Source organism: Scyliorhinus torazame, chromosome 1 (genome assembly GCF_047496885.1).
Source record: "Scyliorhinus torazame isolate Kashiwa2021f chromosome 1, sScyTor2.1, whole genome shotgun sequence".
Classification (NCBI taxonomy): domain Eukaryota; kingdom Metazoa; phylum Chordata; class Chondrichthyes; order Carcharhiniformes; family Scyliorhinidae; genus Scyliorhinus; species Scyliorhinus torazame.
Window position 1 is genome coordinate 108,175,066 of NC_092707.1, and position 71,026 is coordinate 108,246,091.

Genomic DNA, 71,026 nt, shown 5'->3' on the forward strand with positions numbered 1-71,026 from the left:
GGTCTGTTCAGTTGGAATGGTCTCCCCACCTCCTGAGCGGATCCTTTGTAAAAGTGAGACAATTTTTAGGATGATCCCCAGTATGGAGGGATTGTCTTATGAGCAAAGGTTAAATAGGTTGGGACTCTATTCATTACAATTCAGAAAAAGGAGAGGTGATCTCTTGGAAACATATATAGTTCTTAAGGGATTTGACAGGGTAAATGCTGAGAGGATGTTTCCCCTCATGAGAGAGTCTAGGACCAGAGGGCATAGTCTCAGAATAAAGGGGTGCCAATATAAAACTGAGATGAGGAGGAATTTCTTCTCACAGAGGGCTGAGAGTCTTTGGAACTCCTTCCCAAGAGAGCTGTGGGGGCGGAGTCCTTGTGTATATTTAAGGCTGAGATAGACAGATTTATGATCAGTAAGGGTTACAGGGAAAAGGCAGGAAAATGGCCGTGAAGAATGTTGGTTCAGCCATGATACTACTGACTGGCAGAGCTGCCTTCAGGGGCTGAACAGTCTCCTTCATATAAATAATGTGGCTACAGGGCAGCACGGTGGCACAGTGGTAGCACTACAGTCTCACGGTGCCGAGGTCCCAGGTTCGATCCCGGCTCTGGGTCAGTGTCAATGTGGAGTTTGCACATTCTCCTCGTGTTTCCGTGGGTTTCGCCCCCACAACCCAAAGATGTGCAAGGTAGGTGGATTGAACACGCTAAGTTGCCCCTTAAATTGGAAAAAATGAATTGGGTACTCTAAATTTATTTTAAAATAAATAAATAATGTGGCTACAAGAGCAGGACAGAGGCTTAAGTAGGGAGCTCTTTCCAAGGCCCTTGCCGACTCGATGGGCTGAATGGCCTCCTTCTGCACTGTAAATTCTATGAGAAACCCTTCCTCCTGCGCCAACCCGTACTTCTCTCCCAACTCCTCCAACCTCGCAAATCGTTCCCCCAGGGACAGATCCTTCACTGCCCTAATCCCCTTCTCCTCCCACCCTCGAAACCTTGCATCCAGCTTCCCAGGCTCAAACCTATTATTCCCCCTAATCGGCATCCCCTCCAACCCGGCCCCCACCTTAAAGTGCTGTCTAAATTACCTCCAGATCTTCAAAGTTGTCACAACCAACGGGCTCCCCGAATACTTGCCCGGAGCCATCGGGAGTGGCACCATTGCCAGCGCCTTCAACCGACCCCCCTATATGAACCTTCCCCAATCTTAACCCATCGAGACACTGCCACATGACCCAGCCTCGCACTTTCTCTGCGTTCGCTGCACAGTAATAATATAAGATGTTTGGGAGGCCCAGCCCCCCCGCCAGTTGCCTGTCATGTTCTGTAGACTGAATGATGCACTACAGAACATCTAGTTTAAAATAATTTATTATGAAACAACTGCATGGTAAAGATAACTGGAATAAATATACAACAAACTACTAACACTAACTAACTATTATAGAGCCACTGCAAAATACGCCTATCTACCAACACGACTTACTCCCAACTGCCTCAAGACACATAGAGGACTTACACTGCCATCTGCTGGTTGGAGGTTGTGTATAATGTTATATACTGAATTGCATTATGCATATCAGTACATCCCCTTTCCTTTGGAAAATTAATTATTTACATTGATTAGATCATTTTTACAATTCAATATATGTGTTGTGTTCTGCGAAATGACCATCGCAATGATGTAGACAGAACATCTCGTTATTTAACTAGAAAGATGATTTATTGATGACCACGTGTAAAGATAACAAACAGATCACTATACAGACAAAGTTACTAAATGAGTTTGGTGAACTCTCTTAGAGCTACCTTATGTGCGACCGTCCTGTTGTATGCCTTACTATCAACTCCCGAGTGTCTCACGTCATGTGACCGATGTCTGATGCCACCAGCTGGTGGGAGGTCACATTACTGACTATGTACAAAACTATTCACAGGCATATCACCACATCCCTTCCTTGGAGATGTTAACATTTACATATAAAAACATTATTTGTATTGTCCTTTAACACAAGTTATACATTTTGTATACAGATGCAACTGTGCTTCAATTAACATGATATGTCTGATGAGTGTGTCCCTGGTGCACAGCTCATTGTGCATCTCCGACACGATAACCCAGTTGATCTTCTGGGCTCTTATCAGCTTCCCGTCGTTGCTTTTGTTTCTGGAAGACCAGTTTCCGTGCAGGTCTTTTTTGTCTTAGCCTTTTGATGTGATGCATCCTGAAGACCGATATCCTTGCTGGCCATTCACAGGCATATCACCACAATATGCATAATAAATTTAAAATATTTAACTATGTACAGTTCATCATAAATTCAGTCTCTCAAGCTTATGTCGTAGCCTTGTTTTCTGAGTGGTGACTGAATTTGCGAAGTTACTTCATCTTCTTTTGCAGTTGTGGATGCTGCTTGTTGTTCTTCTTGTATTGTTGTGTCTGTATCTTGTTGTTGTTCCGTATGCTGCACTGTATCTTCTTCAGCTGTCTTCAGACTGTTACCTACTTCTTCTGGTGGTTGCAGTACAAAAGGTTGCTGAACTTTCAGCAGAGCTCTTCTGTTCCTTCTTAAGATAACACCTTCTGGCAGCACGGTGGCGCAGTGGGTTAGCACTGCGGCCTCACGCCGCCGAGCTCCCAGGTTCGATCCCGTCTTTGGGTCACTGTCCGTGTGGAGTTTGCACATTCTCCCTGTGTTTGCGTGGGTTTCGTCCCCACAACCCAAAAGATGTGCAACCTAGGTGAATTGGCCATGCTGAATTGCCCCTTAATTGGAAAAAAATGAATAGGGTACTCTAAATTTATTTTTAAAAAGACAACACCTTCATCCGTGATGATGGGACTCAAGTTTGGGCCTGCTTGTCGCAGTACCTTTGCATACTTAGGCCATCCATTCCCTTTGGAATCTTCTAGTGTGACCCTGTCATCTGGCTGCCATTGTTGGAGTCCTTCGCGGATCTATCGTAAAATCCCTTTTGTTTTGCCTCCTTTTTTGAGAGATCAGTTGTCTCTCTAACGTATGGTTCATTGGTTCTTGAGCAATATAGGTCAATAGGGCAAGGTCCTTCTCAGTTGCCTGTTCATCAGTAACCTCCTATCACCTCCAACCCTCCAACCTTGCCACCAGAACCTTTGCCAATATCTTGCCATCCACATTTAATAGGGATATGGGCCTATACCACCCACACTCCACCAGGTCCTTGCCTTTTTTAACAGCAGGGAAATCAAAGCCTGTCCCAATGTCTGTGGCAAACCCCCCCACCTATCGCCTTCTCAAACATTCCCGCCATCAGCGGCACCAACGTGTCCTTAAACTTCTTATAATGCTCCACTGGGAACCCATCAGGCCCTGCCGCCTTCCCCGATTGCATCCTCCCGATTTCCTCCTTTACCTCCTGTTCCCCCACCGGCCCCTCCAGCCCAGTCCTATCATCTCCCCCAACCTTGGATACTCCAACCCGTCCAGAAACTCCCTCATCTCTCGCTCCTCTCCCAGCGGCTCTGACCTATATAACTTCTCATAAAACTCCTCAAAAACTTTATTAATCTGTTCCGGGGCCACCATTAACTTCCCCGTCCCGTACCTGACTATCTCCCTCGCTGCCGCTTCCCTCCGGTGCTGACCAACCAACATCCACCCTGCTTTCTCCCCATTTTTGTAGACTGCTCCCCTTGCCCACCTCAATTGGTGCACCGCCTTCCCTGTAGACAACCGGTCAAACTTTGCCTGAAACCCCTTCCTCCTGTCCAGGAGGCCCAGGTCTGAGTCCCCCGCTTACCTCCTGTCCACCTCCAACATCTCCTCAATCAACTTTTGGCACTGCTCCCTCTTCTCCTTATCCACCTTAGCCTTAAATGAGATCACCTCCACCCCTCAATACTGCCTTCAGAGCCTCTCAAACAATCGCCTGCGATAGTTCCCCTGTACAATTGAGTCCCACATACTCCTCAATCACCTTCCCAATCTTCTCACAAAAACTCCGGTCCCCCAACAACGCCAGGTCCATTCTCCACCCCGGCCTCTGGGCTACCACCCACTCCAAGAGCACGTCCACCCAATGCGGCGCATGATCCAAGATCGCTATCGCAGAGTACTCCGATCCTTGACTCCAGCCGGTAATGCCTTCCTGACTAGAAAATAGTCTATCCTCGAATACACTTTGGGCACGGGGGAGAAAAACAAATACTCCCGCCCCCTTGCGTGCAGGAATCTCCACTGGTCCACTCCTCCCATCTCTCTCATGAGCCCAGTCATCAACCCCCCCCCCCACTGGGCCAGTAAGGGGGCTGCAACATGTCCATCCTCGGCTCTTACATCAAATTCCAGTCCCCCCCCTACTATTAGCTCTTGTATGTCAAAGTCTAGGATAGAAGCCTGTACCCTCTTCGCAAACCCTGCTTCATCCGAGTTGGGGCCATATACACTCGCCAGTGCCACCAACCTCCCCTGTAACATCCCCGTCACTATCACATACCTGCCCCCTTGGTCCGCCACCACCTTCTCCATTTGAAACCACACCCACTTACCCACCAGCACCACGACCCCCGGAACCCTACTATCGAACCCCAAATGGAAAACCTGACTCACCCAGCCCTTCCTGAACTTCATCTGGCCCTTCACCCTCAGGTGGGACTGCTGCAGCATCACCACATCAGCCTTTAGTTCAATCCCAGCCCTGGGTCACTGTCCGTGTGGAGTTTGCACATTCTCCTCGTGTCTGTGTGGGTCTCACCCCCACAACCCAAAAAAGATGTGCAGGGTAGGTGGATTGGCCACGCTAAATTGCCCCTTAATTGGGAAAAAAAATAATTGGATACTCCAAATTTTTTTTTTTTAAAGTGCACAAACACCGTTGACCTCTTCACCAGTCTCCCCAATCCCCTAACATTCCACATTACTATTCTGACCGGGGTTCTCTCACCACCACCCCCCCACCCCTCCTATCTGCCATCACCACAACCCCGGGCCCTGCCCACTCGGCCTGACCCGCCCCGTCCTTTTGTTGCCATTGAACCCCTCCCCTTCCCAGAATCCCCCATCCACTTCCTCTTGAAAACACCTCTCCCAGTATCGATCCTTTCACACCTCCAGGCCCATCAAAACCTGTCCGTCCAGGTTCCAATGACCACGGCCCCTCCCTCACCACACTCCCGTTCACTAGCCGCCCTATGCTTGCGAGTGTGGAGGCTCCTGTCCAGGCCCCCCTCTCTCCAATCCCCTCCCTCATGCCCAATCCCTGAAAACAAAATACAAACAAACCCAGTGCAAAAACCATGCCCCAGAAAACCGCCATTCCCCCAAAGTTCACTAATCTCCAAAATTCATAGTGATGCCCCATATTAGTGGGTACAATCCCCATCCCCACTGACCAACCCAATGAACAAGAATCCCAACTCCCAAACATTCCCATCCCTCATATAAAACAAATTAACAAACAGCAAAGAAGAAATGAATCTATATACAGGATTTCACCCCCTTCCCTCAGTCCAAATCCAATTCCCATTTCTCATTTTAACCCCAGTCCTTCAGTCTTCACGAACGCCTCCACTGCTCCCACCATCTCAAAGTAGAAGTCCGTCAGCTTCGCCGGGTAGACCACGCCGAACCTCACATCATTGCTGTAGAGTGCTGCCTTCACCCGTCCAAAGGCTGCCCGCCTTCTCGCCTGCTCCTTCCCACTTCACCTCACACCTCTGTTGCACCCAACTCAGGACCTTCTCCTTAATGTGGTATTTATGAAAACAAATTGTCACCGCCCTTTGCGGCCCATTTATCTTTGGCTTGGGCCGCAGTGACCGATGAGCCCTGTCCAGCTCATACCAGGAGGGTTCTTCCCCCTCCCCCAGCAACTCTGCCAGCATCCTCACAAAGTACTCAGTCAGCCTCGGGCCCTCCACTCCCTCGGGCAAGCCCACAATTCTTAAGTTCTGCTGCCTTGACCTCTTTTCCAGGTCCTCCACCTTAGCTCAGTCCTTTGTTGGCCTCCATCACCCTCCGCTGCTCCTCACCTATCAAGGTGAACTGGTCACTATGTTGCGACAGAACCTCCTCTACCCTCTTCAACTTCTCTCCTTGCTCCCGTGCCTCGGCTGATGTCTTCCAACACCGCCGGATTCACAGGGGCTATCACCTCATCCACCAACTCCTTCATCGCCTCTATATGGCTGTCAAACTGCTTTCCAAACTCTCCAGCTATCATCTCGGTCATCTTCTCCACTGTGAAGGGCGCGGCCCTACCCAGCGACCCAGCCATTGCTGTTTTAAGGGCATTTCGACATTAAATGTATTACCTCTTTAAATGCATTACCACTTTAAGACTATAATTTTTTTTTCCATTGAGCTGTCAGCAGCTTCTCTGTGTTTTTCAGATGCTTTTGAACTTTAGGCACACACCTGACTGCTCCTTCCTTGAACCTTTTGTAAACTTTTAAAGCACAGGGGGTGACAGGGGCAATGGGACCTGCTGAGAGTTAAGACATGGGTAGTAGTGATTCAGATTATGTAAACTTTATGGAGAGTAGAATGTGGGAGGCCAGCTGAGAATGTGTTGGAATTGTGTATGTAATCAATAATATGTCTCTCCCTTTCCTTTTTGTAACCCTGTATCTCATCTGAAAACCCGAAGTTACAATATCATACTCCCATGTGTTAATCTCTGCTCACCTGCTTTATTTACTAGCTTCCTGCAATGAAATGAATTTTGTTTGAAAAATATTTTTATTCAAATTTGCAATATTTTAACATTTTTGCAACAAATAAACACGTTCCCAACACCATGCCCCGCCACCCCCAAACTAACCCCCCCCCCACCCATTGACAGCAACCAGATCCAAAGTATAAGATAAACAAACCACATCTCTTGTGGAACCCCTCATATGTCCCTCTCAGAGAAAATTTCACTTTCCCCAAAAACGGGAACTCAACTAGATCCCCCAGCCACACCGAGGGGGGGGGGGGGGGGGGGGGTGACCTCCACCCCAACAGGTGAGCAATTAACAAGACAAAGGCTAAGACATCTGCCCCCACACCCGTCTGCATCTCCGCCCGGTCTGACACCCTGAATATGGCTTCCAGGGGACCCGGCTCCAAATCCATGTGTAGAACCTCAGACACGGTGCTGAAAAACGATCCCCACAATTACTCCAACTTCAGGCAGGACCAGAACATATGGACATGATTGGCTCTGCCTCTCCTCCACCCCCTCAAACAACCAGCTCATCCTCGCCTTTGTTAAGTGCGCCCTGTACACCACTTATAATTCAATCAACCCCAGCCTCGCACACGAGGTTGAGGCATTGGCCCTTCACAGCACTTTGCACCATAATCCCACCTCCAATACTATCCCCAACTCTTCCTCCCACTTGACCTTAATCCCTTCCATGGACACCTTATCCTCTTCCATAATCCTACCATTAATCGCCAAAATGACCCTGCCGACGGCAGCTCCTCCAGCAGTGAGGAGTGCCACTGGAAGATTCATGAACTCCTTTCTTGCGAAGAAACAACATGGTGTCAGACTGTGAACTGTGTGCAAGGAACAAGCCAAAAGCACAAGACAGAGTCCAGTAGAGGAACATTTTTGCAGCTTTATGTCCCATAGGGACTTGGAGGATAAATAACCCTCATCAAACTTACTTGTTATTGTCTCAAAAAACTGGATCAAGTTCGTCAGACATCACCTTCCATTAACAAATCCATGCTGACTGTCCTTGATTTTTTTATTATAGAATCTACGGCATGGGGACTGGCCCTTCGGCCCAAACTGGTCCAAAAAGCCCATCTAAACGAACCCCATCTGCCTGTATTTGGCCCATCTCCCTCTAAATCTTTCCTATCCATGTATCTGTCCAAATGCTTGTTAAATGTTGTCAATGTCCCTGTGTCAACCACTTACTCCGGCAACTCATTCCACATACGTACCACCCTCTGTGTAAACAAGTTGCTCCTCAGGTTCCCGTCAATTCTTTCCCCATCTAACTTAATCTATGTCCCCTAGTTCTAGATTCCCCAACCCAGGGAAAAAGACTGAGTGCATTCACCCTATCTATGCCTCTCATGATCTTATACACCAGGCATTGTCAAACTCAGGGGCGCGACCCGCAGATGGGTTGCGGGCGGGTGTCGGGAGGGTCGCGGCGCTCCCAATTGCGCAAATCCGCATGCAACAGCCGGCTTTTAATAATGCCGGCTGCGAGCGCCTTCAAAATGGGCAGGAACAGATTTAAAAAATTTGACCGCACTGCGCAAAAGTGCCCGATCATCGGTGCGCAACGATGATCAGGCGCGCATGCGCAGTGCAGCTGCATTTTTTTAAATATGGTCGCAGCCTTTTTCTTTTCAAGTTCGGGGGGCCAAAGGGACCCAAAACCATTTCCTCTATTTTTGTCAGTAACAAACAAAGTAAGAGAAAATGGTGGATCGCGCAGGTTGACCGGCGTGGGTCGCGAAGGTCGGCCGGGTTGGGTCCCAAAGGTTGGCCGGTTGGTAAAAATGGGTCCCCGGAAAAAAAGTTTTAAAAACACTGTTATACACCTCTATAAGATCACCCCTGTCTCCTACGCTCCAAAGAAAAAAGTCCCAGCCTGTCCAATCTCTCCCTATAACTCAGGTCCCTCGAGTCCTGGTAACATCCTTGTAAATCTCTTTTGCACTCTCTCCAGTTTAATAACATCTTTCCTATAACAAGGCGACCAAAACAGAATACAATACTCCAGATGCGGCCTCACCAACGTCCTATACAATAGCAACATAACTTCCCAACTTCTATCCTCAATGCCCTGACTGATGAAGATAGCCATGATGTGGAGGTGCCAGCGTTGGACTGGGGTGGGCACAGTAAGAAGTCTTACAACACCAGATTAAAGTCCAACAGGTGTATTTGGAATCACGAGCTTTCTTATTTTTATTCTGTGTTTTATCATAGAATTTACAGTGCAGAAGGAGGCCATTTGGCCCATCGAGTCTGCACCGGCTCTTGGAAAGAGCACCCTACCCAAGGTCAGCACCTCCACCCTATCCCCATGACCCAGTAACCCCACCCAACACTAAGGACAATTTTGGACACTAAGGACAATTTTATCATGGCCAATCCACCTAACCTGCACATCTTTGGACTGTGGGAGGAAACCGGAGCAACCGGAGGAAACCCACGCACATACGGGGAGGATGTGCAGACTCCGCACAGACAATGACCCAAGCCGGAATCGAACCTGGGACCCTGGAGCTGTGAAGCAATTGTGCTATCCACAATGCTACCGTGCTGCCCTTCTGAAGAAATTCCTCCTCATCTCTGTCCTAAAGGATCGTCCCTTCAGTCTGAGGTTGTGCCCTCGGGTTCTAGAACATAGAACATACAGTGCAGAAGGAGGCCATTTGGCCCATCGAGTCTGCACCGACCCATTTAAGCCCTTATTTCCACCCTATCCCCGAAACCCAATAACCCCTCCTACCCTTTTTGGTCACTAAGGGCAATTTAGCATGGCCAATCCACCTAACCTGCACATCTTTGGACTGGGAGGAAACCCATGCAGACACGGGGAGAACGTGCAGACTCCGCACAGACAGTGACCCAGCGGGGAATCGAACCTGGGACCCTGGCGCTGTGAAGCCACAGTGCTATCCACTTGTGCTACAGTGCTGCCCACTGTGCTACCGTGCTTCCCTTTCGGAGCATGGCTCCTTCACCAGGTGACTGACTCATCTGATGAAGGAACTAAGGTCCTTCAGCTGGATTCAAGGGATTCCCTGGAAGTGTACAGGGGATACTGGAGTATACTCAATAAGGAAATTAGGAGGGCAAAAAGGGGACATGAGGTAGCTTTGGCCGAGAGGATTCCATGTGATCTAACCTTCCACAGCAGCCTACCATGTGGAACTTTATCAAAGGCCTTACTGAAGTCCATATAGACTATATCTACCGCTCTGCCCTCAGCAACCTTCCTGGTCATTTCATCAAATACTCTAACAAATTACGGGCAGCATGGTGGCGCAGTGGTTAGTGCTGCTGCCTCATGGCATCAAGGTCCCAGGTTCAATCCTGGCTCTGGGTCACTGTCCGTGTGCCGTTTGCACATTCTCCCCGTGTTTACGGGGGTTTCGCCCCCACAACCCAAATTGTCCCTTAATTGGAAAAAATGAATTGTGTACTTTAAAAATAAACTCTAATAAATTTATACGGCATGATCTCCCATGCACAAAGCTATGCTGACTACTCCTAATCAAACCCTGTCTTTAAAAATGCCCGTATACCTTATCCCTCAGAAACATACCCACCACAGATGTTAGGCTTACCGAACTATAATTCCCAGGTTTTTCTTTGCAGCCCTTCTTAAATAAGGGCACAATATTTGTTACCCTCTAATCTTCTGGTACATCACCCGTGGCTAACGATGATGCAAATATCTCAGCCACAATTTATTTTCTAGCCTCACGCAGTGTTCTTGGATGTACCTGGTCAGGGCCAGGAGATTTATCCACCTTCATACATTTTAATACGTCCATCACCTCAACTGTAATGCGAACTGGCCCCAATATATTGCCACCAACCGTCCCAGGTTCTCAAGTCTTCATGGATTTCTCCACGGTAAACAGGAGAAATATTCATTGAGAACTTCACCCATCTCCTGCGGTTCCATGCAGATGTGTCCACCTTCATCCTCTCTAGTTATTCCTTATATTTAAAGAATCCTTTTGATTCACCTTAATTATCTCAGCCAAAGCTACCTCATGCCTTTATGCCCTAATTTCCTTCTTGAGTATACTTCTGTATCCCCTGAACAACTCAAGGGAATCCCTTGAATCCAGTTCTTTGTACCTGAGCCATGCCTCCTTCTTTTTCCTGGCCAAAACCTTAATATGTTTTGTCACATACGGTTCCCTACTCCTGCCAGCCTTGCCCTTCACCCTAACATGAACATATAGACCCTGAACTCTAGCTATTTCACTTTTAAAGACCTCCCACTTGCGAGAGGCAACCGTTGCCCTCAAACAAGCTACTCCAATCGACCCTTGCAAGCTCGTCTAATTCCATCAAAATTGCCTTGCCCCAATTTTGAACTTCCATCTGTAGACTAGTTTTGTCCTTTTCTAAAACTATTTTAAAATAGAATTATGGTCACTGGTCCCAAAGTCGTCCCCCACCATCGCCTTTCGAAATTAGTTTATCCAGTCCCTCAGATCAGAATTGATTCCCGCAGGGGCAGCACAGTGGTTAGCACTACTGCCTCACGACAGCAACCCAGGCCCCGGGGTCACAGTCCGTGTGGAGTTTGCACATTCTCCCCGTGTCTGTGTGGGTTTCACCCCCACAATCCAAAGGTGTGCAGGCTAGGTGGATTTGCTATGCTAAATTTCCCCTGAATTGGAAAAAAGAATTGGGCACTCTAAATATATTTTTTAAACTTGATTTGTGTAATTTTCCCCACTACCAGGGTTAGACTAACTGGCCTGTAATTATTCTGTCTATTCTTTGCTCCCTTTTTAAACAAAGGAAAAATGCTATCATTCCTCGAATCCACTGGCACCACACTTGTATCCAGTGAAGATTGGAAAATGACAGTTAGACCCTCTGCTACTTCCACACTGGCTTCTTTTAACAGCCTGAGGTCCATTTCATCCTGTAGTTTATTCACTTTCAAGAACACTAATCCCCCTTCATACTTTCTCTCTTCCTATATTTATCACATCCAATGCTTCACACTCAACTACAATATCTGCATTGTCTTCCCTCTTTTGTGAAGACAGATGCAAAGTATTCCTTAAGAACCATAACCCACATCTTCCACCTTCACACAAAGGTTTTTTTTAAATGGACTGCACTCTTTACTTAGTTATCTTCTATTTTTTTAACGTATCGATAGAACATCTCTGGGTTCACCTTGATTTTACGGCAAATATTCTTTTGTGCCCTGCGCTTTCCTTTTTGATTTCTCCCCTCCTCTTTCTACTCTTCAGTATTGAATAGTATTTAATTTCTCCCAGACCTTGTTTCCTCCGCTCCCACCTTTGTACAGCATCAAAGCCATTACATTTTAAACTTTCAGTTCCGAAGAAGTCATATCTGACTTGAAACGTTAATCCTGCTTCTCTCTCCACAAATGCTGCCAAACCTGCTGATTACTTCCAGCATTTTTTGTATTTATTGCAGATTTCCAACATCCATAGTATTTTGCCTTCATTTTAGTGTTTTGACATTTAAGTTTTTTGAGGACTCTAGTGGTAAAGTAGTTAAAGGGGAACCAGTTCATGCAAAATACTTGGGACTTTTAAAAGGCATTTGTTAATCCATAGATTCCTAGTGCCGAAGGCCATTCAGTCCACTGAGTCTACCCCAACCCTTCGAAAGAGCACCCCAACTAGGCCCCCCCCCTTAACCCCACACATCTTTGGACTGACGGAGGAAACCGGAGCACCCAGAGTAAACCCACGCATAAATGGGGAGAAGTTGCAAACTCCAGTTACCCAAGGCCGCATAGGACCCGGGTCCCTGGCGCTGCGAGGCAGCAATGCTGAGTCACCGATAAGGTGCCACATAAAAGGTTAATGTACAAGGGCTCAGAGAGTTGGGAAATATATTAAATTGGGCAGGATGCAGAGTAAATGGTTGGCAGACTGTAACTAGTCATATGCTGCAGTCTCAGCTATTTGCAATCTATATTAATGACTTAGGTGAATGGTGTACTCCTGCTCCCATTTGGTATGTTGTGCAGTCCACAATTTCAGACTTTCCCAAGGCCACAATGGCTAATGAAGTACTTTTGAAATGTGGTCACTGTGGTGAGGTAGAAAACCGGTCAGCCAATTTGTACATAGCAAGATCCCAGCAAAGATCATAGCAGGAGCAATAAGATCAGAAACAACTAATCTGTTTTTACCCCCTTTCTCATTGATGGTTAAACATTGATCGGGACACTGGGGGGGGCGGGGGGGAGAAGAGGGGAGAGAGAACTCCCCTGCTCTTTGTTAGATAACCACTGAGGCATGGCAAGTGTTCATAAAACCAAGATCAAACAGGTTAAAGTGTAAATATTCACTAAAGATGAGACATGCTGCCAAAGCTTTCGGCCTTTGATTCATCAGGGCAGATGCAAGAATGCCAAATTTCAAAAGGGAGCAATAATTTATACTGCATGAGAAAAGGATGATTATTTGCTGAATGATTGGTCGAGGCATTGCCATGGGGAAGGCACCAGGGAATTATTGTCCCCCACTTTTTTATTTAATTCAAAAAAGGTACAATGCCTGGACATGTTCCTTTGGTCTGCAGAGGACAGGACCCTATAAATGAATATATGTAGCTTATGGCAAAGTGAACTATGTTGCAAGCCTGTTTGTTAATGCAACCTGGAGCACACATGAGACAGCACTTACTGAATAATCAGGCCACCCGTGCCAGTTGTGCAACTCATCAGTGCCTCTCCTCCACTGGGGGGGAAGAGAACCTGTTCACCTTCAATTTGTGGTGGTTCCTGCAGATGGATGACTTGGTAACTGAGATAAAGCACCACCAACCCCCCACCCCCTCCAAACCCACAAGACAGAAGTAAGCCATTCAGCCCATCGAATCTACTCCGCCATTCAGTGAAATCATGAATGATCTGATGATCCTCAATTCCACTTTTCCGCCTTATCCCCATAACCCTCAATTCCGTTACTGACTAATTATCTGTCCATCTCAGCCTTGAACACACTTAACAACTCAGCCCCTACATACTATTGAATTGTAAAGTGTTTCTTTAGCAATTTTACAGAAGGACCACTTTTACTGGTGCCCCATTTTCCATTGCCCACACCAGTCACCCTGGAGTAGGGACAAACATCACAACTCATGGTAGTACCACAGAGATACAGCAGTCACTGACATAGCAATATGGTGCACCAGCCAGAAAGCCCAACTAAGGAGCAAACCAGAATTGAAGCACATACACGGCGAAACCCAGTTTTGTTGACGTTGAACAACAATCAGTCTGATACGTGGAAGAGAATTAGAGAAGAGAGGTAGATTTACAGAGCAAGAGCAGTAGAGTGGAATAATCGGAAAGCTCTTGCAAAGGGCCAGCAGACACGATGGGCCGAATGGCTACTCCCTGTTTTATAAGATATATTGACGAGTCCACGACGGAAAGTGGAGCGAGTCAGAAAGAAAAAAATATTGGCAATAGAGTAGAATGGTTACTGCCTGAGAAACAAGGTATTGAATGAAATCAGCTCACACTCACTTAGACCAAACACAGACATCAGGTTATGAAAAGAAACTGTTTATTGACAATAAATCTTCAATGGGACTTCACGTCATTCCACAGAATTATAAAATAACAAATACACAAAACAATCCTGGACCTTCTTCTGGGTGGTGGCAAAGGCAGAAACAGCCTCACCTCCTCTTCTGGAAGATGTTTCCACGGCCCATCCCACGGCCTCGTCCTCGGGCAGCCACTGGAAAGAATCACAACTTATTAATCATTTGGGCTGAGCAGCTTTGCAAAGCTCAAGGTGCTCCCAGGGTCAGATTTTCACTTTTGGCATCATTGTTTCAGGGAAGAGGCATACTTGTTTTTTTTTTAAATTTAGAGTACCCAATTCTCCCGCTACACTGTCCCTTTCAAACACACCGAGCACAGTTACAGCACGGGATTAGATCCCGAGTGAAGCTCCCGCTACACTGTCCTTTTCAATCACGCCCAGGACAGGTACAGCACGGGGTTAAATACAGAGTAAAGCTCCCTCTACACTGTACCCATCAAACACTCCCAGGACAGGTACAGCACGGGGTTAGAGTAAAACTTCCTCTACACTGTACCTAGCAAACACTCCCAGGACAGGTACAGCACGGGGTTAGAGTAAAACTTCCTCTACACTGTACCTATCAAACACTCCCAGGACAAGTACAGCATGGGGTTAGATATAGATAAAGCTCCCTCTACACTGTCCCCAACAAACACTCCCAAGGACAGGTACAGCACGGGTTAGATACTGAGTGAAGCTCCCGCAATACTGTCCCTTTCAAACACGCCCAGGACAGGTACAGCATGGTGTTAGATACAGATTAAAGCTCCCTCTACACTGTCCCCATCAAACACTCCCAGGTAGGTACAGCGCGGGGTTAGATGGAAGACCGAGGAGGGTTTGAACCCTCAAGCCAGCTGGATAATCCAGTTTTCAGTCAGCACTGTGCAGTGATCCTAGCTGTAATTGCAATGCTGAAAAATGATTCCCAGAACAGGATTAGCTCAGTCACAGGGAATACACAGCAGCACCACATAAGCCACAATGAAAAAGCTGAAGAGGTTAGGGTTCAGGATGAAGACACACTTACCTTGAGCTTTGAGGATTGCAGCTTTCCCTCGGCCAGCCCCTGTTCCTTGGTTTTTATTCTTCATGCTCTTTAACATGGGGGCATTTTTCAGCATGTCTGGTAAGATGAGGAAACGAATCTTGCTGCCACGGATGTAGACCTGCTCCAGCTGAGCCACACGTCCATCGCGATAGGTGACTGTGATGTTAGACATCTGCAGAGAAAAGAGGAACAAGGTTAGAACGACTGGATTCACAGATCCAGCAACTCCGAAACCCAGAGGCTTAACCACTCTAAACGATGGAAATTAGCCATTAAAGAGAGAATCTAACCATCTCCCAAAGACATTCAGTGGCATTACCATCACAATCCCACACTGTCAACATCCTGGGGGTTACCATTAACCAGAAACTGGACTAGCCATATAAATACTGCAGCAGGTCAGAGGCTGGGAATCCTGTTGTGAGTAACTGCCCTCCTGCCTGCCCCCCCACTCCCCCAAGCCTGTCCACACCTACAAAACTCAAGTTAGGAATGTGATGGAATACCCTCCACTTGCCTGGATGAGTGCAGCTCCAACACTCAAGAAGCTAAGAACAACATCCAGGACAAAACAGCTTGTTTGACTGGCACTCGTTCCACCACATTCACTCTCTCCACCCACCACTGGTGTAAGTGGCAGCAATGGGTACCATCTAAAAGATGCACTGCAGCCACTCAACAAGGCTCCTTCAACAGCACCTTCCAAACGCCTATCACCTCGAAGGACAGGTTCAGCAGAAATGTATCTAACCAGAGAGGGACTATCCTTCAACATTAAAATGGTATCTGTACAGTCAGAATGGTGCCTACATTTATGAAATAACTGGGTCATGATCTGAAGCTAGTGGACTGCACAACTCCAAGCAGAAACAAACATACAAATTAAGAGCAGGAGTCGGTCTCTTATTTTTAAACTGTGTTGCTTGGTTTTACTCTTCCTCCACAGGGAAACATCCTCTCAGCATTCTCCCTGTCAAGTCCCCTCACAATCTTATATGTTTCAATAAGAGCACCTCACATTCTTCTAAACCCCAATGGACACAGGCCCAGCCTTAAATCACTCAGAGACCAACATCAGTCCCCGAAACAGACAATCTGACAGAAATGGGACAGTATAGGAACCGTATTCTATACCGGAAGAAACATACAGCAAGCTGAGACCACACCTCCTGGAGTACTGTGTACAATTTCAGTCCCCTTATTTGGGGAGCGATATAGTTGCATTGGAGGCGGTTCAGAGAAGGTTCCACTAGGCTGATTCCAGAAATGAGAGGTTTGCCTTATAAAGAGAGATTGAGCAGTTTAGGCCTATATTGCGTCAAGCCTGGAAGAATGAGAGATCTAATTGAGGTATATAATATGATAAAAGGTATTGACAAAGTAGATGTAGGGCAGATGCTTCCTCTTGTGGAGAAATCTAGAACGAGGGGCCATAATTTTAGGATAAGGGTAAGAGATTTAAACCAAGAGATGAGGAGAAATTACTTCTCTCAAAGGTTGGTGAATCTGTAGAATTCACTACCCCAGAGTGCGGTGGATGTCCGGACCTTGAGTACATTTGAAGAAAGAGATGGATTTTTAATTAGTTAAAAAAAAACATTTCTTGAGAGATGGGTGTTGCTGGCTGGACCGGCATTTGTTGCCCATCGCCGATTACCCTTGAACTGGCTTGCTAGGTCATTTCAGAGGGGGGGGCAATTAAGAGTGAACTACATCTTTGTGGGTCTGGAGTCACATGTCGGCCAGACCTGGTCGGACAGCAGATTTCCTTTCCTGAAGGACATTAGTGAACCAGGTGGGTTTTACAACAAGCATCAATGGTTTCACGGTCAACATTTAGACTTTTAATTCCAGATTTCTGTTGAATTCAAATTTGACTATCTACCATGGTGGGATTCGAACATAGGACCCTAAAGCATGACCCGGAGTCCCTGGATTACTAGTCCAGTGACAATACCGCTACGCGAATGCCTCCCGTTAAAGGGAGGGTTGAAGTGTAACGGAGAACAGGCGGGAAAGTGGAGTTGAGGCCGACAGGAGGTCAACGATGATCGTATTGGGGCTCAACCCGGCATGTGGCGCAGTGTTTAGCACTGGAATTGCGGCGCTGAGGACCCGTTTTCGAATCCCGGCCCTGGGTCACTGTCCATGTGGAGTTTTCACATTCTCCTCATGTCTGCGTGGGTTTCACCCCCACAACCCAAAGATGTGCAGGTTAGGTGGATTGGCCATGCTAAATTGCCCCTTAATTGGAAAAAAAAATAATTGGTACTCTAAATTTATTTTTTTAAAAACATGATTGTATTGAATAGCAGAGCAATATTGAATGACGGGGCGAGTTAGAGAGTCTGAATTGTCTAATCCTGCTCCTTGTTCTTATATTTTAAGGAACAGCGAGCAAGCCTCTGGCCTAGTGGTGGGATCCCCACAGAAAGACGATAAGTTTCTCTTGGTCTGCCAACTCCTGTGATTTTTGTAAAATCTGAAGGGAAAGTGAAGGCTGCAAACATCGGGGCAATGATGAGGCAACTTGTCGACAACAGGAGCTGATTGGCTAAAACCTGCGCGAACCGTGCAGAGGGGAGCAGATTGTGCTAAACTAACCAAGCATACTGATCGCTGTGGGCCCCAAAGCAGCATCACTTCCCATTCCAAAACAGCCCGAGAAGGAGCAGGGCCATTAAATACCCAGAGATCAGACCACCAGGAAAACACAGCCCTCCTGCACGATCTTCAATTTTATCAATGACTTGTGGCTCTTTCCCAAAAAGGATGCCATTGTGGTAATGTCACTGGTCTGATAATCAGGAGGCCCTAGATAATGTCCTATTGACATGGGTTCAAATCCCAATTTAAATTCAATGAAAAAATCTGAAATTGAAAGCTAATCTCAGTATGGTGGGCATGATTGTGGTAAAAACCCATCAGTTTCACTGATGTCTTTTAGTGAGGGAAATCCATTGTCCTTATCTGGTCTGGCTTACATGTGACTCCAGACTCACAGCAATATCATTGTCTCTTCACTACCCCTCTAAAATGGCCTCACAAGTCACTCAGTTTCAGGGCAATTAGGGGTTGGGTTACAAATACTGACCTGGCCAGTAATTGCCATATCCTGTGAATGAATTAATCAGATGGCATAGTAGTTAGGACTTCTGCCGCAAAGCACAAGGGACCCAGGGTCAATTCCAGCCTTGGGTGACTGGAGTTTGCACATTCTCCCCATGTCGGTGTGGGTTTGCTCCATTTCCTCCCAGTCTAAAGATGTGGTTAGGTTGATTGGCCATGATCAATGCACGGGGCAATGGGTCAGGGGGGTGGGCCTAGGTAGGGGTCCCTTTCAGAGGGTCAGTGCAGAAGCAATGGGCCAAATAGCCTGCTTCTACATTATGGGGATTCTATGGATGTTGACATGTCCACAGTCCATGAGTAAAAGATCAAGCCCAATGGGAGGGTGACTGCCTATCTCAATAAGCCCAATTAGGCTCCCATGAGTTCCCATCGCAACTTCACAAGGGCAGTGGCTCACAAAGACAGAACAGGCTGAATGGACTCGTAACGGGCTTTATCACCGGAGTGAGGAGAGATTGTGGAAGGTGGATAAAGAAGATTCCAGGCCTTGACCACAGGGGAAGATCTCAGAAAATTTCATCCATGAGGCCAGGAGCATCAAGTGCCAAGTGGGAGAATCAGTTTGCCAGCCCAAACACAATGGGCCAAATGGCCTCCATCTGAATCATAGAGGAGGTCATCGTCAGGGAAAGCAAACCTCCAGGTTGGAGGGAGGTCAGGAATCCAGGAGAGGCAATGTTAACAGGAGCTGAATATCACCGTGGATTAAAGACAACCAGCAGGTTAATACATGGAACTAACTGGAGGGGGTTTGGTGGGCATTAAAAATAAATATAAATGAGTAATTTAACACGAATCTTTCCAGCAAAAAGACATGAATTTATTGAATACCTTTCACAACCACGAAAAACCCAAAGAGTTATTACAACCAATGAAATAATTGCAATAAAGCGCGGCACAGCAAGAGCCCTCACGACGGAGAGAAAGACCCAAATCCGCCCCAGCGGGCCTCAGGCTTCATCCCGAATTTCCCCGGCCTTACCTGACAGTTCATGTTGTCCTCGGCCTCGATGAGCTTTCCCCGGTAAACCTCTCCGGTGTTGGTCTCGCAGGTTACGACATGGCCCTCGGCCTCATGCAGCACTTTGATGGGGACTCCGATCGACATAATTCAACCTCACAGCAACTGCACCGCGCGCTTCACTCCGACTGTCCTCCGCTATCCCAGGGAGCACCGCGCACTCAGACTGCTCTTCCGCTATCCTAAGTGCGCTTCACTAGGACTGTTCCTCCACAGTCCCAGAGAACACCGCGTTTCAGCTCCTCCGCCATCCCAGTAGGCACCGCGGTTAGAGGGCTTCCACTGACCCAGGGGCTACCGCGAAGATCCTCCGCTGTCCCCGGATACCCTCAATCGGAAGTTCCCTTTCGCGCACCGCAATCGATCCCTCTCACATCTCCTTCCCCCGGGCACTCATCCATCAGCCGTTCCGTGGCACCGCATATATTTCCGCAACAATGGCCGCCCCGTGGTATTTTGTCCCAGCGCCGTCGCCCTATCGGCCCCAAGCGGAGAGAAGCCGCCGGTGAAGAACTAACGTCAGTTTCGGGACCTAAAGCTCGGGTTTGGCCGAGAGTCGGGCGCCGGTTGTCAGGGAGGGTGTAACCAAGATAAAGCTCCCCTGGCCCGGGGAGCGGCCGCCAACATGAAACCCAGTGAGAGGGAGAGGCTGAGGGGTAAGTGAGAGAGGCCGGGGCGTGGCTCGGCTCCGGCGGCAGTGCGGCGCTCCCGCGGCGGGGTGGCACTCCCGATGGGGCTGCTCCTGCGACAGTGCAGCTCTCCCTCAGCTGGGGCAGCGAGTGAGGACAGACTGAGAGATCAGGATCTGGTTAAAACGGAGCAACTTTCCCCGGGGAGAACGGGGAATCCAGATTCATTGCTGCTAACCCTCCGTCTGTTTCTCTCTCTCTAGATGATCTGGTCCAGTTAAATGTTCCTGTCATTCAGCAATCCTTTCACTGGGATTGTGGACTTGCCTGCTCCAGGATGGTGCTGCAGTAAGTAAAGAGAAACACCCATTGACATCCTCACCTCGTCCTCATGCTTGTTCAATGCACAACATTGTTTCTGCAGAAAGAAACATTCTCATTGGGCTACATCCTTCATGAACATCAGCTAACGGAGGGAGAGTACAGGAGCCATGGATAAATATGGGGTAAAACAATTTTGGAAACAAGTTTCTGAAAGTGCAATTTGATAGGCAAGTTCTTTTAAAAAATATATTTTAATTCAAATTTTTCATTCTATGCATAATACAAAACAGAATAAAACACCAATACAAACATATCCCCTCTCAAACATAGCCTAACCTTTCGCAAAACCTAATACCTGCCCCCCCCTTTAGCAACTATGATGATCAATTCCGTGAAATAAACAATAAAAGGCAGTCATTTCCGTAAAACGCCTCATTTGTCCTCCTCAAGGGGTACTTGAGGAACTGGGCGGAGAAACAGACCTCCATCCCAGCAGTCGTAGCCTCTGGGCAATCACCGAGGCCAAGACATCGGCCCCTGTGCCCGACTGCAGCCCGGGCAAATCTGACATCACAAACAGTTCCACTGAGGGTTCCAGTTCAATTTTCCGAATCGCTGACATGGTACTGAAGAAGCAGACCCAGAAACGTACAAGCTTGGGGCAAGACCAGAACATGTGCATGTGATTGGCCGGACCCCTTGAGCAGCGCTCACTGCTTTCATCCCTGCAAAGAAGCGACTCATTTGTCAGATGCGCCCTATAAACTACTTTGAGTTGGATTAAACCAAGCCTCGTGCATGAGGACAGGGAGTTCACCCAATGCAGGGCCTCGCTCCACACCTCGTCATCTAATATGGACCCTAACTCATTCTTCCACCTGGCCTGAACCCCCTCAACCAACACTCTCACTGCGAAGGCATTTGATAGGGTACAATGGGGTATCTTTTTGCGGTCTTGGAGAAGTTTGGGTTGGGGCCCAAGTTTGCGTCTTGTACACAGCTGTTACACAAGGCTCTAACAGCTAGCGTCTTCACCAATAACATGAGCTCAGGGTATTTCCAATTAAATAGGGGAATGAGGCAGCGGTGCCCTTTGTCCCCTTCTTGTTTGCATTGGTGATAAGAACCTTTGACCATCGTCTTGAGGGGAATGGGTTGAGCACATATAAAGTTGTCCAACCAGCTGCAGCCCCTCCCCCACCTCACTCGCATTCGCTAGCTAAGATCTAACTGCTAGTGAGGTAGCCCCCTGCCAGAGCCTACACACAAAGAAAAGAGACAGAGGGCACCACGGTGGCGCAGTGGGTTAGCTCTGCTGCCTCATGGCACCAAGGTCCCAGGTTCGATTCCAGCACTGGGTCACTCTCCGTGTGGAGTTTGCACATTCTCCTCGTGTTTGTGTGGGTTTCGTCCCCACAACGCAAAGATGTGCAGGCTAGGTGGATTGGCCACGCTAAATTGCCCCTTAATTGGAAAAAATGAATTTTGTATTCTAAATTTATATAAAAGTAAAGAGACAGAAACTCCCCTCGCCAGCAGCACCCCCCCCCCCTTCCCTAAACCATCCACCTCGGGCTATATATTATCCACATTGCCACACCTTATCCACATTCGCCGCCCAATAATAATGAAGCAGATTTGGTAATGCCAACCCCATCTGCCTCTGTAGCAGTGTCCTCCCCACCCTCGGCACCTTCCCCACCCATACAAAGTCCAAAATGATCGTGTCCAATTTCTGAAAAAAAAAGCCTTTGTATAAAGATCGGGAGAGCCTGAAAGCTAAACAAGAACCTCGGCAGAATATTCATTTTCACCACTTGGACCCTCCCTGCCAACGTTAAATGCAGTGTATCCCACCTCTTAAGATCCTCCCCGGCCCCCTCCACCAGCTTCGTTAAGTTCCACTTATGGAGCCCCGTCCATTCCCTCGCTACCTGAATCCCCAAATACTTAACCTATCCCTCGCTACCGTAAATGGCATCCCCCTAAATTAACCCGCTGTCCCAGCTCATTCACTGGGAATATCTCGCTTTTCCCTACATTCAGGTTGTACCCCGAGAACCCTCCAAACCTCTCTAGCAGGCCCATAATCCTTCCCATACTCTCCAATGGATCCAAAACATACAGCAAGAGGTCATCAGCATAGAGCGACACCCGATGTTCCCTCTGTCCCCTCATAATCCCCCGCCACCTCGCCTACCCCTGAGAGCCATCGCCAATGGCTTTATGGCCAGCGCAAACAGCAGCGGCGACAGCGGGCACCCCTGCCTTGTACCCCTGTGTAAGTCAAAGCTTTGTGAGCTCATATATTTCATCCTCACCCTCGCCCTTGGTGCCACATACAGCAACTGCACCCATGCCACAAATCTCAGTCCAAACCCAAACCTTCCCAAAACCTCGGAACAAGGACCGCCATTCCACCCGATCAAATGCCTTCTCCGCGTCCATGGACACCACCACCTCCGGTACCAGAGCCCCTGACGGATTCATCATCACATTCAATAGCCGTCTTACATTACTAGCGAGTTGCCTGTCCTTCACGAAGCCTGTTTGATCTTCTGCAACCACTCCCAAGGCACAGTCCTCCATCCTGCCCCCCAACAACTTGGCCAATACTTTCACATCCATGTTCAATAGTGATACGACCCACATTCCACCGGGTCTTTCCCCTTTTTCGGGATTAGTGTGGTTACTGCCTGCTTCATCGTCTCCGGCATCTCTCCTTTCTCCAGTGCTTCGTTAAATGCCCCGAGATGTGGTGCCAGGTTCGTCGCAAATTCCTCATAGGAGTCCACCCAATGGCCTTCCCCGACTTCATACCCCTGATACTATCCAACACCTCCCTCAGCCCCAGGAGCTCCTCCAATGCCTGCCTCTTTGCTTCCTCCACCTGGGGAAATTCCAGCTCGTCCAGAAACCGCCCCATGTCCCCCTCCTCTCCCCCCGGGTCCACCTCGTAAAGTCCCTGGTAATACTCTCTAAATGCCTCATTTATCTTGCCTGGCTCTGACACCCCAGCCCCAGTCCGGATCTTCAATATTTCCCTGGACCCAACCTGCCTCCGCACAGCTGGCGCGCCAGCAACGGCTCGCCTTCTCCCCATACTCTTATTCCACCCCTCTTGCCCTACGCAGCTGCCCTACCGCCCTCCTAGTTGTCAGCCTGTCAAACTGCCCCTGCAACTTTTTCCTCCTCGCCAATCCCTCCATGGAGGGCACCCTCAAATGTTCCCTGTCCACCTCTACTATCTTGCTCAGGAGGCTGTCATGTTCCGCCCTCCTTTCCCTATCTGCACGAGCCTTAAACAAAATAATTTCCCCCCGGACCGCTGCCTTCAGTGCTTCCCAAACAATGGCCACCGTCACCTCCCCATTCTCCACATACTACTTAATCGCCACCCGTACCATAACACAAAAACCTCCATCTACCAACAACCCCGAGTCAACCTCCACCACGGCCTCTGCTCTCGTCCCGTACTGAACCGAATCTCCAGCCAGTGGGGTGCATGGTCCAAGATAACTATCCCCGCATACTCTGCCCCCTCCACCCCAACCAAAATCTCCCGACTCACTACAAAGTAATCAATCCTTGAATATCCCTTATAGACGTGTGAAAAGAAGGAATACTCTCTTCCCCCTGGGTTCTGAAAACGCCATGGATCCACCATACCCATCCTCTCCATAAACCCCGCCTCCCCAGCCCCCTTGCCATTCGTACCCTACCGATTGACCTGGGGCTCGACCTATCCACCCTCGGCTCCAGGACACAGTTAAAATCTCCTCCCATGATCAACTGGTGCGTGGCTAAATCTGGGATTGCTGCCAGCAACCCCCTCATAAAACCCACATCATCCCAATTTGGGGCATACACATTTATTCATACCACTGGTGCCCTTTCCAATATCCCACTCACAATCACATATCTCCCACCTTGATCCCTCATTTCCTTCGCACTCACAAATCCCATTTTTTTTCTCATTAAAATCGCCTCTCCCCTCAATTTCGAATCAAACCCCGAGTGAAAAACCTGCCCGATCCACCCCTACCTTAACCTAGCCTGGTCCTTCACATCTGCACAAAGACCACCCTCGCTTTCAAGCTCCTTGCAACACCCGCGACCTTTCAACCGATCCATTCAGTCCCTGGACGTTCCACATTACAAGCCTTACTCCGGAGGCTTAAGCCTCCAATCCCCTCTACCGTCTGTCATCTTCCACATTTCAGTCCCGCCCCCTTAATTCCACCTACACCTAGCCCATCCCAGATGGCCCATTTCTTCGCCCATGACCATGTCATCTCTCACCCCCTACCACATCGCAACAGCCTCGCCACCCACAACCCCCCCCATCTCGACCATCTTCCCCACCACCACACCTCCGTTCAAAGCATCATCTGCTAGCACAGCGGCCCCTGCCCAAAGGCACCTCTCTCTCTCGCCTCGCGCTCGCCTCTCTCTCGCTCTCGCCTCTCTCTCGCTCTCGCCTCTCTCTCGCCTCGCGCTCGCCTCTCGCTCGCCTCTCGCTCGCCTCTCGCTCTCGCGCTCGCCTCTCGCGCTCGCCTCTCGCGCTCGCCTCTCCCTCTCGCTCGTCTCTCTCCCTCTCGCTCGTCTCTCTCTCTCCCTCTCGCTCTTCTCTCTCTCTCCCTCTCGCTCTTCTCTCTCTCTCCCTCTCGCTCTTCTCTCTCTCTCCCTCTCGCTCTTCTCTCTCTCTCCCTCTCGCTCTTCTCTCTCTCTCCCTCTCGCTCTTCTCTCTCTCTCCCTCTCGCTCTTCTCTCTCTCTCCCTCTCGCTCGTCTCTCTCTCTCCCTCTCGCTCGTCTCTCTCTCTCCCTCTCGCTCGTCTCCCTCTCGCTCGTCTCTCTCTCCCTCGCGCTCGTCTCTCTCTCACCCTCTCGCTCGTCTCTCTCTCTCCCTCTCGCTCGTCTCCCTCTCGCTCGTCTCTCTCTCCCTCTCGCTCGTCTCTCTCTCCCTCGCGCTCGTCTCTCTCTCACCCTCTCGCTCGTCTCTCTCTCTCCCTCTCTCGTCTCTCTCTCTCCCTCTCGCTCGTCTCCCTCTCGCTCGTCTCTCTCTCCCTCGCGCTCGTCTCTCTCTCACCCTCTCGCTCGTCTCTCTCTCTCCCTCTCGCTCGTCTCTCTCTCCCTCTCGCATCGTCTCTCTCTCCCTCTCGCATCGTCTCTCTCTCCCTCTCGCTCGTCTCTCTCTCCCTCTCGCTCGTCTCTCTCTCCCTCTCGCTCGTCTCTCTCTCCCTCTCGCTCGTCTCTCTCTCCCTCTCGCTCGTCTCCCTCTCGCGCCTCTCTCTCTCCCTCTCGCTCGTCTCTCTCTCCCTCTCGCTCGTCTTTCTCCCTCTCGCTCGTCTTTCTCCCTCTCGCTCGTCTTTCTCCCTCTCGCTCGTCTTTCTCCCTCTCGCTCGTCTTTCTCCCTCTCGCTCGTCTTTCTCCCCCTCGCTCGTCTTTCTCCCCCTCGCTCGTCTTTCTCCCCCTCGCTCGTCTCTCTCTCGCTCGTCTCCCTCTCGCTCGTCTCCCTCTCGCTCGTCTCCCTCTCGCTCGTCTCCCTCTCGCTCGTCTCCCTCTCGCTCGTCTCCCTCTCGCTCGTCTCCCTCTCGCTCGTCTCCCTCTCGCTCGTCTCCCTCTCGCTCGTCTCCCTCTCGCTCGTCTCCCTCTCGCTCGTCTCCCTCTCGCTCGTCTCCCTCTCGCTCGTCTCCCTCTCGCTCGTCTCCCTCTCGCTCGTCTCCCTCTCGCTCGTCTCCCTCTCGCTCGTCTCCCTCTCGCTCGTCTCCCTCTCGCTCGTCTCCCTCTCGCTCGTCTCCCTCTCGCTCGTCTCCCTCTCGCTCGTCTCCCTCTCGCTCGTCTCCCTCTCGCTCGTCTCCCTCTCGCTCGTCTCTCTCTCGCTCGTCTCTCTCTCGCTCGTCTCTCTCTCGCACGTCTCTCTCTCGCTCGTCTCTCTCTCTCTCGCTCGTCTCTCTCTCTCTCGCTCGTCTCTCTCTCTCTCGCTCGTCTCTCTCTCTCTCGCTCGTCTCTCTCTCGCTCGTCTCTCTCTCGCTCGTCTCTCTCTCGCTCGTCTCTCGCTCGTCTCTCTCTCGCTCGTCTCTCTCTCGCTCGTCTCTCTCTCGCTCGTCTCTCTCTCGCTCGTCTCTCTCTCGCTCGTCTCTCTCTCGCTCGTCTCTCTCTCGCTCGTCTCTCTCTCTCGCTCGCCTCTCTCTCGCTCGTCTCTCTCTCTCGCTCGTCTCTCTCTCTCGCTCGTCTCTCTCTCGCTCGTCTCTCTCTCGCGTCTCTCTCTCTCGCTCGTCTCTCTCTCGCTCGTCTCTCTCGCTCGTCTCTCTCTCTCGCTCGTCTCTCTCGCTCGTCTCTCTCGCTCGTCTCTCTCGCTCGTCTCTCTCGCTCGTCTCTCTCGCTCGTCTCTCTCGCTCGTCTCTCTCGCTCGTCTCTCTCTCGCTCGTCTCTCTCTCGCTCGTCTCTCTCTCGCTCGTCTCTCTCTCGCTCGCCTCTCTCTCGCTCGTCTCTCTCTCGCTCGCCTCTCTCTCGCTCGCCTCTCTCTCGCTCGCCTCTCTCTCGCTCGTCTCTCTCTCGCTCGTCTCTCTCTCTCGCTCGTCTCTCTCTCTCGCTCGTCTCTCTCTCTCGCTCGTCTCTCTCTCTCGCTCGTCTCTCTCTCTCGCTCGTCTCTCTCTCTCGCTCGTCTCTCTCTCTCGCTCGTCTCTCTCTCTCGCTCGTCTCTCTCTCTCGCTCGTCTCTCTCGCTCGTCTCTCTCTCTCGCTCGTCTCTCTCGCTCGTCTCTCTCGCTCGTCTCTCTCGCTCGTCTCTCTCGCTCGTCTCTCTCGCTCGTCTCTCTCGCTCGTCTCTCTCGCTCGTCTCTCTCGCTCGTCTCTCTCGCTCGTCTCTCTCGCTCGTCTCTCTCGCTCGTCTCTCTCGCTCGTCTCTCTCGCTCGTCTCTCTCGCTCGTCTCTCTCGCTCGTCTCTCTCGCTCGTCTCTCTCGCTCGTCTCTCTCGCTCGTCTCTCTCGCTCGTCTCTCTCGCTCGTCTCTCTCGCTCGTCTCTCTCGCTCGTCTCTCTCGCTCGTCTCTCTCGCTCGTCTCTCTCGCTCGTCTCTCGCTCGTCTCTCGCTCGTCTCTCTCTCGTCTCTCTCTCGTCTCTCTCTCGTCTCTCTCTCGTCTCTCTCTCGTCTCTCTCTCGTCTCTCTCTCGTCTCTCTCTCGTCTCTCGCTCGTCTCTCGCTCATCTCTCGCTCATCTCTCTCCTTCTCGCTCGTCTCTCTCGCTCGCTCGTCTTTCTTTCGCTCCCTCACCACCCCCATCTCCCTCCCTCGCCTACCCCGTCCCCCTCCCTCCCTCACTGGCCCTGCTTCTCCCTCTCACGCTCATCTCTCCCTTGTGTGTGAAGGTATCTCCATCCTGTGAGTGAGGAGGAATTCCAGACAGCGTGCTGGAGGTTACAGCTCAATGAAAGTGTCTGGACAATAGACCTGGCTTATCTAATGCAGCAGTTTGGTGTGATGCATAGGTTCTGCACACAGACTCTGGGAGTGGACAAGGGCTATCGATACCAGGTGAGCTGATACTTAACTCACATCGCAACCACCAAATATATATTTTAAAAATATTTTTATTGAGCTTTTAATATTTTATATCACATTCACAGGGCCAAACAAGACCAACACATATATCAATAAAAGAAGAAGCTCCAACCGAAGACTGTAACCATAGCCTCCCCTTAACAAAAACACTTCTCTTGCAGACTTTACATTGCCAGACTTGGCCAAAACACGTATTTGCAGTGGTTTATGTACATTGTGGTTCAGGCATCATTTTGTCAGCAAACCAGTTTCTTGTAGTTTTCCTCCCTTCTGCCTGTCTCCCTTATTTCTCTTGAGGGCATTTGTCATCCTCTTCTCTTCTCCTCTCCCACCCCGCTTTCTTTCTCTTCCTTGTTCTGGGTGCAATCCCTCCCCCCCTCCCTCCCTACTTTATTGGTTGCTGGCCATGAACAGGTCTTGAATCAAGTTGGAGAACAGCTTCCATGTCCTGTGGTAGCCTTCTTCTGACCCACAGATGCTGAACTTTATCTTCTCCAGTCTGAGAAATTCCAGCAGGCTGGACAGCCAGTCTGCAGCCTTGGGTGGTGCTGCTGATCACCAGCTGAGAAGGAGTCTCGGCAGGCGATCAGGGAGGCAGAAAAAGGCTAGTGCATCAGCCCCCTTCTCTATGAAGAGCTCTGGCTGCTCTGATACCCCAAAGACCTCCACTAGTGGGCATGGCGCCACCCTCACTCCCACACCACATGGCCTCAAAGAAGAATGTCCAGTACCCAACAAGCCTCGGGCAAGCCCAGAACATGTGGGTGTGGTTGTCCACCTCCGGAAAGAACCCACTCATTTTTGTTCTCGTTTGGTGCGCTCTGTGCACCACCTTTAGTTGTGTTAGGCTCAGTGCTGCATATGTGGAGATGAAGTTCACCCTGTGCAGTGCTTCGATCCAGAGGCCTCCCCTATCTCCCTGCCTTGTTCTTCCACTTTTTCTTTGTCTCCTCCAGGGTGAGAGCGTACCTCTTTTTTTTTTAAATTTAGAGTCCCCAATTATATTTTTCCAATTAAGGGGCAATTAAGCGTGGCAAATCCACCTAATCTGCACATCTTTGGGTTGTGGGGGTGAAACCCACACAGACACGGGGAGAATGTGCAAACTCCACATGGACAGTGACCCAGGGCCGAGATTCGAACCCGGGTCCTCGACCATTACGCCACCGTGCTGCCCGTTGAGCGTACCTCTTCTAACAGTTATCCATACAAGACCGCACAGTTCCCCTCCCCTAGGTCGCTTGTGTTCAGTAGTCTTTCTAATAGTGAATGTCCTGGTATCTGGGGATATGTCGTCGTTTCCTTGCGGAGGAAGGAATGTACCTTATGTTCTCTCTCGGGAGCTGAAACTTCTCAGTGAGTTCCCCCTTGGTCGCTACTCTACCGTACGTGTCAGTGTCCCCTTGTACTGTATCCAACTCATGAAAGAGGCGTCCATTGTTGCGGGTGTGCACTTGTGATTATTGCAGATGGGGGCCATGGTGGACATTTTGGTTAGTCTCAAGTGCTGCCTCATTTGATTCCATGTTTGGAGCGTGGCTAACCCCCCTCCCAAACAAAAACACACACAAGTGCCATGATTAACTTATCAACTGTGTTGAAAAAGGCCTTGGGGATATAGATCGGGAGGGATCTGAACAGGAAAAGAAACCTGGGCAGCACGTTCATCTTGATCGTCTGCAAATTCCCTGAGATGGAGTGAGCCCCACCTCTGCAGGTCCTCCTTAACTTCCTCCACCAGAATCGTCAAGTTTCACTTATGGATCCGTGTCCAGTCATGGGCTATTTGGATCCCCAGGTAGCGGAATGTGGTCTAGGCCAGTTTGAACAGCAGTCGCCCCAGCTCTGTGCTACCCCCCTGTGGGTTCACAGGGAAGATTTTGCTCTTACTCAGGTTAAGCTTGCAACCTGAGAAGGCTCCGAACTCCATCAGGAGGTTCACTATTTCTTCCATGCTGACCAGGGGGTTTGAGATGTCGAGGTGCAGGTCATCAGTGAGACTCTATGCTCTCTGTCTCCCCTTTGGATCTATCTCCATCCCTTTGTCGCTCTAAGGGCGATCACCAGGGCAAACAGCAGCGGGGACAGCTGGCATCCTTGCCTCATGTCTCAGTGCAATCGGGCGTATCCAGAGCTGGTGGCGTTTGTCCATCCGCTCGCCATGGGAGTGCTGTACAGTAGTTTCACCCAGAAAGTGAATCCTGGTCCAAACCATTTCAGTACCTCTATGACGTACTTCCATTCATCCCTGTTGAAGGCCTTTTCTGTGTCCAGGGAGATGATCTCTTGTGTTCTCTTCCCAGATGGGGGTCATGATCACATTCTGCAGGTGTCGAATGTTCGCTGTTAACTGTGCCCTTGGCAAAGTCCGTCTGATCTTCCCTGACTATCTCTGGCACGCAGTTCTCCAGCCACCTTGCCAAGGCCATTGCCAGGATCTTAGCGATGGTGTTAAGGAGTGAGATGGGTCTGTAGGACCTGCCCTCTCGAGCCTTTGTCCTTTTTGCGGATCAGTGATATTAAGGCCTGATCCAACATTGGTGGCAGGGTTCCCCTTGCTAGTGAGTCTGTGAGCATCTCCCACAGGTGCGGAGCCAGTGCTGTGCAAATGTTTTATAAAAGTCCACCGGAAATCCATCCAGCCCCAGCACCTTCCCCACCTCCATGGAGTTAATGCTCTCCATGACTTCCAACCGTTCTAATGGTGCTTCCAGACCCTGTCCCCGATCTATCTTCCCCCAAGACCAGTCCGTCGAGGAACTGCTTCATCTTTGAGTCCCCCTCCGGGAGCTCGGACATGTACAGCTCCCGGTAAAGATTGCAGAAGCTTTATTGATCTGTTCAGGCACTGGGATTAGCTTGCCACTGCTGACTTTTACCTGGGCTATTTCCCTCATGGCTGTCTGCTTTCTCAGTTAGTGGTCAGCTAGCAACCACGGTAGCACAGTCGGGCACCACGGTAGCACAGTGGTTAGCACTGTTGCTTCACAGCTCCAGGGTCCCAGGTTTGGTTCCCGGCTTGGGTCACTGTCTGTGCGGAGTCTGCACGTTCTCCCTGTGTCTGCGTGGGTTTCCTCCGGGTGCTCCAGTTTCCTCCCACAGTCCAAAGATGTGCAAGTTAGGTGGATTGGTCAATGCTAAAATTGCCCTTAGTGTCCAATAGGTGGGGTGGGGTTACGGGAATAGGGTGGAGGTATGGGCTTGGGTACGGTGCTTTTTCCAAGGGCTGGTGCAGACTCAATGGGCCGAATAGCCTCCTTCTACACTGTAAAGTCTATGATCTGTGAACTGGCTTTGTTTCCATGCTCGTAAAAGGTCTCTCATGTCTGGTGGAGCTGGTGCCCTGCTTTCCCAGGTCAAAGTCCCATTTGTAGCTTTTTTCTTCTCTGCCAGTAGTTCCACTGTCAGGGTCGAGGAGCACCGCCAATCCAGCTCCTGTGGAGTCGACCAGCGGTTGCCTGGGCGCCCTTTCCTTCTTATCTTTGTGTGGCTTGTATGCAATAATTTCCCCCCCTTTTCAGTGCCTCCCAGAACATGGAGGGTGAGACCTTTCAATTCTGGTTATTGGTAACGTACCTGTCTATGTTTGTGATATCTGTTTGTAGAATGCTTGTCAATCAGGAAGGCCATGTCCAGCCTCCATGGGAGGAGTGTTGTGCCCCGGCCTGTCTCCAACCTCACATTCACGTAGTGTGGAGCGGGGCCGGAGATTACGATTGTGGAGTACTCCGCTACTATTATTCCTGGAAGCACTGCCTTCCCCACTACGAAGAAGTCGATCCTGATGTAGACCAGGCATTGTCAATCTCAGGGGCACGACCCGCGGGTGGGTCGCGGCGGGTTTCGGGAGGGTCGCGGAGCCGCTCCCGATTGCACATATCCGCATGCAACAGCCGCAGCAGCCAGCTGTTAATAATGCCGGCTGTGAGCGGCCTTCAAAATGGGCAGGAATAGATTTTTAAAATTCGGCCACACTGCTCTTACGTGCTCTATCATCGGTGCGCATGCACAAAATGTGCACGCGCACCGATGATAGAGCACGTAAGAGCAGTGTGGCCGAATTTTTTTAATGGTTGCAGCCTTTTTCTTTTCAAGTTCGGGGGGCCAAAGGGACCATTGGGACCCAAAACCATTTCCTCCATTTTTGTCAGTAACGAACAAAGTATGAGAAAATGGTGGGTCGCGCAGGTCGGCCGGCGTGGGTTGTGAAGGTCGGCTGGGTTGGGTCCTGAAGGTTGGCCAGTTGGTGAAAATGGGTCCCTGGAAAAAAAGTTTGAAAAACACTGATGTCGACCCTCTGTACCTGGGACAAGAAGGAGAACTCCCCTGGGTGCATGAACCTCCAGGGGTCCACTGCCCCCATCTGCTCCATGAAGTTGTGCAACTCCCTCTCGCCATGTTTGATAGTTTCCCTGATTTGGGGCTGGATCTGTCTGTCCGTGAGAGAGGATGTTTTGTTTTCCACAAATGTGCCTATTTTGGGGTTAAAAGTGCCAAATTTCAACTTCCAGGAGGAGAGCCACCTTGTTTCCAGCGTCCGCTCAGCACATCTCTCACTGGAAGTTCCCAACCACCAAATATAACGGCAGCACCTAACACCTCATTCCTCCACTCTTTCATACTTTTCACCCTTTCCTGCTGTCCCCCCCTTGCTGAATGGATGTTATTATTAGAAAGCTGAAACACAAGTCTGTCTTCCTGCAGTTGTACAGGGATCTTGTAGGGGTATGGTTTCACTGGCACTGAGGTTTCCTTTTTTTAAATAAATTTTGCAGACCCAATTATTATTTTTTTCTAATTAAGGGACAGTCTAGTGTGGCCAATCCACCTAACCTGCACATCTTTGGGTTGTGGGGGTGAAACCCACGCAGACACTGGGAGAATGTGCAAACTCCACACGGACAGTGACCCAGGGCCGGGATCGAACCCGGGTCCTCCGTCCCATAGGCTGCAGTGCTAACCACTGCGCTACCCTGCCGTCCTGGTACTTCAGTTTCCTGGCATCTCACCCAACTGTCCTATCTTGCCATAACCTGCATGTAATCGGGGGGTAATTTGCCACATTCAAACAGACCCTGTTTCTGAAACAAAAATAGAAAATGCTGGACAATCTCAGCAGTTGAGTCTGAATGACTTGACAAATTGACTTTGACAAAGAGTCATCCAGACTCCCTTCTTTCTCCACGGATGCTGTCAGACCTGCTGAGACTGTCCGACATTTTCTGTTACGGTTTCAGATTTCAGCATCCGTAGTAAATTTGCTTTTATTTTAGACCCTGTTTCTGATTGGGCTTTGGTGTTTATGGAGCAGGACAAGATCATTGGTTGAATTTGCTCTCCCTCCCTAAAGCCACATTGTTTGCTCCATACACTATGTTTTTTTACAGTAGTAATATCTACAGCATTGCAGCGATAAGTCTATGGGGGGGGATTCTTAATTTAATACCAACGTTTGTGTGACTGAATAAAATCCTACTGACTGCAGGACTATTGCACTGAGGAGCGCGAGTGATAAATGAAGCCTTGTCCCTCTCACTCTCTCTGCCTATCTCAGCACCTTCCACTCCCTGCTTTATAAAATTGAGACTGCCACTGAATCCTGCAATGGAGATTACCCTAGAACTGTGATTCTCTGTTAGTGTTTGTCACCGTTTGATAATCCTCGTTAAACTCTTCATTTCAAACATGTACAGATTTGCTCAGACTTTCCTGAGTTGGTCCGATTTTAGAATTTACAATCCAGGCCCTTCTGCCTCGTGCCCATCCTGTAATGCTCCATTTTATTTGTGGTGGGGGTTTATGTCTTCCTCTTGGGTGAAAGGTTGAATTTTGTTTGTTTGATTACAGTTATTAGAGGAATAACTGACACGAGCTGAGTCACATCCAAGAGATATCTGCAAACTCTGAAAAACTTATAAATTCTATGACCCACATTATCATCTGTGTCTATCTGTTACCTGTTGCTTGGTGCCTGTCTGTCTGTGAGTGTTGTCTGTGAATTACCAGATACTTCGACCAGGGTAAACATGTAACCTAGGTGCTCTTATTTGCGAGATGAGCAAAGGACAGGCACATGTCAACGATTCAATCCCAATTTGTTTATAAATGCAATAAATCAGTTATTCTCCTCGGGGCGGCATGGTGGTGCAGTGGTTAGCACGCAGACACGGGGAGAATGTGCAAACTCCACAGACAGTGACCAACAGTTAATAATCATGCATAAGAAATGGCCTGCTCTGCCATTTAATACAGTCAAGGCTGATATTGGGCGTGACTTCAATGTTTAAATCAATGTTATCACTTGTTGGAATAAATCTTGAGAATTCAATTTCTTGCTTGTAAAAGGAAGAATTCCCATTGGCTGCAGAGCCAGTGACTCCTGTTGTAAAATTCCATCTGCACAATTGATGTAACAAGTGAAGACACATTGCTGTGAATTTGTAGCATTACAGAACGCATTAAGAAACACAACGATAAATGAATTCTATTTAAATATTATTTTGTTTTGTTTGAAACATTGCTTTGACATTAATTTCACCGCCTGAGAATTGGTGGGCTATTTATTTCAAAAGGAATTTTGAGCGATTGGATTGGTTCATTGACAAAACTCTGGTAAAGTGTTTACATGTAAAATCCCCCAATTTAAACCGATTTCATTGGAAGTTTTCATTCTAAATGTTGACGTGTGCAACATTCGTGAATGGGAAGTACCCAAGATGTTTCTACGTTAACCTGTGCCACCTTGGGGTATCTGTCCAGTTATCTGAGGCAGGCTCTAATGATTTCTCTTGAAGAAGTGACCTGCTCTCTCCTTTCCTTTTCGCAGTCATTCTACCGGAAGCATTTCGAGACTGAAGAGGACCGAGTAAATCAGCTATTTGCTCATGCGGAAGCAAATGGCGTTCAGGTAGAAAAGAGGTAGGGAGCTGATGTGTTGAGTGTAACGTTAATCTGACCCCATGATCAATGAGGTGGAATCTAGGCCCTGGTTATTTACAAACCACAGAGCTGTGTTAAGGGCTGCAAGGATGGGTGCTGTGGGCAGTGGGGCGTTTGGTTGCTGAAGTTAAGGTGTGCATTTGAGCAGAAGGGATAGCTTTTCTCTGTCAGGTTTCACACTTAAACTCCAAATTATTCAAATATTAGGTAATTGATCATTTCTTATTGTCTTTACCTGTTGTGTGCATGTTAACAGGGCTGAAAAATTAATAAACACACAAATGGGGGAATATAAGGACAAGCATATGGTCCTGTCGGGGGTGAGGGCGGTGCTGGATGAGGGTGAGGTTCAGGATCTGGGGGGAGGGAGAGAGAGATGAGGGTGGGGCCATGGTGGGGGGAAGGATGGGGTGGCGGGAAATTAGGGCGGGGCCTGGGCTGGGGGGAAGGGGAGATGAGGGCAAGGCCCGGGGTGTGGTGGGGCGTGGGTCGGGTCCATGGGGGGAGCCCGCTGGATACCTCTTGGTTACACGTTGACTTTGTTATTCTGTCGTATTCCCTGTGATTGATTCCCTATTGTAGAGTTTCTCCCTGTAATCGGCTGATGTTTCCAGTGTTTTCTGGTTATTGGCCCTGACTATTATCAGCATTTCTCTGTCTGATTGTGTGCAGAAAGCCCTGTCGGATGCAGTGGTCAGACAATGGTTTTATTGGCTGGTTTCTAAAGGCCTTTACCTTGTTAGCCAGCAGTTTTCAATGTCTGATCATTATCCTGTATGAAGTAAGTGCATTGTGTTAACTGTGTTTTGCATTATGATGTTAGATTGGATACCTGTTATTGTTGTGTGTGTGTGTATTCGATTGTCTGAATATTATGAACACTATTCTATCTTGTGTCAAGAGTCGAGTCCAGTGCACATTTCCTCATTTCCTGTTTGCCAGGCTAACTTCCTGCTGCCATGATCTTGTTCCTGTTCCTGACTCACTGATTTGTGAAAACTGTCTCCCACAAAGGTGGTACCGTACCTCTTTATTACTTACATCCTGCTCATTGATTGAAGAACATCATGTGACAGTGGTCTCCTCGCTCCACCCCTTGATGTCCCATGAACAGACCACTACATTGGTGTTCAGAGAGATGGATGCCCTTGTACAAGAAACGCAGAAAGTTTGCATGCAGATGCAAAAAGCAATGAGAAAGGCAAATGGCGTGATGGACTTTATTGCAAGAATAAATAAGTCTTGCTGGAATTGTGCACGGTTTTGAGGAGACCACAATAGGAACACTGCTCTTATCTAAGGAAGGGCATACTTGCATTGGAGGGAGTGTAATGAAGGTTCTCAATGAGTCAATAGACGAGAGGCTTGTCCTCTGAGGAGAAATTGTGGAGAAGTATCCCATACTCTTTAGAGTTTAGAAGAATGAGAGATAATGGGCGCATTTCACGACGGCGTGAAATGGGCGTGGGCACGCAAGGCGCTGGAGCGGTTCATGCCGCTCCAGCCTCACTTCCTGGCGCACATGGCACGGGGGTTCTGGGGCCGGACGCGCAACAAAGTAGGCCGGGGGGGGAGAGGCCGGCACGCCGATTCGTGGGCCAGACGCCATCGGAGACCCCCCCCCCGACCCATCGCGCAGAGTTCCCGCCGGCAGTGACCAGGTGTGGACGGCGCCGGCGGGACTCTGCTTTTACCGCGCAGCCGCTCGGCCCATCCAGGTCGGAGAATCGGCGGCCCGGCCTTGTACAGTGACCGGCGCAAATGGCGCCGATTCTCTGCACCTCGGAGAATCACGCATCGGCGGGGCGTGGTTGCGGCGATTCTGCGGCCCGGCACGGGGCTGGGAGAATCGCACCCAAGGTTCTGATGGGGTTTGACAGTATAGACACTGATTCCAGGATAGTCGAAAACCAGGGGCACGCTGTCAGGATAAGGGGATGATCATTTAGGACTGGAATGAGAAATTTCTTCACTTAGTGAATTGGGAATCTTTGGAATTTTCCACCCCAGGGATTGTGGATGTTCCATCGTTGAATGTATTTAAGGCTCAGATTCAGCCTCAGGGAGTTGAGGTTTCCTCAGCATGCTGCCCCCATTGAATTCCTCCCTTGTTACTATGAAAGCTTCTGATCTTTTCCAATACCTGATGCCTTTGATCTTGTCACTCCTGTCTCTGTTTCTAAAGCCTGTTCTGTGCCATGTTTCTCTGTCTTATGTTATCACTCCCATCCTTCACTCTCTTCCCGGGTATTTCATCCCAAGTCTGTGCCCGCCCAAATTATAACAAATCCATTCCACACATGCATACTGTACATACAAAATGTACACCCCACTCACTCCCTTTTCATCCTGCCTCTGTCACTCACCTGTTCTGTAACTGTATCCCAGTTGCTTACTGCACCCATTATTCACAACCCTTTGCATGGTGCCAGCCCCCTTGTGTGGTGCCTGCCCTCTCTGTAACATTTCTCTAATCTCTTAAATCTTCTGCCCCTGAACAAACTGGAATAGCCCATTCCCATAAATAGCGTCATCTATCACACCATAGACTCATGAAGCTCATAACATCATGAGCCAATGTCACAAGAGATTGCTAGCAATGTATGAAATGTTCTGTGTACAGCTCGCATTTCTGATGAGACACTGGTTTTCCATTCTATCCACATCCTGTTGCCCGTTATACATCCTCTAATTTCCTCTCCACAACCTCATGGATGATCCACTAAATTTAAAATCCTAAAGTGAAAACAAATATGCTGTAAAATCAGCTTTCCTGTTCATATTAAGATTACCTATTTTCATTTCCACTTCTTCCTTTCTGTGAGCCAATGAGATATAAACATTGCTCCAAATGAAGTTTTCACTGTTCCCGGAGAAGGGTAGCTGTGGGCCATAGAAAAGGCTCCAAAGCAAGTGGGAGCTGTAGGTCCTACAACTGTCCCAGCATGCACACTCCCAGCAGTTACCACTGACTTGAATTCACACCAGGGGACCCGGTGGGAGCCTCTGGCAAACCCTTCAGTAGGTCCTGATGGTCAGGGTAAAAAGTGGGGCACTTGAGCTGGGGATTGGGAGACTATCTGTGGCTACAAGATTGTATTTGTGTTTAATCATTATTTTTGAGGCTGAGGCGATCTCTGTTTGTCCCTGGAACAGGTCGGTCACCATTCAGGAGATCCAGCAGCATCTGGCCAAGGATCACGTGGTCATCGTCCTGGTAAATGCAGTCCTGCTCGTCTGCGACCTCTGCTCTGCTGCAGTCAAGTTCTGCTGCCTCCTGCCAATTGGACAGAAATGTTTCTGCAGGAAGCCTGACTATCAGGGACATTTCATTGTGGTGTGCGGCTACAACAGGAACTCGGGCTGTATCTTCTACAATAACCCGGCATATGCTGACAGTAAGTGGAGCTCACCCATCCACTGTGGGAGGGAGGAGGAGGCTCCCTGAATCCATTCATCGTAACCCGTCCTGTGGAATGTCACTATTTCCCAACAAAATTCCCTCCAGTCTCCAGCAGCACTGGAGCCAGGGAATAGATTATTATTGATTATAATCTGATGGGAAAGCATTCTCTGCAGAAGATTGAGCATAATACAGACTTCTACATTGACAGTTGAAACTAGATAAAGCCAATTATGAAGTATTGGGGGTGAGTTGGCTGAGGCGGAAATTAAAATGGTTCCACCTTTGTTCGGATTTTTACAGTGTTTTCTACTGAAAGACAGACAAAATATTTGTTTAACGTCTGTCCATTTCTTCATTTCCATACTTTCGCCCGTGTCTGCCTCCGAGAGACCAACACATTTTAGCTACTCTCCTTTTTTCATGTTTGAAGTTCTTACAATGTTTTTATACCTTCTTGCTGGCTTACTCTCGTATTCTATTTTCTCCTCCTTCACCAATTTTTTGATCATCCTTTGTTAGTTTCTAAAATTCTCCAAAACGTTGGCCTACTACTCTGCTCAGCAAAACTATAAAAATCTTTGTTTAATACTATCCTTAATCTTGATATGGGACCTCTATTCCCGTAGAGCTTTTGCTTCTCACTGGAATGTAAGATTCACCACTGCTGACCACTGGTCTGCATTTTAATTTCCGCATCTGCCTCAACCAACTCGCCCCCAATACTTCATAATTGGAAGGTAGCAAATGTAACCTCGCTATTCAAGAAAGAGGAGAGAGAAAAGACAGAGCAGTTGGCCTGACATTGGTGACCTGGAAAATATTATTCTTAAAGTGGTAACAATTCGCTTTAGAATATTGCAATATGATTTGGGCAGTGTTTTTGGCAAATCACTCACTATTTTTATAGAATGTAGCCAGCAGGGTAGATAAAGGAGACATTACTGTGTTTGGATTTTCATAAGGCATTCCATAAGGTGCTGTTCAAAGTGGTTCATGGGGTGGTGGCAAAATATTAACCTGCATTGAAGATTGGCTAACACAGAAAATAAGGAGTACGGAAGACGGATCATTTTCTGGTTAACAGGCTATGGGGTGACCCATTTAGGACCGAGAAGTTTCTTCACCAGTGGCATGCGGCAAGGTTCGTTGTTAGGGGTCTTCACTATTTACAATCTATATTAATGCTTTAGGTGAAGGGATCGAATGTTAAGTATCCGAAGACGTGGCTCATGGGAAAGATGGACAGAGACTACAAACTGATAGGGATGGGCTAAATGAGTGAGCAATAAGCGCAACCCGGAATTTTATACCTTGGAGAACAGTGGATGCTCAGTCCATGAGTTTATTCAAGATGGTGATTCAGAGGCTCTTGAAATGTTTAAGGGAATTGAAGGATATTGGGATAGAGCCGGAAAGTTGGAGTTGATGCTCAGGTGGGTATTTGGCCGCCTCCTGCTTTAAGTTGCAATATTCTATCCAGCTCTGGACGCTTGTTTTCATTCAGGTCAGACAGTTAGAGGAACTTGTGATCCTAGAGCATCTTTCACAACTGCAGGAAATCTCCGGGAGTGAAGTAATTTAAAATAGTCACCACATTTTGAGTTTTCTGTAACTAAGCTGAGCTATAGCTGCCCTCAGAGAGTGTTTAATGGGATTTGTGTAGATGAAGCTAGATCTCAGTGATATTGGCTAAGGGATAGATATTGGTCCAGATATTGGGAGAATCCTCGGTGCCACATAATGTTTTACAACCACCTGAGAAGCAGGTGCTTACCACGAGAGAATGGGTATTTTACAGTAACTAGACAATAAGACACATTCTCTTCCATAAACATTTCTACTGAAATCATTTACACTCCCATCACATTTTTTTTTTATAAATATATTTTATTAAAGTTGTCAAACACAATTTTTTTCCCTTACAAATCAAAAAAAGGAAAAGAAAGGTAACATGATAACTGCAATATAACATTGTTTAACTAACATGGTAAACTAACCAAATAACACAAAGTAATACTCCCTCCCCCCCCCCCCCCTCTCCCCCTCCAAAAACCCAAACAATTTACCCCCCCCTCCCCCTGGGTTGCTGCTGCTGGCCATCTATCTTCCCTCTAACGTTCCGCTAGGTAGTCGAGGAACGGTTGCCACCGTCTGGTGAACCCTTGAGCCGATCCTCTCAGCGCAAACTTCATCTGCTCTAGTTTTATGAACCCCGCCATATCGTTTATCCAGGCCTCCAGTCCGGGGGGTTTCGCTTCCTTCCACATCAGTAAAATCCTACGCCGGGCTACTAGGGACGCAAAGGCCACGACATCGGCCTCTTTCGCCTCCTGCACTCCCGGCTCATCCGCTACTCTAAATATAGCTAACCCCCAGCCTGGCTTGACCCGGACCTTCACCACCTTCGAGGTCACTCCCGTCACTCCCCTCCAATACCCCTCCAGTGCCGGACACAACCAAAACATATGTGTGTGGTTCACCGGGCTTCCCCCGCACCTCCCACACTTGTCCTCCACTCCGAAGAACCTGCTCAACCTTGCTCCCGTTATGTGTGCTCTATGCAGCACCTTAAATTGGATCAGGCTAAGCCTGGCACACGAGGAAGAGGAATTTACCCTGCTTAGGGCATCAGCCCACAAACCCTCCTCAATCTCCTCCCCGAGCACTTCCCATTTTCCCTTCAGTTCGCCCACCAACTCCTCCCCCTCTTCTCTCATCTCCCGGTATATCTCTGACACTTTGCCCTCCCCGACTCACCCCCCCCAAAAGCACCCTGTCCTGGATCCCTTGTGTCGGGAGCAGCGGAAATTCCCTCACCAGTTGTTTCGTGAACGCTCTCACCTGCATATATCTAAAGAAATTTCCCTGGGGCAGCTCATACTTTTCCTCAAGCGCTCCCAAGCTCGCAAACGTCCCGTCTATAAATAAATCTCCCACTCTCCTGATGCCTACCCGGTGCCAGCTCTGGAATCCTCCGTCCAGCCTCCCTGGGGCAAACCTATGGTTGTTCCTGATCGGGGACCACACCGAGGCTCCCAGCACACCCCTCTGTCGCCTCCATTGCCCCCAGATACTTAATGTTGCCGCCACCACTGGGTTCATGGTAAATCTTTTTGGGGAGAGCGGTAGTGGCGCCGTCAACAGCGCTTTTAAACTCGTCCCTTTGCAAGACTTCATCTCCAACCTTTTCCACGCCGCTCCCTCTCCCTCTATCATCCATTTACGAATCATCGCCACGTTGGCGGCCCAGTAGTAGTCGCCCAAATTCGGCAACGCCAGTCCCCCTCTGTCTCTGCTACGTTGTAGGAACCCCCTCCTTACCCTCGGGGCCTTCCCTGCCCACACGAAGCTCGTGATGCTCCTATCTATTTTTTTAAAGAAGGCCTTAGTGATCAGTATAGGGAGACATTGGAACACAAATAGGAACCTCGGGAGGACCATCATCTTTATTGCCTGCACTCTGCCCGCCAGTGACAGCGGCTGCATGTCCCACCTTTTGAAATCCTCTTCCATTTGTTCCACCAGCCGTGTCAGATTGAGCCTGTGTAAGGTTCCCCAGCTCCTGGCTATCTGAATCCCCAGGTAACGGAAGTTTCTTTCCACTCTCCTTGGCGGTAGGCCATCTATCCCTCTACTCTGGTCCCCAGGGTGTATCACAAAAAGCTCACTCTTTCCCATGTTAAGCCTATATCCCGAGAAATCTCCAAACTCCCTCAATATCTGCATGACCTCTGTCATCCCCCCCACTGGGTCCGTCACATACAGCAGTAGGTCATCCGCGTAGAGTGACACTCGGTGTTTCTCTCCCCCTCTAATCACCCCTCTCCATTTTCTGGAGTCTCTCAGCGCTATGGCTAGTGGTTCAATTGCCAACACGAACAGTAATGGGGACAACGGGCATCCCTGTCTTGTTCCCCTGTGTAGTCGAAAATACTCCGACCTTTGCCGACCTGTGACCACACTTGCCGTTGGGGCCCCATAGAGGAGTTTAACCCAGCTGACAAACCCGTCCCCGAACCTCCTCAGCACCTCCCATAGATACTCCCACTCCACCCTATCAAATGCCTTCTCTGCATCCATTGCCGCCACTATCTCTGCCTCCCCCTCTGCTGGGGGCATCATTATCACCCCTAATAGCCGTCGCACGTTGACATTTAGTTGTCTCCCTTTTACGAACCCTGTCTGGTCTTTGTGCACCACCCCCGGGACACAATCCTCTATCCTCGTTGCCAGCACCTTTGCTAGCAACTTGGCGTCCACATTTAGCAGTGAGATAGGCCTATAGGACCCGCACTGCAGTGGATTTTTATCCCGCTTCAGGATTAGCGATATCGTCGCCTCCGACATTGTCGGGGGTAGGGTCCCCCCTTCTCTGGCCTCGTTAAAGGTCCTTACCAGCAGCGGGGCCAACAAGTCTACATATTTTCTATAGAATTCCAACGGGAACCCATCTGGTCCCGGGGCCTTCCCTGCCTGCATGTTCCCCAGCTCCTTGGTAACCTCGTCTACCCCAATCGGCGCCCCCAGGCCTTCCACCTCCTGCTCCTCCACCCTCGGGAACCTTAATTGGTCCAAAAACTGCCGCATCTCCTCTTTTCCCTCCAGGGGTTGGGACCTATATAGTCTCTCGTAAAAGGTCTTAAACACCTCGTTTATCTTCCCTGCTCTCCGCACCGTAGCTCCCATTTCATCCCTAATTCCCCCTATCTCCCTCGCCGCTGTCCTCTTTCGCAGCTGATGGGCCAACAGGCGACACGCCTTTTCCCCATATTCATATCTCATCCCCTGTGCCTTCCTCCACTGTGCCTCCGCCCTCCTTGTGGTCAACAGGTCAAATTCCGTCTGGAGTCATCGCCTCTCCCTGTATAGTCCTTCATCCGGGGCCTCCGCGTATTCTTTACCCTCAAAATCTCCCCCAGTAGTCTTTCCCTTTCCTTGGCCTCTATTTTTCCTTTGTGGGCCCTGATGGAGATCAGCGCTCCTCTGACCACTGCCTTTAGTGCTTCCCATACTACTCCCACTCGGACCTCCCCGTCGTCATTGGCCTCCAGGTACCTTTCGATACATCCCCGCACCCTTCCGCAGACTCCCTCATCCGCCAGTAATCCCACATCCAGTCGCCAGAGTGAACGCTGCTCCCTCTCCTCTCCTAGTTCCAGGTCCACCCAGTGTGGGGCATGATCTGAAACAGCTATGGCTGAGTACTCCGTTCCTTCCACTCTCGAGATCAGTGACCTTCCCAAAACAAAGAAATCTATCCGGGAATACACCTTGTGAACATGGGAGAAGAAGGAGAACTCTTTGGCCATCGGCCTAACAAATCGCCACGGATCCACTCCCCCATTTGGTCCATAAACCCCCTAAGCACCTTGGCTGCTGCCGGCCTTCTTCCGGTCCTAGATCTAGATTTATCTAACCCTGGGTCCAGCACGGTGTTGAAGTCCCCCCCCCCCCCCATTATCAGGTTTCCTACCTCCAGGTCCGGGATACGTCCCAGCATCCGCTTCATAAATCCCGCATCATCCCAATTCAAAGAACAAAGAACAAAGAAATGTACAGCACAGGAACAGGCCCTTCGGCCCTCCAAGCCCGTGCCGACCATACTGCCCGACTAAACTACAATCTTCTACACTTCCTGGGTCCGTATCCTTCTATTCCCATCCTATTCATATATTTGTCAAGATGCCCCTTAAATGTCCCTATCATCCCTGCTTCCACTACGTCTTCCGGTAGCGAGTTCCAGGCACCCACTACCCTCTGCGTAAAAAACTTGCCTCGTACATCTACTCTAAACCTTGCCCCTCTCACCTTAAACCTATGCCCCCTAGTAATTGACCCCTCTACCCTGGGGAAAAGCCTCTGACTATCCACTCTGTCTATGCCCCTCATAATTTTGTATACCTCTATCAGGTCGCCCCTCAACCTCCTTCGTTCCAGTGAGAACAAACCGAGTTTATTCAATCGCTCCTCATAGCTTATGCCCTCCATACCAGGCAACATTCTGGTAAATCTCTTCTGCACCCTCTCTAAAGCCTCCACATCCTTCTGGTAGTGTGGCGACCAGAATTGAACACTATACTCCAAGTGTGGCCTAACTAAGGTTCTATACAGCTGCAACATGACTTGCCAATTCTTATACTCAGTGCCCCGGCCAATGAAGGCAAGCATGCCATATGCCTTCTTGACTACCTTCTCCACCTGTGTTGCCCCTTTCAATGACCTGTGGACCTGTACTCCTAGATCTCTTTGACTTTCAATACTCTTGAGGGTTCTACCATTCACTGTATATTCCCTACCTGCATTAGCCCTTCCAAAATGTATTACCTCACATTTGTCCGGATTAAACTCCATCTGCCATCTCTCCGCCCAAGTCTCCAGACAATCTAAATCCTGCTGTATCCTCAGACAGTCCTCATCGCTATCCGCAATTCCACCAACCTTTGTGTCGTCTGCAAACTTACTAATCAGACCAGTTACATTTTCCTCCAAATAAAGGTTGGCAAATTCGGGGCATATACGTTAACCAACACGACCTCCATTCCCTCCAGTCTGCCACTCACCATCACATATCTGCCTCCGCTGTCTGCTACAATGTTCCTAGCTTCGAATGACACCCGTTTCCCCACCAGTATGGCCACCCCTCTGTTCTTTGCATCCAGCCCTGAGTGGAACACCTGTCCCACCCATCCTTTCCTTAACCTAACTTGGTCCGCCACCTTCAGGTGCGTCCCCTGAAGCATGGCCACGTCTGCCCTCAGTCCTTTCAAGTGCGCGAACACTCGGGCCCTTTTAATTGGCCCATTTAGGCCTCTCACGTTCCACGTGATCAGCCGAACTGGGGGGCTGCCTGCCCCCCTCCCCTGTCGACTAGCCATCACCCTCTCTAGGCCAGTCCCACGTCCCGGTTCCGCGCACCCACCCGTTCCCCAGGCGGCGCATTCCCGCCCCGACCACCTTTTCTTTTACCAGTTCCTCTTCGATCTCTGCAGCAGCAACCCAGTTATCCCCCCGCTAGATCCCCATCTAGCATGATCACCCCCCCCCCCCCATATTGCTTCCGAAAGTCAGCTGACTTCAACTGACCCCGGCTTCTCCCGCTCTCTCCTTGACCCCGCCCGTGTGGGGAACTCCCATCTACCTTGCGCCTATCTTCCCGCCATCATCTTTCTGGCGCGGGAACAAGAACGATAAGCCCCGTGTTCTCTAGAGCCGTCCCGCCCCTCGTGGCGCAGCTCCCTCTGCCGCCCCATTCCCCATCCCCCGCCTATATCTCTTCTTCCCCCCCCCCCCCCCACCGGCGCCCACATTTCTTAGTGTCCCCCCTCCCCAATTTACATCTCTATATACATCAGCATTGTCGTTTCCCCTCCAACATCAGTCCCTCAGTTCTGATCCAGTTTCTCGTTTTTAATGAAGGTCCATGCTTCCGCCGTTTCGAAGTAGTGATGCCTCTCCTGGTGCGTGACCCACAGTCGCGCTGGCTGCAACATCCCGAACTTCACCTTGTGTAGCACCTCCTTGGCTCGATTAAAACTTGCCCTTCTTCTCGCCACCTCCGCACTCCAATCCTGGTACACCCGTACCACCGCATTCTCCCATCTACTACTTTGTACCTTTTTGGCCCATCTCAGAACCACCTCTCTGTCATTGAAGCGATGAAATCGCACGATCGTCGCCCTAGGTGGTTCACCCGCCTTTGGTCTCCTCGCAGGGACCCGATGGGCCCCTTCCACTTCCAAGGGGGCCTCAGCTCCCATTAGCGTGAGTAGCATCGTGCTCACGTAAGCCCCGCCGTCTGCTCCTTCCACTCCCTCGGGGAGACCCAGGATCCGAAGGTTCTTTCTCCGTGATCTGTTTTCTAGGACTTCAATCCTTTCAATGCACTTTTTGTGGAGCGCCTCGTGCGTCTGCGTTTTGACCGCCCGGCCCAGGATCTCGTCCTCGTTGTCCGTCACCTTCTGCTCCACCACGCGGAGCTCCATCTCCTGGGTCTTTTGTGCCTCCTTAAGCCCCTCAATTGCTTGTAGCATCGGGGCCAGCACCTCCTTCTTAAGCAGCTCCACACACTGTCTCAAAAATTCGTCTTGGTCCGGCCCCCATGTCGCCTGGGCTCCCTCCGCCGCCATCTTGCTCCTTTTTCCTTCTGCCCCTGTCCTCGAGGATTCTTCGCGATCTGGCCGCCGCCGCCGATATTTTTCTTTTTCGTTGGGGGGGGGACTCCCTGTTGTCTCACCCCACACCGGGTTTCGTCCCGAAAAAATTCCCCGTTGGGGCTCTTAAAAGAGCCCGAAGGTCCGTTCGAGCAGGAGCCGCCAAAACGTGCGGCTTAGCTGGTCATCGCCGCAACCGGAAGTCCACTCCCATCACATTGAGAAAGTAAACCTGATAGAAATAATCAATCTTAACTGTTGTGATGCTGAAAGAAAATGTTGAATGTTCAGTTATTACCCTCTCTTGAGCTTTTTAACTTGCTTGCGTGCTTCCTGTTAACATGTAAGTCAATTCCTGTATCTCCCTTGCGCCCCCCCCCCCCCCCAAAAGAGTTTTGAGCTATTTTTTCTGATTTTCTACTTATCCTCTTGTGGCTGCTTAGTTGGCTTGGGTTGCAATTGGCCTCAAGCACCCTGAGCTAGGGGAGGAGGAAATGTGTGTCACATTAGCTGAGGATGGGATTTGTCCTAGCCATGGCACCTCCTATGCTGGTCCACACTCGGGTGAATGCTGACTAGGTGAACAGGGCTGCAGTCCCAGTTTGACTGTCCAGGGCCAGAGCCTCTGAGGAGTAGAAAAATGGGGGCAGTTTTTGAGTCATGCATGGCTGATAATTGCCTTGTTTCTGCTCTGCAGGAGTCTGTTGCACAACTGTAAGTAACTTCAACGAGGCTCGCATGAGTTATGGGACAGATGAAGACATCCTGTTTGTTTACAAAGACAGCTGATTACAGAGTACGATCCTGACTCCAGTTCAAACACATACTACCTAAGGATACAAGATGGTAGCGTCGTGAAGCATTCCTCACTTTGCACAGTGCGTGTCTGATTTCAATCGCTGCTCGTCGCCCAAGGCTTTTTGCCTCCCCCCCCCCCCCCCCCCCCCCCCCGCTCCCCTAATGATGGTCACTGATTGGACATGAACTGTGTGTGACCCCTTTCCTTCCACTCTAGATGTACTGGTGACTCACTGGAAAATCATGTCCTGAAGAAATGTAACTCACTCCAGCCCAGGAAGACAGCCTGGAGTCAGCTATCACATTAGGTTTCCACAACCTGCTCAGCTTGCTGCTTACGAACCACTTGGGAAACTGTTTTCAAAATGCCAGAGGCAAAGTTGATTGTTTCCATATTTTAAACTTTACGATCGGACTAAGAAGAGTTTTAATTCTGGTAAATGCTTTGGCTTCACCAGCCAAAGGTGCCGCTGCTATATATTTTTTTAGGGGCACAAGATGAGGAACTGGTGGGCACAAGTTGAGTACACAGCCTGCTGGTTGGTATTTGGAATGACCTCAGGATCAGTCTCTTCTTGCACTGGGTCACCAGCCTCCTGTACAATGTTTGCCTGAGGTCAGGGGCAGCTTGAATTGAGAGTGGGACATTTAGAAAGCTTTTGGACTTTACACAAAGTAATGGGTTCCGGGGTTTGCCCTGTGCTGGCGGTTATTAGTCTCATGCTGAGCTTCACTCTAACTGTGGAGTAGCTTGCAGAATGAGTAGCTCATTCTGTCCCAATGGCTGAGGGAAGAATTTTCCTCATTGATTCCACCGGAGAAAACACTGGGATCTCCAACCATCTGCCTTTCAAATAGGATTCTACACATCAACAGCTAACCAGGAAACTGTCTGCAAGAATTTTTTTAAAAAGTGAAATGATTGCTGAACAGAATTTAACGAACTTTACAGAGAGGACAATATCCCAACCAATCTGCTTAGAAAAATCAAGGTCATAATGTGAAAGCTCATTGCATCTCAAAAATCCGAATCCCCCCCCCCCCCACCTGCAAGAGACCCCAGCTGTAACTCCCCTTCCTCCGGGATCCTGGCCGTCATTCTCCAAACGTGTCTAATTTTGGATTGGCAAATGGCAGTGATCTTATGTGCTGGTCCTGTGTTCCTGAAGTCTATCAGGAACTCTGAAGTGTTTTATTTGTTTGGTGCCCATCACTAACACTGGGGTCTCACTCAGGTGATTAAATTCTGTCCAAGGTTCAGAGCCATACCCTGGGTTCAGAGCCATACCCTGGGGTTTGGATGCAGATCACCCATTTCACCTTTCTCTTCATGCTGTACTCATCAGTGTTACAGTGCATTTACAATAAGGTTTATTTGAATATCATGGGGTCCAATTAAAAAATGATTTGCTAAGAATTCCAACCTGATTTCTCTTTTCACGAACAAATACTTAATTACACTGAACTTCAGTGAAAGGCTGAGGAGGGAAGGGCGGTGCTTGGGGAACCTTGTATAGTTGTTGGTGTTGGTACCAGTGGAAGAGCTCTGGGATCTTAAGCACCTGAATTTCCATCCTCGGCTGTTAGATGTCCTTTAGGATACTCCTGAAAACCAGTACTTGGTTTGCTCTGACATCGCCTCCTTTGCCTGGGTGTCACATTTGGTTCTGTGAAGTGCCAGTGAGTATTGTGAACATGTTAGAGAGATTCTCTTGGTGTCAGTTCTGCGGTTTCCAGGCTAATGGTTTGTGTTCTGAAGTAATGGATGCTGCAGATAAATGGAATGTGTACAACATCTGGGGGAAAAACAAGACTTCTTGGGCGGGGTTCTCCATTTGCCGACGGCAAAATCGAGAAATGCGATTGGGCGGAGAATAGGTTCCAACGCCAAAATTGCGGTGAGTGCCGATTTGACGCCAAATTGCGATTCTTCGTCACCTCGACGGCGGTGACAATGCGTACCAGAACGCACGTACAGTAAACACTGCATGTCATTAGCGGGCCGACCTGGTATTCTCCTGCGATTCTCCTCCGATGGGCTGAGTTCCCGAATGTGCGGTTCACTTTAAAAAATAAAATAAAATTTTAAGGTACCCAATTCTTTTTTTCCAATTAAGGGGCAATTTAGTGTGGCCAATCCACCTACCCTCACATCTTTTTAGGTTGTAGAGGTGACACCCATGCAGACACTGGGAGAATGTGCGAACTCCATAAGGAGATTGAACCTGGCTCCTCCTCCGTGAGGCAGCAGTGCTAACCACTGCACCACTGTGTCGCCCTGGTTCACTTGTGCTTTTAAAAATCATGAAACCGGCATGGTGGCTGATGAGGGAGAGACAGGCGGTAGGACACAGGAGCGACAGTGAGCGGCCGGGCCGGACGCTGGGTGGGCGGGGGCCCTGCCAGGGCCTTGGAGGGGGGATGACAGTGAGGGGGGGGGGGGAAACAGGCCAGGTGGCCTGGGTGACCCCCCACAGGACTGGGGTGGTATCCTGTTCCGGACTGCCATTACGGTGGCCATCTTGGTGCGCACCCACTGACCACCCATCTTGGCCCCTGGTTCTGCAGAGTGACACTGGCTGTATGGGTGCCTCCAACCCCGTCACACCTTCCGCCACAATCCCCCACACCCCACCTGGCCGCCACCCACCGGCGGCCCACCCAGGGCAACACCCACAGTAGCCCCTACTGGGGCCGGTGTGCATAATCCCTGACAGACAGTGCCAGCCGACGGTAACCCAAGCGTTGGACGGGTGCCAGGGCCAGAGGCCCCCTCAGTGATAAACACTGAGGGGGATCAAGAGTGCGGGAATTGTGGGGGGAGGACATACAGGGACAGACCTCGCGGTGTTAACCAGGGCCACCATGTAGCCGTTGGAACTGGTTGAGCAGCGGGGTATGCACCAAGATGACCTTTCACCTCCTGCAAGGTGACAGTGGCCATGAACATTTACGCCATGGGTCCTTCCAGGCACCGAGTGGGGACCTGTCTGGGATCTCTCTGACCTCAGTGCACAGACGCATCCGCACCATCACTGAGGTCCTATATGCTCAGGCGGCTCAATATATCCACTTCAATGTGGACCAAGCCCACCAGCAAGCCGAGGCAATGGAGCTTGCCGCATCACAGGGAGGCCCTGGGTCCAGGTGGTGATCGACGGTATGCAGGTACCCTCTACAAGCACCTGCAGATGACAGGCCGCTCTACAGAAACCAAAATGGTTTCACTCGGAATGTGTAGCTGATATGTGATTCCATCAGCTGTGCACATCTGCGCCCGATACCCGGGCAGTGTGCATGACACCTTCATCCTGGCGCACTCGATGATTCCTGACATGTTCGCGACATTGTCCCCCAGGCCAAACCACCCCCCCCCCCCACACCCATTTGACAGCACTGTAACAGGTGTTTAATGTGAATGAATATATACAGATTCGTGCCCTAGCCTTAAAACTAAATTGTGTCCTGCATCCATGCCAACACAACTGGTGACTAACCTGGCCTTACGGCTCCTAACGTTACGTCTAGGTGGTTCTCCAGAGAGTATAGCAGGAGTGGAGGCGGCCTGCAGTGATTCTTGCCTCGCGATCTGGGTCCCCATTGGCGGGTATCTTCTGACACAGCCGGGCCTGGATGAGCCTGGCTGCTGCTTGGGTGTCCTGGGTGGCTTGGTGGTGCCCAGTTCTACCTGTTGCCCACCAGATGCACAGGTAGTGTGTAAATGCGACTGCAGCTTGTCAGCCTCCTTAGTGACAATCGCGGATCTGGTGAATCCTGTACCGTTTCTCATTAGAATCGATTGTGTTCCACATGGCGCCGGTGTTAGCCCCTTCACAGAATCGGTCCAGGTGCCAGTTTTACTGTCGGGAAAGTACGAATTCTGGGTTGACGTCAACACTTAGAGAAACGGAGAATCTGCCAATTAATAGCTGTATCTTTGTCTGGAATAATTCATGGAATAGAATCCCTACAGTGCAGAAGGAGGTCATTCGGCCTGTCTAGTCTGCACGTACTGTCCAAAACTCCAAAAGAGCAGCCCAGGTAGGCCCGCTCTCTCTGCTCTATCCCCGTAACCCTGTGCATTGATCATGGCCAATCCACCTAACCTATACATCTTTGGGCTGTGGGAGGAAACTGGAGCATCCAGAGGAAACCCTCGCAGACATGCAAATGCCACAGTTACCCAAGGCTGGAATCAAACCCAAGTGGCTGGTGCTGTGAGGTCGCAGTGCTAACCCACTGTGCCCCACGCTTAAAACCAAAACAAAGCGATTCCACAACCAACGCATCAGATCTAAGGACTGCCACATCCAGCCGTGAATGGTGGTGGATTATTAAATAACTCACTGGAGGAGCAGGCTCCACTAATATCCCCATCCTCAATGATGGAGGAGCCCAGCACATATGTGCAAAAGACAAGGCTGAGGCATTCGCAACAATCTTCAGCCAGAAGTTTTGAGTGGAATAGAATCCCTACAGTGCAGGGATTCTATCTCGGTCTCTTTTAGAAGTCCCTACCATCACAAATGTCAGTCCTCGGCCAATACGATTCACTCCACGTGATGTTAAGAAATGGCTGAAGGCATGGATACTGCTACGGCTGAGTCCTGATAATCTGGCAATAGTACTGAAGGCTGGGACCGCACATGGTGCAGTGATTAGCACTGGGACTGCGGCGCTGAGGACCCGGGTTCGAATCCTGGCCTTGGGTCATTGTCCGTGTGGAGTTCGCACATTCTCCCCTTGTCTGCGTGGGTTTCACCCCCACAACCCAAAGATGTGCTGGTTAGGTGGAATGGCCACACTAAATTGCTCCTTAATTGGAAAAAAAAATAATTGGGTACTCTAAATTTATTTTTAAAAATAGTACTGAAAGCTTGTGCTCCAGAACTTGCCGCACCCCTAGCCAAGCTACAACACTGGCATCTACCCGGCAATGTGGAAAGTTGCCCAGGTGTGTCCTGTACACATGAAACAGGACAAATCCAACAGTGTCAATTACCGCCCTATCAGTCGACTCTCCATCAGCAAACTGATGGAAGGAGTCATCAACAGCACTATCAAGCAGCACTTACTCAGCAATAACCTGCTCACAGATGCTCAGTTTGGGTTCCGCCAGGGTCACTTAGCTCTTGACCTCATCACAGCCTTGGTTCAAACATGGACAAAAGAGCTGAATGTCAGAGGCGAGGTGAGAGTGACTGCCCTTGACATCAAGTGACCGAGTTTGACATCAAGAAGCCCTAGCTAAATTGGAGTCAATGGGTATCATGGAGAAAACTCTCCGCTGGTTGGAGTCATACTTGGCACAGGGGAAGATGGTTGTGGTGGTTGGTGGTCAATCACCTCAACTCCAGGACATCACTGCAGGAGTTCCTCAGGGTAGTGTCCCAGGCCCAATCATCTTCAGCTGCTTCATTAATGACCTGCCTTCCATCATAAGGTCAGAAGTAGGATGTTTTCTGGATGACTGAACAATGTTCAGCACCATTCGCGACTCCTCATAATGAAGCAGACCATGTCCAAATGCAGCAAGACCTGGACAATATTAAGACTTGTGTGGCGCAAATGTAACTTGCCACTTGTCAGCCCAAGTGCCAGGCAATGACCATCTCCTACGAGTGAGGATCTAACTATCGCCCCTTGGCGTTCAATGGCATTACCATCGATGAATCCCCACAATCCTGGGGTTACCATTGATCAGAAACTGAACTGAACTAGCCACATTAATACTGTGACTACCAGGGCAGGTCAAAGGCTAGGAATCCTACGGTGAATAACTCGCCATTGCTGACTAAGACCTGAAACATTCATCTTGATCTCGGCTGCTTGTCGTTTTGAAAGGAATGACAAGGAGGACCCAATGTTAGAGCATTAATTATTGGTACCAGTGAACTGTTTGTAGTAATTTCTACCCCGTTGGTCCCAGCTCCCAGCCAAAGTATGACTGGAGTGGACTTTCCTCTAATTTACTAGAAGTGTCATAATCACTATGTTTCTGGATTGCAAATCCTGAACTGTTGAAGCTCATACATGCACTATACAGCAAGCTGATCGATCAGGCAGCACCAGGTCACACTCCATTCAAGTTGTTATCCATGTTCAGATGTGAAAAATGAATAACGCCTTACTCCGGAGTATCCTCACTAGTGTGTGCAAGGATTGGTGGCAAATGGAACTGCACATGAATGATGAAGGACTGTGGGTGGTAGGGAGCTGACCACAGCCTTGAAATCACTCAAATCAAAGTTAAAAATGACATTGCGTGACTTGGCCATCTATCCTCAGCCCACACACCTTTCTGCAGCTTTTAGTTACAGTCGGCAACAACACCATCCTCTTCCAACACCATCGTCCTCCAACACTTCCATTGTTATCCACTTGGTCCCATTCCTATCATTCAATTGTAGCCAGAAAATCACCTCCAAATGATACCTGCTTCTTCTAGAATTCCATCAAGGACCGATCCAGCTCCTAATACTAATTTTTAAAAAAAAATCACAAGTAGGCTTACATTAACACTGTTATGAATTTACTGTGAAAAGCCCTAGTCGCCACATTCCGGCGCCTGTTCGCGTACACAGAGGGAGAATTCAGAATGTCCAATTCACCTAACAGCACGTCTTCAGGACTTGTGGGAGGAAACCGGAGCATCCAGAGGAAACCCACACAGACATAGGGAGAACGTGCAGACTCCACAGACAGGGACCCAAGCCGGGATTTGAACCTGGGACCCTGGAGCTGGGAAGCAACAGCGCTAATCATGTTACCGTGCCGTCCATTTGCATGGTGCTTCTTGACACCATTACTCCAAAACATGGACCCTGTTCTTCTGCTCTCCATGGGGTCCTGCCCAGGAAATACCCCAGAAGGTGTGAAGAACCGCCCCCCCCCCCCAAGCCCAACTGGGCTTCCTGACTATACCCCCATTAACCACCCCAACTGTCTACCCCCATCCACCACCCCTCCCTCGTGTGCTGCCCCCACAGGCTGCCTCAGCTGCCGCCCTTAAGCCCTCACCCACTTAACTTACACATTTACTTTCTCCCTGGCTTTTCAAAGTGGTTGGGTCCTTTAAACCTACCGGTTGTACTGCAGATAGTCCTGTAAAAAGTGCGCGTGGCCTCACCTGCCCCATGCTGCTGCCTTACACTGAAGGCCTCGAGAACTCGCTACGTTGCACCTTTCTCATCAGGGCTGGATGAGCTGCAGTTCTCTCAGGTTAAATTCATAAAGCCCAAAGCCATCGATTTTAGAACCCATCACAAACTATATTTACTTGCCACCTATTCCAGCCCTCTCCCTGGTCACTGTTGAACCAGACTCTTCTGTGCCCTGGATGCTCCTGATTTATGCTTCTGATTCCATACCCTCTCTCTTACCAAATAACTAATTTCATTTAATTTTTCGAGGAGGTGACGAGGTGTGTAGATGAGGTCAGTACAGTTGACGAAGTCTACATCGACTTCAGTACGGTTGTTGAGAAGGTCCCACATGGGAAACAGATCAAGAAGGTAAGAGCCTGTGGGATCCAGGACAATTTGGCACCATCTCATGAGGTGTAAAAACTCCATCAAGTCACCCAGCCACGCCAAGGTGCTTGGCGGTGTAGTTTAAAAAAATATATATATATTTATTCAAGTTTTTCAACAAACCCCCCCCACCAAACAAAAAGAAAGCAACAAGAACACAACAAGTAAAAATTATACATTGGATTTCCCCCCTATAACAGTAAGAAGCACAAATAGAAAAAAAAAACCCACCTTAACCCAGACACCACCCCAAAAGAAACCCCCCCCTGTCCCTGGGCTGCTGCTGCTGCTGGCCTCCTCCTAACGCTAGTCTAGGGACGGTTGCCACCGTCTGAGGAACCCCTGCACAGACCCTCGCAAGGCAAACTTTATCCTCTCCAGCTTAATGAACCCTGCCATGTCATTGATCCGAGCTTCCACACTAGGGGGCTTCGCATCCTTCCATAGTAGCAAAATCCTCCGCCGGGCTACCAGGGACGCAAAGGCCAGAATACCGGCCTCTTTCGCCTCCTGCACTCCCGGCTCATCTGATACCCCAAATAATGCTAATCCCCAGCTCTGCTTGACCCGGGCATTCACCACCTTGGACATAGTTCTCGCAAAACCCCTCCAAAACCCACCTAGTGCCGGGCACAACCAGAACATATGGACGTGATTTGCCGGGCTCCCCGAGCACCTCCCACATCTGTCCTCCACCCCAAAGAACCTACTCAACCTCGCCCCTGTCATATGCGCTCTCTGAGTAACCTTGAACTGTATTAGGCTAAGCCTGGCGCAAGAGGAGGAAGAATTAACCCTACTCAGGGCATCAGCCCACAGACCCTCATCTATCTTCTCCCACTTGCCCTTTAGCTCCTCCACCGAGGCCTCCTCCTCTTCCTGCAGCTCCTGATAAATCGCCGAAACCTTGTCTTCTCCAACCCATACACCCGAAATCACCCTGTCCTGAATCCCACGTGCCGGAAGCAGTGGGAATTCCCTCACCTGCCGCCTCACAAACGCCCTCACTTGTATGTACCTAAAAGCATTTCCCGGGGGTAACCCAAACTTCTCCTCCAACGCCCCTAGGCTCACAAACGTCCTATCGGTCCCCCATTCTTCTAATCCCTGCCCGATGCCAGCTCCGAAACCCCCCATCAATCCTTCCCGGGACGAACCGATGGTTCTCCCGTATCGGGGACCAAACCGAGGCCCCCACCTCGCCCCTGTGTCGCCTCCACTACCCCCAGATCTTCAGCGTCACCGCCACCATGGGACCCGTGGTGTATCTTGTCGGCGAGAGCGGCAGCCGTGCCGTCACCAGCGCCCTCGGGCTCGTGCCCTCACAGGACGCCATCTCTAACCTCTTCCACGCTGCCCCCTCTCCCTCCATTACCCACTTACGGATCATCGCCACATTGGCTGCCCAATAATAGCCACATAGATTCGGCAACGCCAGCACCCCCCTATCCCTGCTATGCTCCAGAAACACCCTCGTCACCCTCGGGGTCTTATTCGCCCACACAAATCCCATGATGCTCCTGCTTACTCGTTTGAAAAAGGCCTTGGGGATCAAAATGGGAAGGCACTGGGACACAAAGAGAAACCTCGGAAGGACTGTCATTTTTACTGACTGCACCCTACCCGCCAGTGAGAGTGGCAGCATGTCCCATCTTTTAAAATCCTCCTCCATCTGCTCCACCAACCGCTTCAGATTAAGCTTGTGCAAGGCCCCCCAACTCCTAGCTACTTGGATCCCCAGGTACTGAAAGCTCTTTTCCGCCCTCTTCAGCGGTAACTCGTCTATCCCCCTTCCCTGGTCCCCTGAGTGCACCACAAAGAGCTCACTCTTCCCTATATTGAGTTTATACCCCGAAAAGTCTCCAAACTCCCTAAGGATCCGCATGACCTCCGCCATCCCCTCCACTGGATCCGCAACATACAACAACAGGTCATCGGCATACAACGACACCCGGTGTTCCTCTCTCCCCCCCCCCCCCCCCGAACCAATCCCCTCCATTTCCTGGACTCCCTCAGTGCCATGGCCAGCGGCTCAATTGCCAGTGCAAACAATAAGGGGCACCCCTGTCTCGTCCCCCGGTACAGCCAAAAGTACTCCGACCTCCGCTGGTTCGTAGCCACACTCGCCACCGGGGCGCTATATAGCAGTCTGACCCAGCTGATGAACACCTCCCCTAACCCAAACCTCCGCAACACTTCCCAAAGATACTCCCACTCCACCCGATCAAAGGCCTTCTCCGCGTCCATAGTTGCCACTACCTCCGCTTCCCCCTCCACCGAGGGCATCATAATCACATTGAGGAGCCTCCACACATTTGTATTTAGCTGCCTACCCTTCACGAATCCCGTCTGGTCCTCATGAATCACCCCCGGGACACAGTCCTCAATTCTCGTAGCCAGCACCTTCGCTAGCGTCAACATTGAGGAGCAAGATCGGTCTATACAGTGAAAACAGCGCGGGAGCTGAGTGAGCCGGGACAGTGAAAACAGCGCGAGAGGTGAGTGAGCCGGGACATTGAAAACAGCGCGAGAGGAGAGAGAGCCGGGACAGTGAAAACAGCGCGGGAGCTGAGTGAGCCGGGACAGTGAAAACAGCGCGGGAGCTGAGTGAGCCGGGACATTGAAAACAGCGCGAGAGGTGAGTGAGCCGGGACATTGATAACAGCGCGAGAGGTGAGTGAGCCGGGACATTGAAAACAGCGCGAGAGGTGAGTGAGCCGGGACATTGAAAACAGCGCGAGAGGTGAGTGAGCCGGGACATTGATAACAGCGCGAGAGGTGAGTGAGCCGGGACATTGAAAACAGCGCGAGAGGTGAGTTAGCCGGGACATTGAAAACAGCGCGAGAGGTGAGTGAGCCGGGACATTGAAAACAGCGTGTGAGCTGAGTGAGCCGGGACAGTGAAAACAGCGCGAGAGGTGAGTGAGCCGGGACAGTGAAAACAGCGCGAGAGGTGAGTGAGCCGGGACAGTGAAAACAGTGCGGGAGCTGAGTGAGCCGGGACATTGAAAACAGCGCGGGAGCTGAGTGAGCCGGGAAAGTGAAAACAGCGCGAGAGGTGAGTGAGCCGGGACAGTGAAAACAGCGCTGGAGATTTAAAAAGCGCAGGAGCTGCGAGTCAGAGCGGAGATTTTAAAAGATCGCAGCCTAGTTTCGGGAGCCGTTCGGAGGAGGAGGAGCAGTCTCTGTCAGGGAGAGAACCTGAGAACATCTGAGACACTCAGAAGGTAAGAAGGTAAGTAAGTGATTTTTACTCATTTTTACTTTTATACCTTTTTCAAATTGTTTGTGTCGGGGGGAAACTGAAGTGACATCACAGAAAAGCTGTGACCTGAGTGGCTGGTTGGGAATCTACACTAAATTTAAAAAAATTAAGCATTGGTAACTAATTAAACATAATTACTTAATTATAATTTAGAGGGGTATCTAAGCCAGAGATCAGAGAGTACTATATTTAGCTTTCGCATTTATATTAGAAATCTAGTGCTAGGAAACAGATAGTTAACAGAAACTTTGAAAAGTTTCCAGCGTCCCGGATGGCTTCATCTGCAGAAAGTGCACCCAATTGGAGCTCCTCACAGACCGCATGGTTCGGTTGGAGCAGCAATTGGATGCACTTAGGAGCATGCAGGTGGCGGAAAGCGTCATAGATCGCAGTTTTAGACTTCCGGGTGCGGCGATGACCAGCTAAGTCGCACGTTTCGGCAGCTCCCGGCGGAACGGACTTTTGGGCTCTCAATAAGAGCCCCAACGGCAATTTTAACGACTAAAAGCACAGTGCGGTAAACCAGAAGGGAATCCCCCCTGGATACGGATGGAAAAAGGAGAGGAAAGTGGCCGGATTGCGGTGGATCCTTTAGAGCAGCGGCAAGGAAGGCAAGCAAAAACCAAGATGGCGTCGGAAGGTGGCAGTTTAATATGGGGCCCTGAACAACACGAGTTTTTGAAACGCTGCATGGAAGAGCTTAAAAAGGAGATGAAGAAGGAGCTGTTGGCCCCGATATTACAGGCGATTGAAGGGCAAAAGTTGAGCAAAAGACCCAGGAGCGGGAGCTTCGGGTCGTGAAGGCAAAGGTTGCCGAGAACGAGGACGATATACAGGGCCTGGTGAAGACGGAGATGCACGAGGCACACCATAAACGATGTGTGGAAAGGCTGGAGGTGCTGGAGAATAATGCGAGGAGGAAGAATTTAAGGATTCTTGGTCTTCCTGAAGGTGCAGAAGGGGCGGACGTCGGGGCATATGTGAGCACGGTGTTGCACTCGTTGATGGGATCGGAGGCCCCGACGGGTCCGCTGGAGGTGGAGGGAGCCTATCGAGTTATGGCGCGAAGACCGAGGGCTGGAGAAATTCCTCGAGCCATACTGGTGAGATTCCTACGTTTTAAGGACAGAGAGATGGTCTTAAGATGGGCAAAGAAAACTCGGAGCAGTAGATGGGAGAACGCGGTGATCCGCGTATATCAAGACTGGAGTGCGGAGGTGGCGAGAAGGAGGGCGAGCTTTAATCGGGCCAAGGCGGTGCTTCATAAAAAGAAGATCAAATTTGGAATGCTGCAGCCGGCAAGACTGTGGGTCACATATCAAGGGAAGCACCACTACTTTGAAACGGCGGATGAGGCGTGGACATTTATTGTTGAAGAGAAATTGGAATGAGTGGGTTATTAAAAAAGAACGTTCGAGACAAAGTGGTGGGGCGAATATGGGGGGCGAAGAGGGGGAAAAAAGGGGGGAGAGAGGATTTTTATGTTGTTAATCCTGCGACCCGGTAACTTTTCTCTCTTCCACAGGTTGTGGGGGAGGAAGGGAGGTGGAGGAGTTGGGGGCGTTGGCCATTGATGGCGGGGCCAAAAGGGAAGCGCGGGCTTTGTTCCCGCGCTATGATAATTATGGCGAGAATAGGGAAGCAGGAAGGAGGGGGCGTCGCACGGTGCGAGCCGAGGTCACGGGGGGGGAAGCCAAGGTCGGCCAGAGTATGCTGACTTCTGGGAGCAACATGGGGGGTGTAACTACGCTAGTGGGGGATCTAGCGGGGGGGGGGGGGGTGCTGGGAGGGGGGGATTTACTGGGTTGCTGCTGCTGGGGAGAAGGGGGAGCTGGTATGGGGTGGGGTGGGCGGGGCGGGGGGGCACCGCCTGGGGGGGACACAGCTGCTTGGGAACCGGGTGAGGAGCTGGGTAAAAGGGGATGGCTAATCGACAAGGGGGGGGGGGGGGGGTAAAGAGCCCCCCAACCCGGCTGATCACGTGGAATGTGAGAGGGCTGAACGGGCCGATAAAGAGGGCACGGGTACTCGCACACCTAAAGAAACTTAAGGCAGATGTGGTTATGTTACAGGAGACGCATTTGAAACTGATAGACCAGGTTAGACTACGCAAAGGATGGGTGGGGCAGGTGTTTCATTCGGGGCTGGATGCGAAAAACAGGGGGGTGGCTATATTAGTGGGGAAGCGGGTAATGTTTGAGGCAAAGACCATAGTGGCGGATAATGGGGGTAGATACGTGATGGTGAGTGGCAAATTACAGGGGGAGGTGGTGGTCTTAGTGAACGTATATGCCCCGAACTGGGATGATGCCAACTTTATGAGGCGCATGTTAGGACGTATCCCGGACCTAGAGGTGGGGAAGTTGGTAATGGGTGGAGATTTTAACACGGTGCTGGAACCAGGGCTGGACAGATCGAGGTCCAGGACTGGAAGGAGGCCGGCAGCAGCCAAGGTGCTTAAAGACTTTATGGAGCAGATGGGAGGAGTAGACCCATGGAGATTTAGTAGACCTAGGAGTAAGGAGTTTTCGTTTTTCTCCTATGTCCACAAAGTTTATTCGCGAATAGACTTTTTTGTTTTGGGAAGGGCGCTGATCCCGAAGGTGAGGGGGACGGAGTATACGGCCATAGCTATTTCGGATCACGCTCCACATTGGGCGGACTTGGAGATAGGGGAGGAAAAAGAACGGCGTCCACCCTGGAGAATGGACATGGGACTAATGTCGGATGAGGGTGTGTGCCTAAGGGTGAGGGGGTGTATTGAAAAGTACTTGGAACTCAATGATAATTGGGAGGTCCAGGTGGGAGTGGTCTGGGAGGCATTGAAGGCAGTTGTTAGAGGGGAGCTGATATCAATCAGGGCACATAAAGGAAAGCAGGAGAGTAGGGAACGGGAGCGGTTGCTGCAAGAACTTCTGAGGGTGGACAGGCAATATGCGGAGGCACCGGAGGAGGGACTGTACAGGGAAAGGCAAAGGCTACACGTAGAATTTGATTTGCTGACCAAGGGTACTGCAGAGGCACAGTGAAGGAAGGCACAGGGTGTACAATAAGAATATGGGGAGAAGGCGAGCAGGTTGCTGGCCCACCAATTGAGGAAAAGGGGAGCAGCGAGGGAAATAGGGGGAGTGAGGGATGAGGAGGGAGAGATGGAGCGGGGAGCGGAGAGAGTGAATGGAGTGTTCAAGGCATTCTATGAAAGATTATATGAAGCTAAGCCCCCGGATGGGAAGGAGAGAATGATGCGTTTTCTGGACCAGCTGGAATTTCCTAAGGTGGAGGAGCAGGAGAGGGTGGGACTGGGAGCACAGATCGAAATGGAGGAAGTAGTGAAAGGAATTAGGAGCATGCAGGCGGGGAAGGCTCCGGGACCGGATGGATTCCCAGTTGAATTTTACAGGAAATACGTGGACTTGCTCGCCCCGCTACTGATGAGAACCTTTAATGAGGCGAGGGAAAGGGGACAGCTGCCCCCGACTATGTCAGAGGCAACGATATCGCTTCTTCCAAAGAAAGAAAAAGACCCACTGCAATGCGGGTCCTATAGGCCTATTTCCCTCCTGAATGTAGACGCTAAGATTCTGGCCAAGGTAATGGCAATGAGGATAGAGGATTGTGTCCCGGGGGTGGTCCATGAGGACCAAACTGGATTTGTGAAGGGGAGACAGCTGAATACGAATATACGGAGGCTGCTAGGGGTAATGATGATGCCCCCACCAGAGGGGGAAGCGGAGATAGTGGTGGCGATGGATGCCGAGAAAGCATTTGATAGAGTGGAGTGGGATTATTTGTGGGAGGTGTTGAGGAGATTTGGCTTTGGAGATGAGTATATTAGATGGGTACAGCTGCTGTATAGGGCCCCGATGGCGAGGGTGGTCACGAATGGACGGGGGTCTGCATATTTTCGGCTCCATAGAGGGATGAGGCAGAGATGTCCTATGTCCCCATTATTGTTTGTACTGGCGATTGAGCCCCTGGCGATAGCACTGAGGGGTTCCAGGAAGTGGAGGGGAGTACTCAGGGGAGGAGAAGAACACCGGGTATCTCTGTATGCGGACGATTTGTTGTTGTATGTGGCGGACCCGGCGGAGGGGATGCCAGAGATAATGCGGATACTTGGGGAGTTTGGAGAATTTTCAGGATATAAACTGGATATGGGGAAAAGTGAGTTGTTTGTGGTGCATCCAGGGGGGCAGAGCAGAGAAATAGAGGACTTACCGCTGAGGAAGGTAACAAGGGACTTTCGCTACTTGGGGATCCAGATAGCCAAGAATTGGGGTACATTGCATAGGTTAAATTTAACGCGGTTGGTGGAACAGATGGAGGAGGACTTCAAGCGATGGGACACCGTATCCCTGTCACTGGCAGGGAGGGTGCAGGCGGTTAAAATGGTGGTCCTCCCGAGATTCCTTTTTGTGTTTCAGTGCCTCCCGGTGGTGATCACGAAGGCTTTTTTCAAAAGGATTGAAAAGAGTATCATGAGATTTGTGTGGGCCGGGAAGACCCCGAGAGTGAGGAGGGGATTTTTGTAGCGTAGTAGGGATAGGGGGGGGCTGGCACTACCGAGCCTAAGTGAGTACTACTGGGCCGCCAATATCTCAATGGTATGTAAGTGGATGGGAGAAGAGGAGAGAGCGGCGTGGAAGAGATTGGAGAGGGCGTCCTGCAGGGGGACTAGCCTACAAGCTATGGTGACGGCGCCGTTGCCGTTCTCACCGAAGAAATACACCACAAGCCCGGTGGTGGTGGCTACTCTGAAAATCTGGGGGCAGTGGAGACGGCATAGGGTAAGACGGGAGCCTCAGTGTGGTCCCCAATAAGAAATAACCATAGGTTTGCTCCGGGGAGAATGGATGGGGGATTTGGAACATGGCAAAGAGCAGGAGTAACACAATTGAGAGATCTGTTTGTAGATGGGACGTTTGCAAGTCTGGGAGCGCTGACCGAAAAATACGGGTTGCCCCAAGGGAATGCATTCCGGTATATGCAACTGAGGGCTTTTGCGAGGCAACAGGTGAGGGAATTCCCGCAGCTCCCGACGCAGGAGGTGCAGGACAGAGTGATCTCAAAGACATGGGTGGGGGACGGTAAGGTATCAGACATATATAGGGAAATGAGGGACGAGGGGGAGATTATGGTAGATGAGCTGAAAGGGAAATGGGAAGAGGAGCTGGGGGAGGAGATTGAGGAGGGGCTGTGGGCTGATGCCCTAAGTAGGGTAAACTCATCGTCCTCGTGTGCCAGGCTAAGCCTGATACAATTTAAGGTGTTACACAGGGCGCATATGACTGGAGCACGGCTCAGTAAATTTTTTTGGAGTAGAGGATAGGTGTGCGAGATGCTCGAGAAGCCCAGCGAATCACACCCATATGTTCTGGTCATGTCCGGCACTACAAGGGTTTTGGGTGGGGGTGACAAAGGTGCTTTCGAAGGTGGTGGGGGTCCAGGTCGAACCAAGCTGGGGGTTGGCTATATTCGGGGTTGCAGAGGAGCCGGGAGTGCAGGAGGCAAAAGAGGCTGATGTTTTGGCCTTTGCGTCCCTAGTAGCCCGGCGCAGGATACTGTTGATGTGGAAGGAAGCCAAGCCCCCGGGTGTGGAGACCTGGATAAATGACATGGCAGGGTTTATAAAGTTGGAACGGATTAAGTTCGTCCTAAGGGGATCGGCTCAAGGGTTCACCAGGCAGTGGCAACCGTTCGTCGAATACCTCACAGAAAGATAGAGGGAATGGGAAAGAAGAAGACAGCAGCAGCAACCCGGGGGGGGGGGAGGGGGGGGGGGCGGAGGAACCAGGAGGACTCTCAGGGATGTTAGTGTATATGTAAAATATGTATAGGTTGTTGTTATAGGTAATTGTATATTGGACTGCTAAATTGTATTTTTGGAGAGTATTTATTCAGGATAAGGCAGTTGCCACTTAGTTTTGTTTTTTTAATTTCAATGTTGTTTATATATTATTTATTTTTTGCTTAAAACTGGCCATTGCTATTTATATTGTTATATTACTGTGTAAAGGATACACAATGTACTGTCATGGTTGGCCAAAAATTTTGAATAAAATATATTTAAAAAAAAAATAGATCGCAGTTTTATAAATGTGGTCACACCCAAGGTGCAGGCAGAGAAATGGGTGACCACCAGAAAGGGCAGGCAGTCAGTGCAGGAATCCCCTATGGTTGTCCCCCTCTCACTGTCGGGGGGGATAGCCTATCAGGGGAAAACAGCAGCAGCCAGAGCAGTGGCACCACGGCTGGCTCTGATGTTCAGAAGGGAGGGTCAAAGCGCAAAAGAGTAATAGTAATAGGGGACTCTATAGTCAGGGGCACAGATAGGCGCTTCTGTGGACGTGAAAGAGACTCCAGGATGGTATGTTGCCTCCCTGGTGCCAGGGTCCAGGATGTCTCCGAACGGGTAGAGGGCATCCTGAAGGGGGAGGGCAAACAGGCAGAGGTCGTTGTACATATTGGTACTAACGACATAGGCAGGAAGGGGCATGAGGTCCTGCAGCAGGAGTTCAGGGAGCTAGGCAGAAAGTTAAAAGACAGGACCTCTAGGGTTGTAATCTCGGGATTACTCCCTGTGCCACGTGCCAGTGAGGCTAGAAATAGGAAGCTAGAGCAGCTAAACACGTGGCTAAACAGCTGGTGTAGGAGGGAGGGTTTCCGTTATCTGGACCACTGGGAGCTCTTCCGGGGCAGGTGTGACCTATATAAGGACGGGTTGCATCTAAACCGGAGAGGCATAAATATCCTGGCCGCGAGGTTTGCTAGTGTCACACGGGAGGGTTTAAACTAGTATGGCAGGGGGGTGGGCACGGGAGCAATATGTCAGAAGGTGAGAGCATTGAGCGAGAACTAGGGAATAGGAACAGTGGGGCTCTGAGGCAGAGCAGACAGGGAGAAGTTGCTGAACACAGCGGGTCTGGTGGCCTGAAGTGCATATGTTTTAATGCAAGAAGTATTACGGGTAAGGCAGGTGAACTTAGAGCTTGGATTAGTACTTGGAACTATGATGTTGTTGCCATTACAGAGACCTGGTTGAGGGAAGGGCAGGAATGGCAACTAAACGTTCCAGGATTTAGATGCTTCAGGCGGGATAGAGGGGGATGTAAAAGGGGAGGCGGAGTTGCGCTACTGGTTAGGGAGAATATCACAGCTGTACTGCGGGAGGACACCTCAGAGGGCAGTGAGGCTATATGGGTAGAGATCAGGACTAAGAAGGGTGCAGTCACAATGTTGGGGGTTAACTACAGGCCTCTCAACAGCCAGCGGGAGATAGAGGAGCAGATAGGTAGACAGATTTTGGAAAAGAGTAAAAACAACAGGGTTGTGGTGATGGGAGACTTCAACTTCCCCAATATTGACTGGGACTCACTTAGTGCCAGGGGCTTAGATGGGGCGGAGTTTGTAAGGAGCATCCAGGAGGGCTTCTTAAAACAATATGTAGACAGTCCAACTAGGGAAGGGGCGGTACTGGACCTGGTATTGGGGAATGAGCCCGGCCAGGTGGTAGATGTTTCAGTAGGGGAGCATTTCAGTAACAGTGACCACAATTCAGTAAGTTTCAAAGTACTGGTGGACAAGGATAAGAGTGGTCCTAGGATGAATGTGCTAAATTGGGGGAAGGCTAATTATAACAATATTAGGCGGGAACTGAAGAACATAGATTGGGGGCGGATGTTTGAGGGCAAATCAACATCTGACATGTGGGAGGCTTTCAAGTGTCAGTTGAAAGGAATTCAGGACCGGCATGTTCCTGTGAGGAAGAAGGATAAATACGGCAATTTTCGGGAACCTTGGATAACGAGAGATATTGTAGGCCTCGTCAAAAAGAAAAAGGAGGCATTTGTCAGGGTTAAAAGGCTGGGAACAGATGAAGCCTGCGTGGAATATAAGGAAAGTAGGAAGGAACTTAAGCAAGGAGTCAGGAGGGCTAGAAGGGGTCACAAAAAGTCATTGGCAAATATGGTTCAGGAAAATCCCAAGGCTTTTTACACGTACATAAAAAGCAAGAGGGTAGCCAGGGAAAGGGTTGGCCCACTGAAGGATAGGCAAGGGGATCTATGTGTGGAGCCAGAGGAAATGGGCGAGGTACTAAATTAATACTTTGTATCAGTATTCACCAAAGAGAAGAAATTGGTAGATGTTGAGTCTGGAGAAGGGTGTGTAGATAGCCTGGGTCACATTGAGATCCAAAAAGACGAGGTGTTGGGTGCCTTAAAAAATATTAAGGTAGGTAAGTCCCCAGGGCCTGATGGGATCTACCCCAGAATACTGAAGGAGGCTGGAGAGGAAATTGCTGAGGCCTTGACAGAAATCTTTGGATCCTCACTGTCTTCAGGGGATGTCCCGGAGGACTGGAGAATAGCCAATGTTGTTCCTCTGTTTAAGAAGGGTAGCAAGGATAATCCAGGGAACTACAGGCCTTACTTCAGTGGTAGGGAAATTACTGGAGAGAATTCTTCGAGACAGGATCTACTCCCATTTGGAAGCAAATGGACGTATTAGTGAGAGGCAGCATGGTTTTGTGAAGGGGAGGTCGTGTCTCACTAACTTGATAGAGTTTTTTGAGGAGGTCACTAAGATGATTGATGCAGGTAGGGCAGTGGATGTTGTCTATATGGACTTCAGTAAGGCCTTTGACAAGGTCCCTCATGGTAGACTAGTACAAAAGGTGAAGTCACACGGGATCAGGGGTGAGCTGGCAAGGTGGATATAGAACTGGCTAGGTCATAGAAGGCAATTGGAGGGCTGTGACCAGTGGTGTTCCACAGGGATCAGTGCTGGGACCTTTGCTGTTTGTACTATATATAAATGATTTGGAGGAAAATGTAACTGGTCTGATTAGTAAGTTTGCAGACGACACAAAGGTTGGTGGAATTGCGGATAGCGATGAGGACTGTCAGAGGATACAGCAGGATTTAGATTGTTTGGAGACTTGGGTGGAGAGATGGCAGATGGAGTTTAATCCGGACAAATGTGAGGTAATGCATTTTGGAAGGTCTAATGCAGGTAGGGAATATACAGTGAATGGTAGAACCCTCAAGAGTATTGAAAGTCAAAGAGATCTAGGAGTACAGGTCCACAGGTCACTGAAAGGGGCAACACAGGTGGAGAAGGTAGTCAAGAAGGCATACGGCATGCTTGCCTTCATTGGCCGGGGCATTGAGTATAAGAATTGGCAAGTCATGTTGCAGCTGTATAGAACCTTAGTTAGGCCACACTTGGAGTATAGTGTTCAATTCTGGTCGCCACACTACCAGAAGGATGTGGAGGCTTTAGAGAGGGTGCAGAAGAGATTCACCAGAATGTTGCCTGGTATGGAGGGCATTAGCTATGAGGAGCGGTTGAATAAACTCGGTTTGTTTTCACTGGAACGAAGGAGGTTGAGGGGCGACCTGATAGAGGTCTACAAAATTATGAGGGGCATAGACAGAGTGGATAGTCAGAGGCTTTTCCCCGGGGTAGAGGGGTCAATTTCTAGGGGGCATAGGTTTAAGGTGAGGGGCAACGTTTAGAGTAGATGTACGAGGCAAGTTTTTTACGCAGAGGGTAGTGGGTGCCTGGAACTCGCTACCGGAGGAGGTGGTGGAAGCAGGGACGATAGTGACATTTAAGGGGTATCTTGACAAATACATGAATAGGATGGGAATAGAGGGATACGGACCCAGGAAGTGTAGAAGATTGTAGTTTAGTCGGGCAGCATGGTCGGCACGGGCTTGGAGGGCCGAAGGGCCTGTTCCTGTGCTGTACATTTCTTTGTTCTTTGTTTGTTCTTTTGACCCACATTGCAATGGATCCTTGTCCCGCTTCAAGATCAAAGAAATCAGATCCATAGACATTGTTGGGGGCATGGCCCCCTCCTCCCTCGCCTTATTAAAAGTCCTCACTAGCAACGGGACCAGCAGGTCCACTTATTTCCTATAAAATTCAACAGGGAACCCATCCGGCCCCGGGGCCTTCCCTGCCTGCATGTTTCCCAATCCTTTAACCAGCTCCTCCAGCCCGATCGGCGCCCCTAAACCAACCACCTGCTCCTCCTCCACCCTCTGGAACCTCAGCTGATCTAGGAATTGTCGCATCCCCTCCTCAGACCTGTACAGATCCCCATAGAAGTCCCTAAATACCTCGTTTATTCTCACCGCACGCCACACCGTATTCCCCCCTCTATCCCTCACTCCACCAATCTCCCTTGCTGCCTCCCTCTTACGAAGCTGGTGTGCCAGCATCCGACTCGCCTTCTCCCCATACTCATAAACCGCCCCTTGCGCTTTCCTCCACTGTGCCTCTGCTTTCCCCGTAGTTATCAGGTCGAATTCCGTCTGGAGGTTCCGTCGCTCCCTAAGTAGCCCCTCCTCGGGGGCCTCTGCATAACTCCTGTCCACCCTTAAAATCTCCCCCACCAACCGCTCCCTCTCCCTCCTCTCTCTCTTCTCCCTGTGGGCGCTAATAGAGATTAGCTCTCCCCTGACCACCGCCTTCATCGCCTCCCAGACTACCCACACCTGCACCTCCCCGTTGTCATTGGCCTCCAAGTATCTTTCACTACACCCGCCCGCACACCCCCTCATCTGCCAACAGTCCCACATCAAGGCGCCACAGTGGGCACTGGTCCCGCTCCTCCCCAACTCCAGCTCCACCCAGTGCGGGGCGTGGTCTGAGATGGCTATGGCCGAATACTCCGTTCCCTCCACTTTCGGGATTAGCGCCCTACTCAAAATGAAAAAATCTATCCGGGAGTAGGCTCTATGGATGTGGGAAAAGAAGGAAAATTCCCTGGCCTGTGGCCTGGCAAACCTCCACGGATCCATTCCCCCCATCTGGTCCATAAACCCCCTAAGCACCTTGGCCGCAGCCGGCCTCTTACCCGTCCTGGACCTAGAACGGTCCAGTGCTGGGTCTAGCATTGTGTTAAAGTCCCCCCCACCCCATTATCAAGCTTCCTACCTCCAGATCCGGAATCCGACCCAACATGCGTTTCATAAATCCGGCATCATCCCAATTCGGGGCATATACGTTCACTAGTACCACCCGCACCCCCTGCAACCTACCGCTCACCATCACATATCGACCTCCATTATCCACTGCAATATTCAGTGCCTCGAACGACACCCGCTTCCCCACCAGTATTGCAACCCCTCTGTTCTTCGCATCCAGCCCTGAATGAAAGACCTGCCCTACCCATCCCTTTCTCAGCCTAATCTGATCTGCCACCTTCAAATGTGTCTCCTGGAGCATAACCACGTCTGCCTTCAGTCCCTTTAAGTGCGCGAAAACCCGGGCCCTCTTGACCGGCCCGTTCAGGCCCCTCACATTCCAAGTTATCAGCCGGACCAGGGGGCTACTCACCCCCACCCTGCCGACAAGCCATCTCCTTTTCTAGGCCAGCCACGTGCCCGCGCCTCCCGCACCCTCCAGTCCCCCAGGCGGTGGACCCCCGCCCCAACCACCTCTCCTACTTCCAGCTCCCCTTTGGCCAATGCAGCAGCAACCCAGTTCGCCCCCTCCCCCCCGCTAGATCCTCATCTAGCCATTTTGCTCCCCCCATGACACTCCCGTAAGTCAGCTGACTCCTGCTGACCCCGGCCTCTCCCGCCATTCCATCGACCCCCCAGTGTGAGAATCCCCCCATCCCTTGGTAGTCAGTGTGCGCTCCTCTCCAGCACTGCCACCCCCCCCCGCCCCGCCCCCATCCTTCCCTAGCGCGGGAAAAAGCCCGCGCTTTCCGTCTGAGCCAGTCCCACCCCCTCTGGCGCAGCTCCTTTTTGCGGCCTCACCCCAACTCCCCATCCCTGGGCCTCCACACCCCCCCCCCTCTTCCTCCGCAGGGCCTTGCCCCTCCAACACCGACGCCCACACTCTCCCACAGCCCCCACATCAAATCCATTCACCCATCCCCACCCAGCACCGAAACAAAAAGAACATTCCCCAAATGCAGTAAACACAGTAAACATCCCCCCATGACAAATCCTCAGTTTGAGTCCAACTTTTCAGCCTGGATAAAGTTCCATGCCTCATCAGGCGTTTCAAAATAGTGGTGCCGATCTTGGAACGTGACCCACAATCGCGCTGGCTGCAGCATTCCGAACTTCACCCCTTCCGATGGAGCACCGCCTTAGCCCGGTCAAAACCAGCTCTCTTCTTAGCCACCTCCGCACTCCAGTCCTGGTAAATACAGATCTCCGTGTTCTCCCACCTGCTGCTCCATTCTTTTTTGGCCCATCTCAGGACACACTCCCTGTCCATAAAGCGGTGGAACCTCACCACTACAGCCCTTGGCAGCTAGTTGGCTTTGGGTGTCCTTGCCAGGACCCAATGAGCCCCATCCAGCCCCAGTGGCCTCGGGAAAGTTCCCGCGCCCATCAGCGAACTGAGCATCGTGCTCATATATGCCCCGGTATCGGGCCCCTCAACTCCTTCAGGGAGACCCAGGATCCGAAGATTCTTCCTCCTCGACCTATTCTCCAGGTCCTCAAATTTTTCCTGCCACCTCTTGTGCAGCGCCTCGTGCGCCTCCACCTTCACTGCCAGGCCCAAGATCTCGTCCTCGTTCTCCAAGGCTTTTTGCCGCACCTCCTGGATCACCGCCCCTTGGCCCTTCTGGGTCTCCACAAGCTTCTCAATCGCTGCCTTCATTGGCGCCGGCATTTCTGTCTTCAGCTCCGCAAAGCAGCGTTTAAGGAATTCCTGCTGCTCCTGCGACCACTGCGTCCATGCTGTTTGGTCGCCACCCGCTGCCATCTTGCTTTTCCTCCCTCTCACTTTCCGCTGCACCAGGATCACTTTTTTAACCGCTCCACTCCTGGTCCAATCCATATAATGTCGAGGGAACCTTGCTGTCACCTCCCCACACTGGGAGCCGTCGAACAATTGCCGTTGGGGCCCCTCTGAAGAGCCCAAAAGTCCATTCCCGGCGGGAGCTGCCGAACGTGCGACCT

General features: G+C 50.3%; 2 protein-coding genes across 3 annotated transcripts; one reads left to right on the top strand and one right to left on the bottom strand.

Moving 5' to 3' along the window:
- Positions 1 to 14,237: 14,237 nt before the first annotated feature.
- Positions 14,238 to 19,663, bottom strand: LOC140410876 (small nuclear ribonucleoprotein Sm D3). Its single transcript, XM_072499628.1, has 3 exons — positions 19,447 to 19,663; positions 15,312 to 15,504; positions 14,238 to 14,431 (listed from the first exon to the last, which is right to left on the bottom strand). Exons 1-3 carry the CDS (start codon positions 19,570 to 19,572, stop codon positions 14,370 to 14,372), a joined length of 381 nt encoding a protein of 126 aa, XP_072355729.1. The 5' UTR covers positions 19,573 to 19,663; the 3' UTR covers positions 14,238 to 14,369.
- A 76-nt stretch (positions 19,664 to 19,739) lies between these two features.
- Positions 19,740 to 48,708, top strand: gucd1 (guanylyl cyclase domain containing 1). 2 transcript variants are annotated; one of them, XM_072499603.1, is made up of 6 exons: positions 19,740 to 20,141; positions 20,378 to 20,462; positions 27,806 to 27,971; positions 34,825 to 34,916; positions 38,094 to 38,335; positions 47,191 to 48,708. In XM_072499603.1, the coding sequence occupies exons 1-6, from the start codon at positions 20,111 to 20,113 to the stop codon at positions 47,280 to 47,282; spliced, it is 708 nt and encodes a 235-aa protein (XP_072355704.1). In that variant the 5' UTR covers positions 19,740 to 20,110; the 3' UTR covers positions 47,283 to 48,708. The 2 variants fall into 2 exon arrangements, with proteins under 2 accessions (XP_072355704.1, XP_072355713.1); XM_072499612.1 differs by lacking the exons at positions 19,740 to 20,141; positions 20,378 to 20,462 and adding an exon at positions 20,469 to 20,620.
- Positions 48,709 to 71,026: the final 22,318 nt, after the last annotated feature.

Bases quoted from the DNA above. Each gene is read 5' to 3' on its own strand.
- LOC140410876 (XM_072499628.1), bottom strand. From the start codon at position 19,572: ATGTCGATCGGAGTCCCCATCAAAGTGCTGCATGAGGCCGAGGGCCAT. The intron at 15,505-19,446 runs GTAAGGCCGGGG...TTTTCTCTGCAG, and splicing joins AGGACAACATGAACTGTCAG to ATGTCTAACATCACAGTCAC. The intron at 14,432-15,311 runs GTAAGTGTGTCT...GATTCTTTCCAG, and splicing joins TGCAATCCTCAAAGCTCAAG to TGGCTGCCCGAGGACGAGGC.
- gucd1 (XM_072499603.1), top strand. From the start codon at position 20,111: ATGAAACCCAGTGAGAGGGAGAGGCTGAGGG. The intron at 20,463-27,805 runs GTAAGTAAAGAG...TTGTGTGTGAAG, and splicing joins TGCTCCAGGATGGTGCTGCA to GTATCTCCATCCTGTGAGTG. The intron at 34,917-38,093 runs GTAGGGAGCTGA...TCCCTGGAACAG, and splicing joins GGCGTTCAGGTAGAAAAGAG to GTCGGTCACCATTCAGGAGA.